This window comes from Hirundo rustica, chromosome Z (assembly GCF_015227805.2).
Source record: "Hirundo rustica isolate bHirRus1 chromosome Z, bHirRus1.pri.v3, whole genome shotgun sequence".
Taxonomy (NCBI): Eukaryota; Metazoa; Chordata; class Aves; order Passeriformes; family Hirundinidae; genus Hirundo; species Hirundo rustica.
The window spans coordinates 16,747,720-16,814,169 of record NC_053488.1 but is presented as its reverse complement, the minus strand read 5'-3'; the positions used below and the strand labels follow the sequence as shown (position 1 = coordinate 16,814,169).

At 40.1% G+C, this 66,450-nt stretch overlaps 3 protein-coding genes across 4 annotated transcripts in view; 1 reads left to right on the top strand and 2 right to left on the bottom strand.

The window, feature by feature from the left end:
* Positions 1-1,067: 1,067 nt before the first annotated feature.
* Positions 1,068-3,687, bottom strand: RPL37 (ribosomal protein L37). The gene is made up of 4 exons (XM_040091182.1): positions 3,596-3,687; positions 2,807-2,942; positions 2,409-2,493; positions 1,068-1,181 (listed from the first exon to the last, which is right to left on the bottom strand). Exons 1-4 carry the CDS (start codon positions 3,596-3,598, stop codon positions 1,112-1,114), a joined length of 294 nt encoding a protein of 97 aa, XP_039947116.1. The 5' UTR covers positions 3,599-3,687; the 3' UTR covers positions 1,068-1,111.
* A 14,374-nt stretch (positions 3,688-18,061) lies between these two features.
* On the top strand, positions 18,062-41,765 carry C7 (complement C7). 2 transcript variants are annotated; one of them, XM_040090593.2, is made up of 18 exons: positions 18,062-18,202; positions 18,503-18,558; positions 19,255-19,330; positions 20,226-20,367; positions 21,199-21,340; positions 22,133-22,271; positions 22,924-23,046; positions 24,252-24,495; positions 25,137-25,250; positions 25,677-25,843; positions 26,870-27,098; positions 27,653-27,824; positions 28,186-28,273; positions 29,432-29,564; positions 30,319-30,510; positions 32,821-32,917; positions 37,934-38,118; positions 40,098-41,765. In XM_040090593.2, the coding sequence occupies exons 1-18, from the start codon at positions 18,197-18,199 to the stop codon at positions 40,283-40,285; spliced, it is 2,493 nt and encodes an 830-aa protein (XP_039946527.1). In that variant the 5' UTR covers positions 18,062-18,196; the 3' UTR covers positions 40,286-41,765. The 2 variants fall into 2 exon arrangements, with proteins under 2 accessions (XP_039946527.1, XP_039946528.1); XM_040090594.2 differs by lacking the exons at positions 18,062-18,202; positions 18,503-18,558; positions 19,255-19,330 and having other exon boundaries at positions 20,229-20,367; positions 21,199-21,290.
* A 15,115-nt stretch (positions 41,766-56,880) lies between these two features.
* The window catches only part of C6 (complement C6), a 25,561-nt gene continuing 15,991 nt past the window's right edge, over positions 56,881-66,450 (bottom strand). The window contains exons 11-18 of the mRNA XM_040090579.1: positions 66,414-66,450; positions 65,081-65,252; positions 63,003-63,114; positions 62,438-62,570; positions 61,254-61,445; positions 60,640-60,730; positions 58,957-59,198; positions 56,881-57,062 (exon numbers count right to left, since the gene is read on the bottom strand). The exon at positions 66,414-66,450 is cut by the window's right edge and continues 189 nt beyond it. Of these exons, the coding sequence (XP_039946513.1) occupies positions 56,881-57,062; positions 58,957-59,198; positions 60,640-60,730; positions 61,254-61,445; positions 62,438-62,570; positions 63,003-63,114; positions 65,081-65,252; positions 66,414-66,450 (1,161 nt within the window). The remainder of the gene's footprint in view (positions 57,063-58,956; positions 59,199-60,639; positions 60,731-61,253; positions 61,446-62,437; positions 62,571-63,002; positions 63,115-65,080; positions 65,253-66,413) is intronic.

Below are 66,450 nucleotides of genomic sequence, written 5' to 3'. Positions count from 1 at the left end.
ATTACTTCTTTACAGCCCAAGCTGATACACTGGAGTATCCAAAAGCTCTAACTCCATTTAAAAACGGAATCAAGTGCAGTCGGGCACTCCCATTTCACACCTGGCTGAAAATTTCTGATTTTGCAGGTGATACATTAACTGATCATTCAGTAGTGATAAAGCAATATTCTACTTCTGGAAGTCCATGAGAAAACTAAGAGCAGTGTAAACAGGCTCAAAAGCTTAAAGCATCAGAAGTTGTTTAGTTTCTAGTATAGTCTCTGCAAGGCAATCTGAAAATCTTGTAAACCCTTGCAGTAATTACTGCAATTTCCCAGACTTTCATAGTAGCACCTTATGAACAGTTTCTTAGTGGGAGTTTGAATGCCAACGTATAACATACATATAACACACAATGTAGGGTACAAATTCGTAAGGCATTTATCTCTAACTTTCATGTAACTCAAAACTGACTTAATACAGCCTGGTATCAACTTATTTACACCCAACACAGCTAACTCAAATCTGTGTGTCTGTTTTCCACACCAACCCCACCAGGCCATTTAGGCAGTTTTGTCCCACTCACAGCAGATCTCCAACACCCCTGTACATGCAGTACACATGCTCCAGGCTTGGGAGTTTCTTTTTGCCAAGGAAGCAATGATCTACACAGTAAGTAATACTTTTGCAGGCTTTTCGAGGAAAAAAGAACAGTATTAGAAATCCCTCTTTCACTGACACCTACCGAGAGAGCACACAGAGCCATTATTATAGCTACTGTCTTTAAACCAAAATTCTGGCTCTCCATGTTACAGCATATTGAGATCAGAGGGAAAAAGGGCAAATCCACAATACAAATATTCCACTTCTCTAGCAGGGGACCTCCTTCGAGTAATACATACAAGCCTCTTTTTCATTTAGTGGAGTCCTTTTCAAGACAGAGGTACTACCACATGAAGAATCAATTAAAGGATTGTTTTAAATTAATCAGTTCAGAATCTGTGTTTTAAAGTATTTATGTATTTTCATGAATACTGCATTTCAAATTATGTAAGTATGAAATAAAATATATTTTAAAAGGCAACAGATTTTCTGGGTAAAGAACCATTTATTTCAACAAATAGATGAGTCTTTAAGATGAACTGGAGGCTGCAACAGCTGCTCTCTTGGGCTTCGGTGTGGTTCCCTCACGGAATCCATTCCTGCAAGAAAAAATATGGTTATCACTTTTTGATAAGTACCAGGTTATTTTCTCGCAGTCACATTTTAGATGAAGTTCACTAGCTTTTTTCAACTTATCTCAGAAATGCACTGAAATCACAGAGTTCACCCATTCAGACCTTTTTAAAAAGAAAGACATTAAAAATTGTCTTGAATAAGCAGTATGGTTTTCACTCTCTTCTGAAGTAAATTTGACTTCTTGAAACAGGAAGATTTCATTATCTGAGTGAACACTGAAAATACAGCTCAGCTGCTGAAAGCACATTTTAGTTCACGTTCCTTCTAAGCAATTTGACTAAAGAGGTCCTGTTTGTGAAGCTTATTTCTTACAAAAATCCTCTATGCTTCCAACCACACTCTTCAGCCACGAGCTTGCTTTTGGATGACATTTCTACCTGAGCAACACTCAGTGGAAAGCTGCACATTGGAAGGTGTTTTATGGCTGCCACTGGGAAAGAATGAGCTAACCAGAACAAATGAATTGACCCCTCTACCACACCCAAGACTAAGACTTAAAAATCTCCTATCTTTTGCTAATAATGCTAATCTTCACTTTTATGACAACACTCCTGAATTACGTATTTTTTGTATATAGCTTTCTTGTGTAGTAGATCAGAAACTAGAGTGTTCCATGGAAATCATACAACACCCCCAATTCCTTCCAAGTACAACTCAAAAGCTTTGTAACAAGTCTTAGAAAATTGCAACTCAGGATCTGATGTAATACCTATTTAATGCAGACTGAACTCTAGTGAGAGGAACCAGAAGCTATTCCTGTCCTGAACTTTTTTCTGAGTGAGCAAATGGGGACAGAAGTGCATTTTGAGACTTACCTCTGTAAAAATCCCCACTTCAGTGTAATTATCTATTTAACTGAACCACAAACAGACGCAATACAGCACAAAGCATTTTTAGATGTGTGGGCTTCTTACTACAATAGCCTCTGCGTTGTGTACTACCTTCATTTAGTAGAAACATCTGAACTTTTTACATACCCCTTGTCTTAACAGTAAGGTTTTTTAATTCTCAAAGGAGGATAAAATGCAGACATCTATAAAAAGCACGTTATTTCACAACACATTTAAGATCATACTCCACTAAGTGGTACTAAAATAAAATTAAAATGTTAACTTTGAACGGTAAATTTCGTCATTAAGCCGTGTGCAAGATCTCATGCTATGCTAGTGTGCAATACAATTTATTTATACCTGAATCGACGGTAGACCTTCTTCAGGTGCCTCATGCGGCCAGTACCAGTGGTGTTGCGTCTTTTAGCCTTTGCACTCCAGTTATCTAAAATAGGTAAGTTACTGTTATTTACCTGCACCAAATAATTTTAGTTGCATGTTACATTTGTGTGATACAATTATTCAATCTGACAAAAGAAAAAAAAAAACCTGACTATAATTTAAGTCAGTTTCTATGCAGTCATACTGCGTATTACCTATCATATAGTTAAATCATCAATTTGAACAAAGCTCCAAAATGCAAAATGACAAAACTGCAAAATTACAGGTTTTCTCCTTGATTCGTAAACAAGTCAAACTACCGAAGGAAAAGAAACACGGATTTTTTAACTAGAGCCAGCTAAAAGTTTGCTACTTACACTTTCTCTTACGCTTAGCAGGATAACCACATTTCCCACAGGTCGATTTTTGCAGATGGTAAGCCTTGGACCCACATCGACGACACAGGGTGTGCGTCTTATTTCTTCGCTTACCGAATGATGATGTACCCTTGGTCTAAAAAGCATTTCAAGACATGGAAACATCGCTAACACTTCCAAGTCACAAAACTACAAGAACAAGATTTAAAAAACCAAGCGCAAACCGAGTCGTACAAACACGTTGGAGGCACATTCAACTCCGAACCACAACACGGTTTCAACTACAAGTAGCCTCCATTTTCTGGACTCATTGCCGCCTTTCCTTACATGACCCCGCCCTCGTGCTTAAGTAAAAGGGAGCCACGGCGCGTTTATATCGGTTCCCGTCTCCCCACACCCATCTCCCCAAAGCAGCAAATCTGCTCTCTCCTGATGGTAAGTAGCTTGCTTTACACACAGCAGCTTTCCACATTCACCCTTGGCGATCGAACTCGTTCTTGCTACGTTACCGCCCGGCTGCTCGGCCACGGCGGCAGCAGGTACGAATAAGGAAACCCTAGAGCGCCCGCGGCCCCACACCGCACCACGGCCTCCCCGCCCGCACCACGGCCCGGCCCGGCCCGGCGTGGCAGCCGCGCCCGCCGTCAGCCCCCGGCCGCAGCCCCGCCGCCCAGCCCGGCCGGCACAGCGCGGGGCCTTCTCCCGCGTCCCGGCCTCCTCCCGCGGTGCCCCAGGCCTGGCGCGGCGGCGGATGGCGGCGGATGGCCCACGAGCGAGCTCAACACTCACCATCTTCGCCGGCCGCCAGCACCAAAGAGGCCGAGCTCCGCCCCGCTTCCGCCGCGCCCCGCGAGCGCTTCCGGGGGCGGCCGCTCGGGCGGGCCCAGGCCGGGGCCTGTGGCAGGGGCGGTGCGGCGCGCAGGGGGCGCGGCTGCTGCCCGCACCGCGGGCGCGGCCCCCCTCTGCAGCGGCGCCTGCTGTGCCAGGCGGGTGCTAGGTGCTGGCCCTGCTCATACCGACTGTCGAAGTTGCTTTTAGAATCACAGAATCACCGATTTTGGAACAGATCTACAAGATTATCCAGTCCACCCGTCCGCCCGGCACTACTCTGTAACCCTAAACCACATCACCCAGTGCTAGACCCAGACGCCTATTGATCATCTCCAGGGAGAGCTATCCCACCACCTTCTATGTAACCAATTTCTGACACCCAGAGCAGTGACAGATTTTTAGCGTGAATCTTCCATATCGCAGTTCCAGGCCATTTTCTGTTGTCCTCTCTGTAGGCTCAGTGGAAGAGACCAGAGCCCACTTCACTACACATTCCTTCCAGGTCGCTGTAGAGGGCAATGAGGTCTAATGGATGAGTTTTAATGAGTGAAATTCAGGCACAGGGTACTCCTGCCTGTAAAACATAACTTACAAATAAGCTACCTTGAACAACAGGCCCTCCTGCACCCTTTCTTGTCCATGTCCTCCCCCAGACCCCTCCACAGTGCTAGACAGTCTGCCTGAGATCAAAAGCATTGCAATGGACATCACGGGCACAAAAAAGGAAAGTTGTCACAGCAGCAAGCCTGAGTCCAGGAAATACTTGACAATGCTCCAGACACATGATGTGATTCTTGAGGCTGTCTTGAGCAGGGCCAAGAATTGGTTGATGATCCCTGTGGGTCCCTTCCAATTCAGCATATTCTGTGATTCTCTGAAAAGCTATTTAAATCTCACATGCCTTCCTACTATGCATCTTCAGTAGACTTACAGTCTATACACAATTTTGTCTTGAGAGAGTTCATTTCAGGGAAAATTGGAGAGTTTCGTTATCAGATCATTGCCCTGTCATCCCAAACAAAGCCAGAAATTGATGCTATAGCCTGTTTATTTATCTTTGATTGTAGAATTATGTAACTTGTCTTACAGTACTTGATAGAAGCATGTCTTTGGTAGGCTAGATCTTACTCTTTGTTTACTGACTAAAGATGCAGCTTTTCCCAAGTACAACTGTCTGCGCCCACTGGAAGCCAGCAGTGAGCAACCCTCCCACTATGAATGACTTGAACCCCTGTGGCATGGAGCTCATTGATCAGAAAAAGGGGTAGTCTCATGGCACAGTCCCCAAATTAATGAAGCTGTGTCTGACCTGCTGCATTTTCACTCCTGGAAAAATCATGTACATGTGGTTGTCTAAATATTAATTTATATTCACTTCTTTTGGACTGCAGCCTCTTGCTGAATTATTTTGCTGCTAATTTATATAGTGAGAGGCCTTTGACCTCTGTGAATTTTGAGGGATGGGGATTTTGACTTCAGCAGCATGGCTTCCAGGCCCAGAAAGGTGTGGCTCAGGCTGTTCACTCAGTTCTCTCATTTTTGGGTAGCATTTTCTATTTCTGAAATAGGAGAAGTCTTTACCTATATTCATTGTACTTCACATGGAATCCCGACATTTACTCTATCCATGGTCCTGCAGTGGTTAAAAAGGAGAGATTAGTTCCAAATGGTAAATCATCCCATCTTAAATTAGATGTCTGAAATAGGGTGAAGAAAGGAGGAACCCTTCTTCCTGGGCATGTAGGTAGCTGAAGTTAGGTGAAATTAATTTTGCCCTGGCTTGATTCAGTGAAGATACTTTATAGAAATTCTGTCTTCCTTACCAGAAATCAAATGAGAAATCACACTGTTCTATGGATGAAATGCCATTTGGAAAACAAACAAACAAACAAACAAACACACACAAAAAAAAAACAAACCAAAAAAACACAACTCAAACAGTATGAATGCATCCTACAGGCTGAACTGGAGTCATATTTCTCCCAACAACCTTGCTGTGTGCCTTTTATCTAGTGCCCCCTTTGGTCTTTCTTTTCCACTGAATCTCAGAAATCTGGAAGATGGCATGGACATTGGACAGGTGCCATGGCAACAGCCTCCAAAGGAAGTCTGTTGGTTTGTCTGCCTGCAAAAATATGCAGGAATCATTCCTGTCCTTTGTGGGATAAAAATAATCTTCATTTACGTGTCTTCAAGCCTGTTCAGAAAGAAAGATTTTTGCAATCACCACACATTTATCTTTAGTATTCAGGAATACTTTCAGGGTAGAGAATGGGCAGAGCTGTGGCTGACCCAGTACCATTTCAGAAGGTTTTAGCCCATGTAAGGCTCACAGGAGAGAACAGGGTTCATTGCCCATTGCTCAGAATGCAGAGACTCATGTGCTGGCAGCTGCTGAATGGCACCAGTCTAAATTCAGCACTGACTAATTCACACTGCTTCTTTGTTTCATAGGAAGTAATTGAAAATTTAGAAGGTGACATGTCTGGATTTCAGAACTGTCTTTTTGATCTCAGAAACAGCAGTCTGCCACTGCGGCTGGTATCCTGTCACAGCGTCCACACAGCAATTTTGGTCCAGCCAGGTTTGTTGATAGAAAAAAGCCTTTGTTGTGCCAGCAAAAAGTGATCCTATTAATCTTCTAGGCTAGGGTTTATTGAATACTGTGTTCTGCACCATGTTCTTCAGCCTGGTGGGTCTGGTTGGGGTTAAAACTCTGACGTAAAAAAATAGATATGCGTTTGGAAGCAAACCTTAGAGTTAAGTTTAGTTCAGGAGCAGGGAGACCAGAACCAGGGCTGTCTAGGCATTAGAGGGGAAGGAGTCTGTGAGCAACAAATAACCTCAGTGGCATTTGTTTTGCTCAAGTTTGGTGTCATGCCACTACATCACACCATCACTGGTGTACAGTACAGCCAGACACACCCTGCGTGTGACTTGCTTCAAAAAACAGAGTTGAACTGGTTTTACAGGACTTGAACTGCTGAAAGGACTAGTGTGTGACAAATGCAACTGATATCCAAGCAAGTTCTGTCTACTGTAATCATATGGCATCACTTTTTTGTGCATGTGTAGCACCCTTTGCACAGGCGGGAATGAGTTAAAGGGCTGGGAATAGTGAAAATTCAACCTTTATATATATAATGTTTGAAGCTGGTCAGCACTTAATATTGTCCTCAGTTATCTTCAGTGATGCAGACACTGTGTGATCTCATAGATCAAAGGAACGCCTTTTGGTATCCTCCTGAATATCGAACACTTTGACGTAGGTAACAGCATCTCAGGAATGTTACAGGAAGACTGAGTAATTTGAAGGCAACATTTTCATGAGGGTTGATTTGGTTGCCTTTGTTTCTGGGTATCATCCTGATTTGCAGAGGTAAATATCTCAGTTGGAGTTAGTGGGGAATACACCGATCATTTGTTATCTAGCAGGCAGAAGCAGCATAACTACATTTGTATAATATCCAGATTCTTCAGCTTGAAAACTTTTGTATGTGAGTTTGAACCAGAAACATTGGTCACCACAAGATGACAGTAGAGTTCATGTAAAACCTTTTTACTAAACAATTCAGTAACAACTCTCAGTTACAGTAAATTAGGTTAATAAATTGAAATATCAATTAATATTATCTGTACAGAAAAAAACGGAAAATTTTAGCAAACAACAGTGCTTATGAATAAGCCTATTGAATCCTGCTAAGGAGCTAATAAGCATAATAGAAAAGTCTTTCTTTTTGTTTAAGATGAAAATGAATACAAGGAAATTCTGAAATTGCTTGTTAAAATACGGTGGAAGTGTTAAAAAAATTATAACAACTAATTTTTTTTTTTTTTAAATTACAATTCTATGACAGCTTTCCAGTACCTAAAGGGTTCTTACAAGTCAGATGGAGGGAGACTTTTTACAAGGACATGTAGTGATAGGGAAAGAGGGAATGGCCTTAAGCTGAAGAAAGGCAGGTTTAGATTAGGTATTAGGAAGAAATTATTTACTGTCAGGGCAGGGATGCACTGGGACAGGTTGCCCAGAGAGGCTGTGTGTGCCCCATCCATTTAAGTGTTCAAGACTAGGCTGGATGGAGCTGGTCTAGTCAAATATGTTCTGGAAGGGGTTGGAGCAAGATGATCTTTGAGGTCTCTTTCAGCCCAAACCATTCTGTTATTCTGTTGCCACTCCTCAGAGTCAGAGAGAGAGAGACTAGATAATAACCTTTGATTGCCTTGGGGATAGCACTATTACTTGTAGATCATGGCAGAAGCATGACTACCATTACAAACATAGCAGGAAGAGCTCCTTGCCCATTTCCTCAGCTGCCTTTAACCTTTATCTTAGAGTAGTTGTGGGGGAGATCCTGGTTTTTTCCCTGCTAGAAACCACACTAGAATCTTTCTTGTTGCATCTGGCTAAGGGAACAGAGAGAGCATATCTCTTCTCGGCAGAGGTAGGGACAAGCCTGGGATACACTTGTTACCAGTGCAACAGAATTCAGAAAATTCAGAATTTTAAAATGTTCCTACTTTTTGTTTGTCTCTTTTTTTTTGCTTTGGTTCTATTTTTGTTTTGTTTTGATTCTTTTTTGTTTACTTTTTAATGCTTATGCTTAGATACAGTACAGGATTGTGGTGCTTTGTTGCACCACAGTAATCCTCAGAGAGTTTCACTGATTGCAGAGGTGGTTGCATGGCAGTTTTGGCTGAGCACCAAACAGGGTGCATAGGAGAAAGCCACAAGTTCCTTTACAAGGTGACAGCCATTTATTTTTCTGTTCTATAACAACAAAATATTCTTGACTTATTAGTATTATTTTGATAAAAAACAACCTTTCTTGACCTTGTCTTGTTTGACACTGTTGTCTTAAAACTTCCTAGCATTATTCGTGGACAAATGTATGCACACACAAGCCTAGAGCAAAATTTTCATTGGGGAGGTACAAAAAGCATCTGAGCTACCACCATCTGGTATTGTAGTCTAAATCACATTCCAGGTAGAAATGCCTAGCTTCAAACTACATGCCTCTTAAATTGCAGCAGAAAATATTTTAGTGAGCTCTGAGGAAAATGATTGTACCAGTACAGACGGCAAAGTACTGGATTTAATTTTCCTTCAGATGGTTCTGGAATTTTTGAGAAAAGGCTGGTCAGATGGTTGTCTGAAATGGTATATATTTGGTGAATCTTGTAGTGGGAAGGCAGATAAGCTGGATGACCTTCTGAGGTTGCTTCCAGGTGTACTTTTGTCATGCTGTGATTTCATAAAAGGCCTCTAACTATAGAGACATAACTGTATCTCTAATATCTAAGGCTGTCATTTTCTCAGAAAAATGCATTTGACCAATTTTGTACTTGGAAAATAAAGGTCAGGTCTTCATGAATTCTGCTTTCAAGTTTTGTCTACTTTTCCTGTTGTGGTGGATGGCCAAATAATTTCTATGTCCCCTTTCTTACACCACTGATAAGCCTGCATTTTAAACATCCGTCCCCCAGGTTATGTAAGTCTCTGACCTGCATTTTTGGAGTTATTCTAAAGCTCATTAAACCCAAAGGATTTATTATTGAAAATAATTATATAACTGAAACCCAAATGTTTCCTAGTCATGACCCTGAGATTAGCTCAGTAGGTCAGAGCTTGGTGAAAATAACACCAAGGTTGTGGTTTTGATCCCTGTATTCACATTCACATAAGAGCTGGGCTCAGTCATTGTTGTGGGTCCTTTCCAACCCAGAATAGTGTGTGATAGTCTGACCCAGATATTCTGTGATTCTGTATCTTTCTGTGCAGACACATGCAAAGATGGTACACGCTTAGTTGTACTAAAAATGTTTTCTTTACTTTCTTTCGTACTTAAAAAATACCAAAACCTTGTTGCACTTATAGCTAGACATAGCCTATACCTAAGTCCAGGCATTATGGTTGAAATTTGCTAACTTGGAAGCTGAAAATAACTTACAATGTCAATTCTTTTATACTTCCAAATGTTCTGTATGAATGATACATGGGCATAATCTTTGGGAAAGAAATGCAGTATCAACTGGTTGGGAAAAAAAATCTCTTTCCTACAGAAGTGTTGGGAGTAAAAGTCTTTGGCTATTTACCCTCTCAGTTTCTCACTTTTTACATGGAATTACATGCTTGGCTAGTTATGTCTCTGGCATTACATTCCCTCCTTTTGTTTCTCAGCTATGCTTTAAGTGCATGTGTGAATGACTTTATCTTTAGTAATAGTCTGATTTTACTAAATGCAAATGATTTTACTTCTCACCAGCCATTCCTTAGAACATGGCTTGATATTTGCCTCCTGGAAATGCCGGAGAAATGCAGAGAAATGCCTTTTTACACTGCTTTCTATCTCCAAAGGTAAGCAGGTAATTCAGTTTTACAGGACTCATCCGGGTTTGGCACCTGTTGATGTTAAAAGAACTGGTACAGCTTATACATGGCAAATTTTCAGAATTTTCAGGTCTATTGCAATTAGACCTATCCATGTATGTGAGTAAATGCAAAGCTGTGCACAAAATGTAAAGTATCTGATTTTCTTTTGGAAAAATGCATTTCTCACAAATATTTATTGTTTATAGGTTTAAAGTTTTACTTTAGATCTAATGTTTAGGAAGAAAGGTAAATGTCAGCAGTAAAGAGGAAGGTCAATGAAGAGGGCATTGAAGAAAATTGGGGCATTCATTTAATCTGAAAACCACAAAAGGAGCCTAACATATTAGTTATTTGTATGTATATTTACTTTATCTTAAATTCCACTTTGGGAGTCCTAAAGAATTTATATTTTTCTTGCTCTGGGACTACTACAAATGATTGCTTTCCCTGATCACCCTGTCTCTTCTCTAGAAAGAAAAATTTAAGCTCACTTTAAATTAGAAAAACCTGTCACTTGCATAGCACCCTTTACTCTGTATGGATTTGTGGGGGTTGCTTTTAATTTTTGGCTGTGAGACAGAAGCTGTAAAAAAAAGAAGAAAAAAAAAAAATCTTTGCAGTTGAAGAGACAAATTTAAGTCTAATGTTAACTGAAGATAAAGTCTTATTCCCCAGGTAAAATAAGTTCACTTTCCTTCTTCAAAATCACTGTTGCATTTTATTATTTTCACCAGCTGAGAACCTTCTCTAAGTACAAATGAATTGCTGACAAAGGTCAGCTCAACTTTGCAGTTGCAAATGCTATCTTCTGTTTATTCTGGAATGTTTTCCCTGTGTCAAGCATTTTCAGTTTTGCATTTACTGGAAATGAGGCATACTTGTTCCATCAGGGAATTCCCCTAACATCCATGCACAGTTTCCCTCTTACACTACTTCACTATACCAAAAATAGAGGAAAATATAGTGCCTAACCTTATTAGTGTGTGTAAAGAGGACACAGAAAAGAAACTGAGCTTTTTGAACTTTATCTTTTTTGATCACAAAATGGAACTTACAATCCTGTGGTCACGAGACCTCGATTAGACTAACATACACAGCATGGACAGTCTTCCAGATGATGCAGGGCAAACTCAACTTCTCTGACAGATGGTGGAAAATATGCCAGTATGTACAGTTTTAGATTTGGGTTATCCCTCTAGTTAGTCCTTGTTAACTAGTTGCACAGCTTTCAGCAGAGCTTGAACATACCTTAGGAAGAGATGTAGCCTAAAAATTGTCTGCCCAAGGAGGGAAAAATGTATCAGAGAATGTTGCACTGTGTAATGGTCACAAAATTGTGACAAGTCTAAGCCTACTTATTCTATTTTAACAGCAGAATAAAATATGGTAGCCCTCCCAGTAACAATATCGGTAATTTACTTTTTCTGCCTCACGTCTCGATCATTTTACAAGTTTGTAATTGACCTCTGTGGAAAACTGACTACAAACCTTTCTCAGGGTACCTTTCTCATGGCTGTTGCCTGCTTTTAAATGGAAATATGTCCTGGTGTCACAGCCTAAAGGCCAACTGGCAACTAAGCCACATGCAGCTGCTTGCTCATCCCACAACAGTGGGATAGAGGAGAGAAATTAGAAGACTAAAAGCTTGAAATCTTGTGGGCTGAGATAAAGAGGGTTTAAGATGGAAAAAGCTGGGCAAACAAGCAAAGCAAAATAAGGAATACTTTCACTTCTACACATGATCAGGTAGGTAGGTGTTCAGCCATCTCCAGAAGAGCAGAGCCCCATCTCACATAATGGTTATGTCTTGTGAAGATAAACATCATCAGTTCAAATGTCCTCCAGTACCACTTTCTTCCCCCCACTTTATGTACTGACCATGATGTCATATGGTCTGGGCCAGCTGTGCCAGCTGGGCCTGTTCCCAACTTCCCACAAGGCCCCAGCTTCCTCGGCAGCATGGCAGTAGGAAAAGCAGAAAAAGCCTTGGCTCTGTGCAATCCCTGCTCAGCAATAATAAAATCTTCCCTGTATTACCAACCCTGTGTTCAGCACAAATCCAAAACATAGCCCTGTACGGTGAAAAAATGAACTCTACCCCAGCCAGGAACAGCACACCTGCTTTCACTGCTGTTTCAGAACACCATATACATATTCATCAATAAATGAGCAGAATTGTGTACCCCTTGCCATGAGGCCCTACAAAGGATGAAACAGGAGGCTTCCCTGTCAGTTGCTATCACAAACCTTATATTTTACAGTCTTTCTTTGGAATTATGGGTATTTATCTCTCTTTTTTAATAATTTATAAAAATCTCAAAGTAATTTCTAGTTCTAAAAAGTCTGGAGATTGCTGTTTGCTGAATACTTTTTTCTAGATATTAAAAGTTCTAAAGAACCTCCACTTATGTTAGAAACACTATTACTTTCATGATGATCTTTCAACCAAATAAACACAGAATGGGGTGTCTTCTCAGGCTAAGTGGGGGCAAGTCCAATCTCCAGAAATGAAGATTCTTTCAGAGATGTTTAGTGCTATGGTCTCCACGATCAGATAAAGTATTTCCTATTTATGTAACTCCAACTAATCAAAACTGTTACATAAAAGTAATTGGATGGCTGGATTAGAAGAAGTTTTCTGAGAATTTTATATCTGGAAATAAAAAAGTACATCATTAATATGGTCACAGTGACCCTGTGCTTCAATCCTGCTCCTTTTTCAGCTGAACTGCAAGTAGAGAGAGAGGCCAGAATAACTCACTATGCTTATAAGCTTGTTGTGGAAGAAATAGCAAATGTTGAGCTCATCTGAACTTCCCGGGGCTCAGGTGAATCTCTGCAACTGCATTATCCCATTCTTAATACTGGTACATGTTTTCAATTATCGCAGTCTGATGGTGGTTGTATGCATAGGCAGTCCAGAATGAGGGAGAACAAGAGTCAAGGCTGTGTTGCTTCTGGTTCTACACAATGTGCTGCATCTCTGTTGCCTCTCTGAAAAGTTTGCAAAACCTTACTTTTATCTGTTGAACTTTGTTTCCAGATGGAAGATATCCACAAAAGCTTATTCCAGGAAGTTTCACAGTAGCACTTAGGGTTAATTACTGACTTCTCAAGTAAGCTGACAAAATTAAAATGAATTTCAGATGGCCCTAAAAATGCTGTACTTCAAAAAGATATTCTAATAAGATCTGTTTCTTTGAAGTCCTGCCTTCATTTTGTTCCCTAACTCTCCTTTATAGGATAGGAGACTTTGTTCTGCTTATTGGAAAACATTTTAAAAGTTTTAATTTCATGATACTTGGAAATTTTCAGAGGGAGACTAATGGACTTTGATGAAAGATTTTGTTCAATGTTTTTGGTGCTTGAGGCATTTTAGCTTTTCAACTAGTTACAATAATAAGTCTAGAATATATTCACTGATTCAGAAAGAACCAGAAATTTAAAAGCACGGGCAAGGTTGCTAATGGTTGATATTTGACATTCTATTCACTCTGCAGAGAAATCAGAAAGAGATGATATTTTAAATAGCACCAAGACCTCAGGCCAGAAGAGATCTGGATTATCAATGTGAGATACTGCTCTCTCAGGCAGTCATATAAATTTCCTCATGAATTTCTTAAACTGTAGGAATTAAACTTGGAGTAAACAATGTAGAAAAATACAAGAAAAAAATCAAGAAAAACTTAAATCATTGGATGCTTGTGAAAAATTGGCTTTGTTTGGGCCTAGAGTAATTGCCTAGAACAGGGTCTGCAGTTCTCCCTGCAGTTTAACCTCTGATACATACCATTATGCACTGTGTGTGGTTCTGTGTTGCTATTAACACAAATGGAATAATAGTTTCACACTAGCCTGTTTCATGTGACTCTTTCTGTTATAGCATATTTAAAGTGCTAAAATCTTGATACCAGCCCTCTGGTTCATTAAATTCACTTGTTTTATGTATGTGTGAGCCCCTCTGTTGCTGGACGCATGAGAGCATATAGATCTGCTGTAGATACAGTACCTCTGCTTCTGCACACTGCTGGCAGGTGAGCTCTCAGAAAAGCTTGTGCAGAAACCCTTGACCCCTGTGAGCTCTGTGGGCAAGATTTTCAGGCTGAGAAGGACTCAAAATGGTTCTAAGCTTGCTCCCAACCCTTGGTGATGAAGACCATTGAAAATCCCTCTCTTATTTACTAGCCATACTTCATTTGCCATCATCTCCCCAGACAGATGGTCTGAATCTGAGCAGTTTTTTTCTGCCTGAAGGTAGAATGTTTCTGGGAGGAAAGTATCAGTAGCAGTAGCAATGAAAAATAACTATTCACCTTCAATGGGCAGCTAAATGAGGCCTGCCCAGGCAAATGATGACTAGATGATATATGGTGCATTTGGATGCCACAGTCCTGTCCAGGGTAGTCCCTAAAACAGTGAGCACTATCTGCTAATCTAGGATGAGCAGAAACCAGAAGAGTTTGTGCAAGACGGTGGTTCACTGGCACTTGAGCAGATGCAGTGGCTGGCTGCATCTGCAAACAGAAACGTCTCCTCTTGCCCTCCTTAGTTTCCCACTTCCCACCTCTTTTGTCCCATCTCTCTTGTTTGTGACTGTATGTTTTTACCCTCTCCATGGGTCTGTTGCTCACTGGACCTTTCTGGGAGAAGACCTAACTCATAAAAATGGCTCAAACCCACCCAGATTTCTTTTTTCCCTGGATTTATTTTCTGCTGTTGTGATAAATTAAACTGTCTCAGAGAGGACTGAAGTGTGCCAAAGCCAGCACCAGATGTGCAGAAGAAGCAAGCATGTGGTGGTTACTGGGAGTAAAAGCAGGCAAAGATGTGGAAAAAACAGAACAGTAATTTGACTCTGGGCAGATTCAAGCTGCTGAGTTTGTTCACCCTGTCTTTTGTTTTAAGACCAGAACATAACTCTAAAGAACAATAATTATTTGTTTGCCCAGTGATGACCTTTGTGTACATACAACCTGAAATGTCTGTGCTCTGGTTAAGTCTCATGTATTGCCGATATACCACTGAAGCTCTCTGAGTTTTGAATCCTAGTAATTTGAGCTCTTTTGTTCTAACTCAGTTCTTTTAAACCAGAACCCTCACAACCCTTGTTTGTTTGGTATAGTTTCTGCAGCATTCAAATTCCAGTATCTAAGGCAATATCCTTCTACAAGGTCCCCTGAGAGAGAATAATTTGCATTAAAGTTAGCACAGCAGTAATGCTATTTGACACATTTTGTGGAGACACATCCCAAGGCATTGTCATTAATCCTTAAAATGCAACAAATACATTAAAAGCTAAAGAGGCAATCAAAAAGCTTAAAAAAAAAAAAAAAAAAATGGCCTTAGCATACAGAAACAAATACAAAAACTCTCCAAGTCAATTTCACAATTCAAAACCATAATAACAGGATGTTCTTTCTCCACTCAGTTGTCACTGGAACTTTTGTGTTTGCAGTAGGCACAGAACACAAACTATCTTTAGGGCTGTAATACATAATGAACTTGGACAATGAAGACAGGAGACTATTTAAATCTTGGTAAACTACTGAGTAACCTTAGCATCAATCCTATAAAAGGCTAGAAGTCTACAGGAAAATATAATTGATATAATTATATTCTGGTTGACCTTAGTGTGAATTAGAATACAGACAATACCATTTCAGGCTGTCTCCAGACCAGGCAGGTTATCATTAGCCCAGAAAATGAAGCACTGCATTAATCACTCTTGTGCTAGGACTATCATTTGATGCAAGACAAAAAGTGCCCTGCTTTATGGCTAACCTTTTGCGTCTCTCAAACTACTCCACTTATAATCCCCTAAAACATCGGGTTTGATTCTAAAGAATTTATTTATTTTATTAATTCTGAAGGTTTATTTATGAATACACAGTAACAGTGTTTAGCAGAAACCAAAAGTTGCTATGATGACATGGTAAAATTGTTACTAGATTGTTGCCATTTTCACAAACAAAAAGGGAAAATCAGCTTCTACTTCTCCGTAAGTTGCACTCTGCCCTTTGCTACTGTGCCATCAGGGAAAGTCATTGGGGAGCTCTCCAGTCAGACCTTTTATTATAATTGATGTTATTGTAGAACTGCATGTCAATGTGACTGTGCAATACAATCACAAAATTCAAGTGTAAGCAGATGTTTATGCTACTGCATGTTGTCTTCAGTGTCAATAACACACAAAAAAGTAGGAAATTATATAAATGGTTTAGAGCTTAAATGCTAAGTAGAAAAAAAGCTTCTGTAAGTACCCTATGAAATGAAATAAGAATCAACCATTCCCAGTCCCACTACACTAGAGAGACTGAACACCCATCCACTGCAAAGCAGTGAATGATGAAGTGCCAGGGGACATGTGGACTTGCAGTCCCAGGAAGAGCACAAATCCATTTCTACACTCCCTCTGGTTTGCACCGTGTTGATTCAGTTTCTTTGCTTTTGTTACTCTGAAGCCAGGATCAGGGCAAAAGAAGAGTCCCATTTCCAAATAAAAGAAGACAAAATCGTTAGGTTGAAATACCTGAAAATGTGTACTAAAAGGGCTTTTATACAGCGTCTGCCAGAGAAACATTTTTGTCTTGCTGAAATACTTTTTTGCAGGAAGACAGTTTATCAATATAAACTCATTTGAATATGATACCGTTACTAATAATGCTTTAACTACCTCTTAATTGAGACCAGATTGCTGCCAACACACACACTTTCTTTGCTAGCTCTTCACGTCCTCTTTTCTATTTATTTACATGTTTTGTTTGGGACCAAATTACAGTACATCTTGGTCATAAGGGTTATTATAGCTAATGATATACTTACAATAAATGAAATTGCTATCTAAGCCATTAAAACAACTGACTAAAAGAGTAAGACGTATGTCAGGATAGATAAAATACTCTTTGCAGTTCTTGTGTTCTGTGCTGCTATTAAAGGTCTTAACTCAGTTTTAACAATTTCATTCATAGGCAAATGACCACTGTCAGTGTTGCACAAATTGGTCATAAACTATATAGGAGCATGAGGATTTTGATGAAAAGCAATAAAATATGTACAGAAGTGTTGAAAGTTTGTGAATAACATTATCAAAGAGATTCATAGTTACTAAACCTGAAATGTCCCAGAGATAGGCTCTGGCATATCAAAATTGGCTCTGAGGAGTGGACATAGGCATCTTTCACATGAATGAGTAGAGTGACTCAAGATCTAGGTATCTCCATAAGGAAAGCAGACCATGCCAACAGGATACAAGGGCTTAGAACTCACCATGTTGTGATGCTATGGTATGAAGCATTTAGTTTTCTGAGGACGGTGTCAGGGTTTCAAAACTGGTATAAGATCTGAGATCTAGTATATGAGGTGCCTTCACATAGGGTTGCTTCTTTTCCATGAGGGGTTTATCTGGGTCACACTAGTATAAATTAAGGTAAATTTCCCCAGCATTTTTGTTGTCATTTTCATGCCATTACTGTAATGGATGGACTCTGAAAATTGAAAAGAAAAAAAAAAATTAAAAAAACCCCCAAAACTAAAAAGAAGAGGATATAACAGGATAAGGAAAGAGAAAATTAAGTGCTCTTATTTCTTGATGAGTATCTCCACAAAAAAACATGCAGAACCAGACCAGAACTGACCAAAACTTGCATTTGGATACATAAGCTGATTTTCACTGGGAAATTTGATATACAAAGATCAGCATGACTTTAGAAGTGGAGAATGAAGATTTGTGCTTAAAATGAAACCTTTTCAATATCCCCTTTATTCTAGAGCAGTTCTTACTGCTGCAGCTGTGAATTCAGCCGGGGTGTAGGACATGTGGCCTGGGATCTATTAAAAGTCTTGTTCAGAGGAAAGAAACTATGAGAAGATAAGGAAAAGATGATTCTTCTTTCAGTAAGTGCTCACAATTTTCTGCCAGCCCCAGTTAACATATCCAAGCCTTGATTTATATGTCTTGAAATACTGAGCAGCTCCCAAAGCAGGCTGCATCTCTGGAGAGAACTAGATGGGTTAAGGTTAAAATTCCTTGGCAATATTCAACCCTTTTAGGGAAAGAAAAGCAGGATAGCAAGGCAGAGTGAGGAGAGATGAACAGCAACAAGACAGACTGACTGACTCCTTTGGCTTCCAAATTGAAAAGTGCATTTTCCCTGGTAATTGCTGTATATCTGAGTGTTTTGTCTAACATGAAGGTAAGAAAATTGCTTACTTAATTTGTACTGATGAAGTGAATGTGGAAAATACAATGAAATATTAATTTATATAGAGAAATAGTTAGCTGACAAAAGTAATTGGACAGCATTGCAAGAAAGAAGAAACTTTAAAATGAGCTTGCACAACAAAGCTGAAAAATCTGTGTGACATTTTTCTTTTTTTTCTTAAGCTGACTAGCATATAGATTGCAGAAATCTTGAACAACTGCATGACCTAAAAAAGGGAGGAAAAAGTAGAAAAGCAAAGTAAATTTGCTTTTATTTCTTTTTTTTAATCAGGTGCTGGGGATTTTTCTGTTGCTGGAAGTTTCAGGCTTCTTTCCCATTTTTTCCAGGTGAATATTTATTTCACAAAATATATGCTGAAGGTTAAGCATGTATAATTGTAGTGCATGATGTGAGGCAGGGTTTCAAGGGGTCATCAGGTGTATTTTCTGGGAGAAATACATGCTGGTGTCAGCTCTGGCGCTTCCACCAGTGGCGACAACAGCGAGGCATTATGGTGTCCTACCCAGAGGAGTCAGCCATCCTTGGGGAATAAAGTGCACACCGGTGGTGTGAAGCACAGAAACTCATGTCTGTGAAACGCAGCAGAGCTTACGCCAAGCCCGCCCCAGTCCCAGGGGCAGGTCTCACCCCCAATGCCTCCCATGGAAACTGGCAGTTCATTTTGTTGCTGATGTTTAGGCTAGGTGAATGTGTCTGGTTTCTTCTTTCCTGAAGAAGAAATTTTTCTTGGCCAGAAAGGCCAAGCTGGGACTGATTTCATTCTTACACATGAAAAGCAAATCCAAGTGGTTTTAGAGTAAACCTGGTCTCACCCCTAATTATTATTGAAAGTTTGCTTTGCCTTTTAGGAAAGTTTTGCACTTGTGCTTGTGGATGGAAATCTCTGATGATTTTCCTCTCTCTTGTCTTTTGTTTGTTGCTGTTTTTTGGGGGGTGGGTGGGGTTTTTTTGTTGTGTTTTGTTTGTTTGTTGGTGTTTTTTGTTTGTTTGTTTGTTTTAATGCAAAACCAATACCGGAGCAGCCCTTCTCCTCCAGTCCATTGCCGCTGGAATTCTTTTGGCCCTTGGTCTGAGTGCAATGGCTGTACTCAAAAACAGGTATAGACGGACACATCTTTTCTGTATTCGTAACCTCATTAGCATATTCTTTTTTCCCCAGTAATTAAGAAACCACTCAAACATTAATCCCCCAAAATGAGGTGCTCAGACAAAAGCCCCAGCAGAACAAGAGGGCTGAAAAGCAAAGAACTAAGAAGATAAATCCCCCTAGTCTGTCCCAGTATGTTTTCTTTCAAAGCTATGATGTTCATGTTGTAAAATAATTTGTGTTCCTTTTGTTTTGGTGATGGTTTCAAAAAGCTCAGCTGAACTGTCCAGTAAAAACAGATGTTTCTCTGCTGATACCACTTTGTATCAATTCCATTGATTTTTCAGTAGTGACATCTCACAACGGAAGAAAACTTGGTTGCAAATAAAAATAAGTTGAGGATTTTTATGCCATTTAAGACACTTGCTTTTGATTTTCCTTCTCATTTACTTGGATGTTACATCTATAAGGAGGGATTAGTCAAAATTAAAAGTGTGCCAGGAGACAGTACTTACTTTTTAGAAACAAAAACGAGCCCACTGGATGTAAGATTTTATCATCTTCCTTAATGACAGTTTACTTTGCAAAATGTTAACAAATTCATATTAGGCATGGTTAGTTGTATTAAAAATGTAAAAAAACACTTAAATTTCTTAGCAGCTTACTCATGACTTCAGTTACATGATAGATTTTTGAAAACCAAGTCAAGCTCATGCACCAGTCTAAAGACAAAAGTGTTGTCTTTCTATTAACTTGAGAGTTTGCTACCATATGATGGTAATAACCAGGTGTGGCTGTTCCCAGAAAAAAATAGTGAATATCTAGAGAAGTAGAGTGTCTTTACACTAGGAAACTATTCTGGCTTTTCATGTGGATTTTCCATTATCTCCTTTGATTTGCATTCAGATTAGGAGACGGACAGTGGCAGTTTACGGCCAGTATGGAGGAAACCCCTGCTCTGGGGATACTTTTGAAACAAGACCATGCACTCCCACAAGGGGATGCCCAACAGAAGATGGCTGTGGTGATCGGTTCAGGTGTTTCTCAGGTACCATCTAAGACCATTTTCCATATTTTCTACTCATGAAGTTAAGAAAATTACCTTATTATCTTTCAACTTCAGTAAATGAGCAATGTATTTGCAATGTTCTTGATCTACAGATGAATTTGACTTATATGGATGTTTCCTTTGTTTCCAGCCTCGACTATGCATGCTTTTAATTTAATCTGGTGTATTGCAGAGCATTGAAGATAATACACTGTAGCCCTGGTACCCTCTCTAACTCATTCTGCCTTACTTTTTTGCCCCAGAGAACAGGTTTTCTCATTACAAGAAGGTAGTTAAGGAATGCAACCTTACATTGATATCTTGCAGCTGTTCTAGGCTATTTCCAAACATTAAATTACCTGGATCATGAAAACTAATGCTCCATAAAATGTATCCAAGCGGCTCCCATTACCTTCACAGAGGAGCACATTATCTCATAGGTAGATGTTTATCACAGAGGAGTGTGATAAACGTGTATTGGTGCTACTAGGGAGACGATAACAAATTAATCACCAGTGATTGGGTCAAAGGGTGAAAGCTTAGAAAGCATATCTAGAAGTCAACTGTTTCTGATACATCATAAGCCAACTGATATATAGTCAACTGATATATCATAAGCCTTGAATAGCTATGGCTCTCTTGAGTGCACTATGAACATTTCTGTATGTCTACATTTAGTGTTTCATAAGCCCTCTGGGCATGGGCTGTTCATCATGGGAGTGAATATGCTAATTAATGTAGGAGGTTAATAGGACTTCTGCTTTGATTTTAGGTGACTTGTTTTTAAACTAACAGACACTTCTTTCCCCATGCATGTTTGTCCTGGTTTAGGTCAGTGCATTAGCAGATCCCTAGTGTGCAATGGTGATCAGGACTGTGAGGAGGATGGTGCAGATGAAGATCAATGTGAAGAGAGGAAAACTGTATGTGATATTGACAAAACACCTCTGAATTCAGAACTTACAGGAGCAGGGTAATGTTCTGTGCCAGGCTCAGTAGTATTGGTGTCAAATGCACTTATATTTTGATGTATTTGCAAGCTCTGGGTGTACAGATAGACTTCCTGGGCTTATGGTAAAGCATCCCATATGCAAAAGTGTTCAGTACAACTGCTTCCACTATGCCAGCAGTTCATTGCAGGATGTACAAGTCCTTTGACCTGAAGCACAGAATAAAGCTTTCAGTGTTTCGTTCTTGCTATTGAAAGACACCTACTAAGATATGAAATCAAATTTCAACCCATGATCTTCAGAATGGAAAAAATGAGCCAGCTATGTTCATTCTTTTTGTTCATTGCTGTTGAATTTAGCACTCTAAATTCAAATGGATTTATGTTAATACATCTGAACTGCAACCTAGCAAAATAATTGTTTTAAGGTTTTTTGGTGTTGATTTATCACTTGTTATGCATTACACTCAGATATAATAAACCCTCCCCCCCCATTTTAGAATGGATGCCCTGTTCTTTCTGTGTTTCAGTAATCGTTCAAACAATAAAACTTAAAATCAGTTGTGATAGATAGAAGTATCTTAATCTGTAGAGATAATGACGTGTGTTAATTTTTGCTGACAAAACAAGACCAACATTTCCCTTTCAGTGTTGTAACATGCTATCCATACTGGAGTTCTGCATGTACAAAAGTTTATCAAGTGATAACCCTTTGGTTAAATCAGCCTGTGATCATGATTTGCAGATACAGCACTCAGTTATAATGGCTCTGAAATTTTTGTCTCCATCTTAATGACATATTTTTTCTTCTTGTAGCTTTGATATTGTTACTGGTGAGACTAAGGGAAGAGTCATTCATACAAAAAGCTTTGGAGGGCAATGCAGAAAGGTCTTTAGCGGTGATAGAAGAGAATACTACAGGCTGAGTGAAAGTGTTCTTGCTTATAATTTTCAGGTATGTTTCCATTAAACATAGCTTTGTATTTACAGTCAGGATTAAAACTGAGAGAATGATGAAAAGCTTGCCAGGGCCCTGGGCAGTTACACTTCCCTAAACACACCTGTACTCTATTTGCACTTGCTTCTTATTTTGAAATACAAATTGACATATATCTTGCTAAAATAAAATGGGAAAAAAAGGTTAATTTCTTAGATGTGATTTCTAAATCTCTCACAGTTAGACTAAATGTAAAGCTAATCTCCTTAGCATAAGCAGTGACCTCAAAAACCCTAAGAAATGTTTTGGGGGGTGAAATACAGGACTTTGGTATGCTTTGTGTAGATCTTCCAGAGCTGTTTTGTTTGAAGTCACTATCTCAGTGATTTGATCTATCTCACGTTCATTAAAAGCATGCCAAACAATCCATAATGTACTTTACAGCATAGCTTAAATACTTGAGATATAGCTGTAGATATAGATACAGATGCATTTCCATGCTCTTTCCAATAGTGTGCAGTACATTTTATGAAATCTAAAATGGATTCAGCCTGAAAAACACATCAACTTATTTTACATCAGAAAGGCATTGTTCTACTCTGTAAGTTATATAAGTTTTTAAATGCTACATGAAGCTCTTCATATAGATGTCTATCATTCATCTTTCTAGGTTAAAGTTCAGAATGATTTCAGTTATGAGTTTTTCAACAGCACCTGGGCTTATATGAAACATGTAGAACGGTATGAAGGTTCAAACAGTTACAAACACACACAGAATAAAAATCTGCAAAAGGTATGTATAACTCGTTACTGTAGCTTAGTATTTTACATAAATATTTTCATTATTTTATTAATGTGTTTTTGTAGTGAGATAAAAATTGTTGTTTTATAAAGATAATTTTGGCACAAAGTGCATGACAGTAAATATCCCATAAAACCTTTAAAAAGACATAACTGGTTTGCTTATCAATCCAGAGGAGTTGGCTGCTGTTTCTACTTCCTCCATCTTACTTATTTAGTAGTAATTTATTTATTTACTATCTGTTTTTCTCTCTATTTAAGGGAGAAATCATTTGCTTCTTCTCATAATTGATTCTTTCTTTTTTAAAGTGGTTGATTTCCCTTTTTTGGTTGGTTTTTTTTTTTGGGGGGGGGGGGGTGGGGGGGGGGGCGTTGTTTGGTTTTTTTTGTTTCCTACCTCTGCATCAGTATAGTGGAGCAAAAAGACTGAAATACTTTTGTGGTTAAAATTAACTTACTTTATAATGCATTTTCCATTAGTAGAACTCCATTAAGAGGGAAATCTGGTGTATTTAACATCCACGAGCTCACAGTGCTTATGCCTTTAACTTATTTTAAAAGGAACATTAGATAAATAATTTGAGAGTAATTTCCAATTATGAAGTACAATCTCTGTCTTACAGAAAATGAAATCAAGTAACAAATGTATGCATTTTATGGCCCCCAACCAGATGCTAACAATGACATATTTTTGAGACTCAGCATAACCAAGTTCAAAAGCAGCTTTGAGTCTGAAGTAAACAGTATTGTATAGGCATATTTGATTTTATAGTTAAACAGCATTCTCAAAATGGCTAGAGCCCTTTACTACAAAGCCCTTACCTAGACAAAACAGGGTGCAAAAAACAACTGCACTGCCTGTGATTTGATTTCAGACAAAGCTTGTTAATCTTCTTCTGCCAGGCTTCTGATTCTGGAAGCCACCACTGTTGTTGAAGAGTGAGCTCTCACTTGTCCTTATGCTAGTTTTCAAGTACATAGGAGGAAAAGAAAGATGTTGCAGCAATTATAAATAAAGGTCCAACTATATTTCATGACTTCAGGGTGTTCTTTTTGCATTTACTGTGTTGCTTAGACATATCTAACAGCTCTGTAAAGCTGTTGGTTAGTTGCCAATAGAATGTGTGTGCCATCTGGCTATTAGGAGCCACTCTGAAAGTCACATGGAGCATTACTGATGGCTTTTCCTTCCCCCAGAGTAAGCAGCTGATGGTTGTTGAGAACAGTGTGGAAGTGGCTCAGTTTATTAACAACCGCCCAGACTTCCTCGCTCTTGCGGAGCCTTTCTGGAAGGAACTGTTCAACCTTCCGGTCATCTACGAGTACAGCGTCTACCGAAGACTTATTGAACATTTTGGGACACACTTCTTACACTCTGGGTCTCTGGGAGGACATTACAAAGTTATTTTTTATATGGATACTGACAAAATGAAATCAGAAGGTAGAGTACTAGAGAGTTTGTTGCAGAAAGCAAAGTCGGTAAGCAGGAATAAAAATTTATATGTGTGTTTTTCCAGCTAATGTCTAAAATCAAGTAGCAGATTTCTACAAGTTACCACATTCTCTTCATGGTTGAAAGAAAGAAGACTAAAAAATATGCTCAAATCACAGCATCTAGGTCTAGATCCATGTTTGTGACCTGCAGTGCTCTGGGTATAAAAAAAGAAAATATATAGTAAGTTTAGGACCTCCTCAGGCTAAACTTGAATATAAATCTCAAACAATGTTAAAGTTTAAAGATTACATGGAGATGAAGTTTGGGGAAAACTGTAAAGCAGAAAAAAATTACAGAGCAAACACCAGACTGGCACCTGTAATGGTAATCAGTTGGAGCTGTAGAACTACGGACTGCTGAGAAAATAAATGATACTGTAAACTGTTCCCAGATACACCTCATGCCTCTGAGCATTCATCCATAAGCTTTAGCAATGTGTGGGTCCTCCGGGTCCTCCCACAGCACACAAATGCTAGTTAGTTAGCTTCTTATTTAAGTGTAGTACTTCATGACCTCTCTAGCCAGTGGGAAACTCAGAAATTAATCCAACACACTTTCTGTATTGTTAATGGATGGATTATCTGCAGGTGTCAGCATAACAGACTTGTACAAGTGTACCTCATCAGGCTGGAATGCACTCATTGTGAAAAAGAAGAAGAAGGAGTGCACCAAACTGGATGAACTGCTACTGACTTCTTCAGGTAAATATTCAGTGGTGACTTACACAGTTGTCATGTATCCATCTCTTATCTCATCCTAAATAGCTGTCAAAATGAGGAGCAGGTGTTGATAACTTTGATGAATTCTGTCCTAACATGCTGAACACAGACATCAAGTGTCTAGTTTGAAAGGCTCTCTGGCACTGGTCAGTTATTACTAATGCTTTCCCAGTAAATAGCACTTTTCTGGACACCCTAAGTTAGAACTGCCAAGACACCTGGAAAACCAGATACCTTCTATATATGATCAGTGTAGGAGCTCTTGATCCAGGCAGAGGTGGTTGAACTGCCACTGACCAGTGAGTCCTTTCACTACTTGCTAGCAGAGTTTTTGTGTGTAATGTTTCTATTTCCATTTGTAAACATAGCAATGCCTACATTTATGTATTTTCTATCCTGAATCTGCAGGAAGCAGTGGCACTAAAATTAAAGGAGACCCTTACATAGAAGGAGGAAGCCCCGGTGCTGTTGCAGGCCTTAGTTATCTAGACCTGGATAATCCTGCTGGAAACAGTCGGATGTATACCCTGTGGGCTGCGTCAGTCACAGACTATCCCAGAGTAATTAAGAAAAAGGTAAGGCTATTTTCCTGAAGCAGAGGTAAGCAGATGGGATCACCTCAAGGGGAGAAATTATTAAGCTACAGCTGGTGATTAATCATGCTGTGATCTACACTCGTTTTGTTTTCAGATCACTTTGTAAAAAAGGGAAAGTACTCAGGAAGAAAATGCTGTGAAGCTAATATGATCAGGTGCATCACTAGTCTAAGTTCCATTGATAGGTCAATACCAGTTTTCAATGACTTTAGTGGAATTCTGGTTAGGAATAGAGGGTCGTGTTAGTATTGGAGAAAGACCAGATTTGAGAAAGCTCCTTTCCCAAAATGCGTATGGGCATGTCTGTGTGGCTTTCACCTCATTTGCCAACATCTGCATATCCCTTTTACCTCTACTCCTTCACTTTGCATCTAGAAGTTTAGCATACCTGGAGATCCTCCAAGTCAGACACTTCAGAGCTGGGCGTGGCCCTATTCACTTCTACCTTGTCTATGTCCCTTTTGGGAACTGTTCACATACTCAAGAATGGAATAAACCCCAAATATTTCTGATAGGAAGTTTTCAGCTAAATATAAAAGCATATAATATCATAAAGTAATAAATTTAAAGGCAAAATATTTAAATTTTTTGTTACCTTTGATCACTGTTCAATGAAATGCCATAATGGGCTCTTTAAATGTCCTTTACATCTGGATGAGAATATCTGGCTGGGAACATCTGGGTAAGAATTTAAGTTGCTGTACATTGGTGGTCTGTCTTGTACTTTTATTTCACCTGTGTTCTCATAGGTCAAATGCTTTTAAACGTGACTGATATACTGGTAGCATTAAAGAATGCCTTTAAACAGAACTGGCTTTTCATAAAAAGGCTAATATTAAATACTAACATAAGAGTTTAGCTAATTAGCAAATTAGAGTATCTAATGTGCTAACTCCCATGTGCAAAAGCATATGTCACTAATTATTTTGCGTGATGTAATGTGCTTTTAAACTCTTATATCCCAGTCATAACTATTTAATATGCATGTTTTCCTACTGTGTGTAGCTAACACCATTATATCACCTGGTAAAGGAAGTGCCCTGCTCCTCAGTCAAAAAGCATTACCTAAAACAAGCCATTGAAGAATATATTGCTGAAAATGATCCCTGCAAATGTCAGCCTTGCCAGAATGGTGGTGAGGCAGCCGTGGAAGGAACACAGTGTGTGTGTTACTGCAAGCCTTACACCTTTGGAGCAGCTTGTGAGCTGGGAGCTCTCGTGCAAGATCAGCCAGGTGAGCACTCTTTAAACCTGTGAGAGTTTACAGTTGGCAAAATGTGCTTTCCTGCTTCCAGAGTCTGTCTGTCCTGCTGCACACCCATGCAGTGGCTGCTACTACTGCAAACAAATAGCATGGGGAGGGTCATGCCAAGCCTGAGCCTTTGTTTAACATTTCTAAACAGTCCTTAGCAAAGAGCTGGTTTTATTATTAGTGTTAAATACTAACTGCTCAATGCAATCATCTATAAGTAAGTATATACCCTAAATTAATTATCAATGACTTCAAAAATTTTTACTTTTTAATTTTATAATTAGTAGTACCTGAAAGCTGTTTTTATGTTTTCTCACAGACTAATAATATATAGCCTCTATGGAATTATACCTATGTTAAAGTCGGGGAATGATGAAAAATTAGATTACTGCAGTAATTTTCTGTAAGGGCACAGTTGGGGCCATCGCTAGCTTTGAAAAGCTTTTGAAAACGTCTCAGAGGAAATGCTTTAAAGAGAGAGTGGTTTAAAGAGAGTAGTTTTCACATTAAACCAAATATTCCCAAATGTTGCACAGGTGTTGTTGATGGACAGTGGAGCTGCTGGTCTTCCTGGGGTCCTTGTTCAGGGGGAAGGAAATCAAGGAGTCGAACCTGCAATAACCCTTCCCCACGTGGTGGTGGGAAGGCCTGCCTGGGAGAGCAGCATGAAAGCAAAGCATGCGAAGATGAAGAGTTGCAGCATCTTCGGTAAGTAGTAAAAAACACTTGGAAACAACTGCTGAAAGATTTAAAATTTTGTTTCAGAGGGGTGCATAAACTATTGACTTTAAGGAGATCACTTACTGAGCTTTAATATTTAAGTTGAAAGAAAATGAAATTCAGAAGCTGTGAATGTCATAGAATATAAAGCTAGAAAATGGGGTAAAAGCCAGTAAACTTGACGGCTTTCTATTTACCATTCTCTTGGATAGGCTGGCAGTGCCTGATTTCAATGTAATCGTGATCTAAATGTAGGCATAAGAGCTTTGAAAATGGGCTTTACTGAGGAGTGTAGCATTTTGAAAGAAGACTAAATTCAAACTAAACTGTACTTTTGTTTGCTTCATAGTTTGATTGAACCACACTGTTTTGATTTATCCATAAACCCTACAGAATTTTGTTCACCTCCTCCTCTCTTAGAAAATGGATTTGTTCAAGTAAGTTATTTCTATTGCTCTGTTACCTGTTCTATCCCTACCTGCAGTGTCTTTTCCATAGTTAACATAGATGCTCGCTTGCAAATTTGTATTTCTCTTCACAAGCTTAGTATCTGATCTAGTGAATACTACTCTTGCAGCATTTTTCACTGAAGTTTACATCACAGTATCCAAAACTTTTAGTTCAAAGTTAGATAAAACCAAAAAAGCCCCACCCTTGAAACAAGAACAGAATCTTTGCTTCTCTGAACCACGGTACCTACATTGTCCTTTATTTCATGTATGTATTAAAAATTTACTGAGCCATGTGGATTACATATAATATCACAACAAACTAGAGAGAAAAAATGCTCAGTTGTCCAGAAAGTCCATAATGAAATTATAAACAGGTTTTAGGAATCTTCACTCTGTAACTCACTATTCCACTTTCTCTGGTGAAATGAAGACCTGGCAAGGTACTTGGCTCACCGTAGCTTAGGCCTATTTCACAAGATGGACTAATTCCTCCCTTGGAGGAATTGATTATGCCTTCTTCATGTTATCAGGCTGTCATAAGTCTCTTTGCTCAATAAATAGATAAAAGAATTAGTTCAAAATTCATTGGTTGCCTCTGCACAACTGCAGCCTGTGGCAAGATCCAAAATCTTGCTCTCCCTCTTAAGCTAGTGGTTTTGGGGGTTTTTTTGAAACCAATAATTGTCTCCTACATCGATATTTTTGGTTCACAAACTAAAGGTAAAACCCTGGAATTCATGGAATAGTCTCAATTTTTCATAAGGAAAGTCCACCATGTTAACCTTTAGAAAGCTGATCACATGCCATCCTAAAAATTGGCAAAGCCATATCCTCTCCACTGATCTCCCCCCAGCCGAAGACTGTTCATGATCTTCTCCTACCCTGCTAATGTTTGTTAGCAGTCATATTTGCATATTTGTTTATACACCATCAGAACAGCACTGTTCCATACTCCTTTTGATTTAGTGACTTGATAACCAGGATTGCCCCCCAATATTCCAGACTCTCTCATCACTGCATTGTAAAGTAGGAATAATACTTCTCAGTGTCTCAGCAACTGTGTTCCAGAATCAAAGAGACTTCAGTGCTCCTGGTAGTTCTTATATTTTATATCCAAAATTTCACCTGTTCATTTTCTTTCAGAATGCTGAAAACTCATACCCTGTTGGGAAAAACATTGTTTATGCATGCAAACATGGATATTCTCTTGTTGGCAATCCTGTCGCTAAGTGTCTCAGTAATTTACAGTGGCAAGTTGGAGAGAGATATTGCCAGGGTATGTGTAACTGATTCTTGTTTTGAACTACAACTCCATTTCTGAATTCCAATGCAACATCTCAGAACACCTGCTTTCCAGCTACAATGGAGGGAAAAGACATACCTGTATTTCCCAGTTCCCTAGACATAATCATGTCTAAATAGACTTCTATTGTGAATCCAGATATTGTAATGCTGAATTAGAAACATACCCATAAAGTCTAGTTTGAAGGAAGGCTGGAACTGAGGGAGACTAAATTCCAGCCCAGATATTACTTCCTGTGGAAACAAGTATTATTGTTTACTTCAGTCCTAGGGCTACATGCAAGAACCATGAGAATTTTCAGCACTACAGTTCAACAGCTTGCTTTCCTCCTTTCAAGCAGGACTGACTGCTCACAAATGCTAGCCCACACTGTTTAAAGGCCAGCCCTTTGTGTACCAGGACGTGGTCTCCCACGGTCCTGTATGTGTGATATACCTCTGCTAGGAAGCTGTTGCCTAGTAGGAAACATCAACAGAAACATGGGTCCTAGGGACAGGGAAGCCCTCATACAGCTAGGGCTGCACCTTCAGGAGAATGTACTGTCTATGTCCTTATTTTTGCACGTTTGACTGGTGTGGTGAGTTAATATCCTGACTGATACATTTCTAGGAAAGTCAGCTAACCTCACCAATCAAATTTTTAAGGAATTTTGGAGAAAATAAAATACATGACTGCTTTATGCATTTCACTGATTTACTGTGGCTGTCTCAAATGCTTCAATCCACAGAAACTGCTTGTCTCCTGCCTGACCTGGAGGGGGGGTTGCAAGGGGAGCCATGGAAACCTGTGTATGAGATCGGTGAGAGAATAACCCTGTCTTGTCCAAACGGCATGCACTTGGAAGGGGCACACTCCATTTTGTGTGAGCCCAGTCTCAAGTGGTCACCTGATGTGAAGACTATCCAGTGCAAGAGACCAGGTAAGCCACTGCAGTTCTCAGGTACGAAGCAGGAATTTCTTTCCTGGAGTTTCTTTCTAACTAAGCTTTACGCAGTTTAGATATATACAGAGCTATTGCTGAGACAGTAATAGAGAAGCCATACTTACATCACCAGCAAGAAGCACAGAAAACATGGGGGTGTGTTTTCTGTGGTCTGTTGTAACAAGATGCCTGAAGGCATTTCATTGAAGTTTTGTTAAGGCTTCTTGCTTCCCACTCTGCTATTGCTATTGAGTGTTGTCACTAACTATTTTAAGCGATTGCCTGGGATTTATGCAGTCTATTCTGCCATCCAAATATGTTTCACTTTTCACACTTTGTATAACACTACCACTTTATGAACTACACCTTAGAGTTTTTCTGTCTGGAAGCTGTTAAGTGCCTCTTGTGACAGAGGAAGACAAGGCTGGGTGACCGCTTTTACTGATCTGGCAGTCAGACAGCTGATATGACGTAAATATCCAGGAACTGGAAGCAATGGGAAAATGCTGCTTTAAGTTCATGCTCTTTAAACTCTAGTTTGATACGGGCAGGCAGTGGCAGAAAGGGAAATAGGCTATAGCTTCAAGCAGCTCTAAGTCATCTTTTCCATCTGTGGAAGACAGACAAGAATTTCTGTTTAGTGCTGCTGTGGTGCTTGTCAGTGACACTGAGGCACCCAAGCAGCTTGTGCTTTGAGCCTGCCACGTCTTCACCTGAGGTCCCAGGTATTCACCTGGGGAGACTCTTGACAGGGGACAACAGCCACTGCTGCAGGAGACTCGGCACATCTCCTACATTTTTTTGTCCTCTCCTTATCAGCCAATGCTGCTGACATTGCCTCAACTGCAGAACGAGGAAGGTGACAGTCAGGCTTGGACTTCAAAAGGCAACAGTCCTGTGAGATTCCTGGTGTAAGTCATCTGCCATCATAAACACATCAACAGGAAGCATAATGATTTCTGAAGGAATAGCACAGCTGTACATAAATGACTTGCTGCTAAACTGCCTGAGTAGCAGTACTAAACTGCTGTTACCAGTTACTTAGGCTTAGCCTCAGTGACTGATTTTAATTTGTTTTTTTGCTAACATCATGTTATGAAATTCCAGCAATAATTGGAAAGTTTCAAATGCTTCCATCAGAAAGAAAGAAACAGCTTGCTCTTGGGTGTATGGGAGCCAAGCATTATATTAGTATAAAAGTTTAAAAAATAAAGGACAACAATTTGATTAATAACAGTTAAACACTCAAGGACTATGAGATAAGAAGGGTGACAATTATGAAGATAAGTATTCACAGACACAGTGGCATACATATATTTGGATGGGAGTGTTTATTCACTATACAACCACCTACCCAGGGGATGAACAAAGTGCAGTGATTTTTGATGAAAATTTTCCCTCTGCAGGAAAATGGGGTTATCAGCTGTCTGTATCATAATGCACTGTAACTCTTACTTTTTCTTTTCTTGTTTTTCTTCTTCTCTGTTACTTTGTCTATTTTGCTTAGCAAGCCTTAATCTGTAAGGGGGGTATTTTTTTAGGAAAGGCAACAATCTAGAGTACTAAATTTTCATGTTAGCAGGCACACTATCTGGAAAAAAAAAATCAGGATGAAATCTTCTTAGAAATTGTATCCATATGGATTTAGCAGAATCTTGCTGTTAACATACTATGGAAACCTACAAAGAAATGTTTAGCAAAATTTGGAGTAGAACTCTCTGCTTAAAGAATGGTTCACCTGTGATCATGAAAATTCCCCAATAATGACTGTTATTTTTATTTTAAATGTTGGTACAAATTGAGGACTGGTGATGGACCTTGTCATTTTCATTACGATCAGCGTAAAGATAAAGATATAGATTATTTGGGTAAGGATAAAGATATTTGGGTTCACATAGGGCTTTGGATCCTTAGCTTCTCTAGTGACAACAGTAAAGTCAATAATTCTGAAACCTAATAACAAAACTATCCCCAGCTATAATTCAGCAGTGCTAAATTTAGCAGAAACAAATAACTGCTGCAGAAATGAGATGAATGTTTAAGCCTTAACATAGTATTTGTCTCTTTCCATCTGGCTGGTGACCCATGGATAAATTACTGAACAGTAATTTTGCAAAGTGTATCATATCTCTTTAATACAGTTGATTACTTCCTTGTAGTAGATACTTTTAATGACCTTGTAGTATGTGACTTAATGACATGACTAAATAATTCAGTGCCTTTTAAACTCAACTGATAATTTCAGAGTACACCTCTAACAGCCCTTGTTTTTCTGACCCTTAATATCTGTGTGTTCTTCTACTTCAGTGCCCAGTGTGAAAACAGAAGTGACAGACCCTAAATGTCAGCCATGGGAGAAAGCATATCAGTCACAATGTGTGTGCAAAATGCCCTATGATTGTGGGTAAGTTCAGGCTCAGTTTGGCAATTAGTTTCTCACTTTATTCAAGACAAATTACATTTCTTAAGTTTTCAGTCTATGACAGAGGAGAAAACTTTACTTATATGAGGAAGAGACATTGTACTTGGTTTGCTTTACAATGTCGTCTTCATCACTTTCCTGTGTTGTCAGAACTTTCAGCAGGTTTCAGCAGTGCTGGAATTTGGTTGGATGACAGAAGGTGAAAAGTATAATTTTGCTTGATCTGTGAAGTAGGTGAAAAAAGATAAAATTATATTTTCAAGATTTAGAGGATTGAGGAAAAGTTAAGAGGCCCTTGGGATGTAAACCATCAAAGCAATAAGCTAGTGAAATAAAGCAGATTTCTTTTCATTGCTGAGAGACTAGGGGGTTATGAAAGGCACAGTAATCTAATTTCATCTCATATTTACACAGCAGTTTTCACAGATCAGTCATGTCACTTTTTCTGACTTCATAACTTGAAGATTACAGTTTGCTGTTTCCTGTTTCATCTAAGCCTATACTCTGCAATAAGCAATGCAGAAGAAATAATGTAAGGAAATGAGTTAGTCTCTCAGTTCTTTGAGAGATATAAAAGTAAGAGAACCAAAACAGAGGATAACAGGAAGACACCTGAGACCAAATGGCACTGATGAACAGATGTGCCAAAGAGTTCAGCACTCCAACATCTGGACTGGTTTGCATAAAATTGGATAATATCTCCTATCAAGTCAGTCCTATAAAGTGGGTGTGAGCTCTAGGTATGAAGCCTGGCCAGGTTTATGTGACTGAGCTGAGCAGTTTGGAAGCTTCAGGATAACAAACCAAGTATGTCTTACCCACGTGTAGTAGGAGGAAGAAACTGTGGAGGTCTCTCAAGTGATTTCAAGGTCAAACTTTCAGTAGAGCATACATACTTCCCACCAGGCGCATAGACCATGAGTGCTTTGCATGATGACTCTGATTTTAAGACAAGATTAGCACTCTGAACATCTCAGAATTAAAACTGGTGAGCTTAGGTCAGATGCAGAACCACTGGGTAGTTCCCTAAGGTCTGAGGCCATTGTCTTGTCCATGAAGATAAGTGCCAGGTTTGTAATATCTCTGCAATCTAATACGATTCCTATCCATAAACATCTAAATACTTTAAGCAACCTGGTTCTGCTCTTTTTCTCTCAATACTTATTTTAAAAGGCTCAGCAGCTTATTTTCTCATTTATACATGTGTTGAGGTCAGTCACACAGAATACTGGGGGAGTCAAAGCTAGGGAAGGCCTTGGCCAGAGTCACAGTAACCTTGGAGGTTAAGGAACTACATTTAGTTATGCACTGAATCTTCATTTGTAATTAATCTACTACTTGCCTGTTTCTATTTTTTATAATTATGTTCACAATGGCAAGAATATAGATTACAGTAATTCCTGTTACCTTATGCCATCGTTTCACAGTCTTGAAATAATGCATCTAATGATAGAAGGATAAATCATTAGCTATCAATGCAGACTAATCTTCCAGCCTGTTAAAAGGCTGTAGGAGTAAAGCATGTAAGCAGATCTTGGTCTGATCTTTCCTCAGAGAGCAGAATTAACTTGCTTTGTTTTGGCAGTGACTATCAGCTGTTGCCTCTTCTCTGAAGAGAGCTTGGAGCAAGAAGAGTTCATGTGAACTCAGGTAACTCAGGAACACCATGGTTTCAGACCTATTCTCCATCCTTTCACTTTCCAAGAGACTAGCTTCTGAGACTGCCCATAACAGCACAGGAACCTTAGAACAGGCTGGTAATTTGTCCCTCGTGGTAGGGTGCCTTAGGCTACATCTGCTGTCACCAGTGAGAGCAAGGGAATGATCCCTAGGTACCAGAGCTGCTAAATTGCTATAGCAGTTCCTGACAGACCTTTGACAAGGGCCAGTTCCTGTAAAATTCCCAGGCACGGCTCAGGAGTGACCAGGATCAGAAACCATTCCAGTCTGATGTAGCCCCCATCTTTTGGGGCAAAGAGGGATACCAATTACTCTGTGTATATTGTCCCCAACACATGAAAGGGGCTAGAGCACAGTGTGTTAATTCAGACAGAGCCTCAGCCTCCAGTAGCTAAGAGTTATCTCCAGAGTGGAACATGAGATTTGATAATTTTTTAAGTACTATTCCCTTTTTTTGTTCTTCACATTTGTTGGCAAAGCATCTATATTTCTCTTGAGAGTTCCTGGGCTGTGTTAAGTTAAAACTTTGCATCCCAAATTCCTGGAAGTTAAAATCATTCCCAGCATGAGATTTTCACTTCACCAAAAGTGTCCTACCTCTTATTTCAGGTGAAAGAGAGAGAAGTTATTTATGGACTTAACAGATATTATTTAATTTATCACAGTATGTGCTTTAGTAAAATATTGTTCTTGTCCTTATTTTTTCTGGTAAAAAGTATTGCATTTCTCACATTCACTTTACATGAGGATTATTCCTTACCTCTAATAATTTTTGCAACAACAGCACTGTTGTGATGTTCCCAGCCCTGGGAAATATGCTTTCTCAGGATTGAGTGCAAATTATTAATTTCTCTTTTGAGTGAAGATTCTCCATCCTTTTTCCTAGGCATCTTAACATGTCAATTTCCACTGTCTTTCTTCTGCTGACTCAGCTGTAGCAAATATGTAAATCACTCTCAAGACAGTATGAGGCATTGAACTCTAGTGAGGGTTTGGCAGTGTGGTCAGTGTTTGAACTCCTGGGTTCAAACTTTGGCAGCTAGATAAATGAGCTACCTTTCTCTTTGGGGTGTTGCTAAAGTGGTGCACAGCAGACAGATTAATGCAGAAGTCTGGTCTTAATACTTTTAGGTAAGTTAAGCTGCCTTCTCTGCAAGATTTTGACCTTAAGACTCAGATATTGGGATTTATCACTTAAACAAGTAAAGAAGACACTTGAACCATTTTAAATATAATTAAAAATTCAATTACAGATTAAATACAATTGCTTTCCCTAGAACACACTTTGTTCTTTAAGATGATATATAAACAGGGAGTTTTACTTATACTTCCGTCTGTAAAGATAACTTTCACATAAAATCAGGGTTCCACTATCTTGGTGACTGTGCAGCCAGGTGACCAAACAGAACAATGCATACAAGTTCACCTGTTTCCTTTATCAGGTGCCTGCTGCTATATATCCCTTGGTCTGTTCTCTTGTGCCTCAGAATAAGAGGGTTAACCTCATTCTTTATGTTAACAAAGGAGGATTAAGGAAAATTCATGCAACAAACTTTACTAGGGATTTAGTAGCTATGTTTTGACCCAGCACAACAGTTAAGGGACCTGTAGTGGCTGAGGATGCTAACCTAAGTGGAAGATACAATACAGTTAATAAAAATATTTGGTCACAGGTAGATGTACCAAACTTTTCAGGCTCAGCTAACGAAGTCCATGCCGTATTCTAAATACATTAAAGATGCACTATGCTACAGATATTTTAAAAGTTTTGTAAAACCAGCTCTTTTAAAAGGCTTCAAAATTATCTTTTTAGGAACCATTCCCAAAGCTTGTAAAAGATTATTTTTCTTAGTGCCTTACTTATAAATCACAACCCACTTCCTAAATCACAGGGCGGGGGGGGGGGGGGGGGGGGGAAGAAAAAAAAAAGAAAAAAAGAAAAAAAAAAAGTTACCTTAATGCCTGCCCATTAAGTCAGCAAGGTTTGAGATCTGGCATTCTTACAAGGCTTTCCACTTCCTTTCTCCTACAGGCATTCAGCCTTGTTCCCCTTCATTCAGCCTCATGAAGCTCATTAGGGCCATTTGCTTGTTCCTCATTAGGGCCATTTACCTTACCTCATCATCTTCTTCTCCCCACCAAGCACCTGTTTAGCTGAGGTTGATGTTCAGAACTGGCCTATTAGAAACCAGAAGTTTCAGTTGAGGTGTTTGTGAGCTTAAAATGAGGAGCTATGCTGAAAATTAGGCTTTGGGACTGAATTTCAAAGCTCCCCATCCCCTGCGAGCCTATCTCTGCTCTCTGGTACTCTGTGAATCCCCTTTACCTGTGGCTGTAAAGTGCATCTGGGAGAGCGCAGGCATGCTCTGCTCCAGATAGTCACTCTTTTGTTCATTTCACACAAATACTGCTGATTGCATTGAGAACAAGTAGAGAAGCTAGGAGTTCAAGATTAAAACTCAAATGTAATGGAAGGGGTTTTTTTCCTCCCCTCCTACACTTGGAATATGAAACACAAATAATGACACCTTCCTGGAACTGAAGTAATGGAAGGGGGTTTTTACTCCCCTCCTACACGTGGACCAAGAAACACAAATGGTGGCAACTTCCTGGAACTGTCCCCAAAGCAAACACCAAGGCTGTCCAAGAGCTGTTATTATGAGTTTTAAAAGCTCATTTATGTGGGTGTTAAAGCTCTATCTGCATTTAAGAAATAAGCAATTTTTCTGGGTAATTTTTTTTCTTAAAATTTCTGTGGAGATGTATGTGTATTTCCATAAATACCTTTGGTTTCTGATGGTTGGTTATAAGGTATTATTTAGTAAAAGCTGAGCATTTTAAAGGACAGCAAAATAAAAAAATCTTAAAGTATATTTGAACAGCTTAAAATTAAGAAATACTTATAAAATATTATATGTGCATGTTTGTATATATCATATATGTATAAGAAATGTTTTCTGGACCTGTACTTACATTCATGCATGTGTCATAAATTAGAGAATAATTGAGATCTGAAATATCTTTAACTAAAGTCTCTCTCTCTCACTGCTGCTGAGATCAATGGCAAAAAGATTATACTATCCCTGTCCTTCAGATGGGGCAGATCTTGACTCTAAGGTACAGCATCCTGTGGAAAAGGAAGAAATCTGGACTTTCCATATGTCTATGTCTTGAGTTCTTTGCTACACTCTTAGGATGTACTTAAATGAACAGAGAAGTTATAACTAGACTCTGAACATTTTCCACTCCCTCAGCTTTTTTTAAGAGTTACCAAGATAAAGCACATTTAAATAGTGCAACTCCTGCTTCTATTTTCAGTCCTTCCCTGGACACCTGTGCTACAGATCAAAGAACCAAGAGAAACACACTTTTAACTGTTTGCAAGATGCATGCCTTGGAGTGCATGGGCAGAAAATACTCTCTGACTAATGCAGAAAATTGCAAAGTACCCCAGGCAGCTGAAATACCATGTGGATCATGCCGTTCATGGGAAAAATGCAATGGTAAGAGATTCTTCATAGTGGTAAGCAAAATTGTTCATATGACCAAAAGGAAATATTTACCTCCGCTTACACATCAGCAGTCAGGCAGTTCGTCTGTCCTGGTATGGCATCTGCAGTCCCTGCAAGAAGCATCAAGCACTGCTAAGCTGGCTCAAATCATTAGCCAAATGTTTGGTATCCAAACATGGCAGGATTCTTCAACCATTGAAAAGAGAACCCTGCAGGATATTGTAACAAAGTGTGCTATCTCGAGGAAAAGCTTATTCCTAGTTTCTGTTAAGTGAATCATCCTTTTGGCCCACTTTCTGCTTTGGGTGAAACCCCTGCCCTACTCTTTTTCACTGTATCTACCTGTTCAGATTCCTTAAAACAGCAATTGCAGGAATCTTTACTGCCCACAGGAGTAACTAATCCTCTTCTGAAATTTGCCAGGTTGTCTCACCAGCAGGATCCTGTGGCTAGGAAATAAAAATCTTACTGTACGCTAGCTGGGAAAGCCAGTTACTTTGTTTGGGAAAACCAGTTACTTTGTTACTTTGTTGTTTGTACTTCACTGTCTATCCCCAGTTTCTCATATAATGATTAAAGGTGAGGTCTCTTCCCTCAGAGGAAATAGTTCCTAGTTTTTGTAATCTGCCTGCAGTGGAAGTTTTCAAATTCCCTCATTTATTTTCCCTGAGTATCCTACGCTACATTGCATTTAATGAAGGGTTGCCAGGAATAGGAAGATGAAGTAATAAATTAGAGTTTTAGAAGTGCCCAAGCTAGAGGCATGGTTATTGTCATAATTTGAAAATAAAAAGGATTACTAGATAGGGGTTAAACTGTATTGTCCAGCAGGGTTGAATAGACAAAAATAATAACAACAACAAAGTCAAAGTCAAAACTATCTGGAGTTTCAGCAAAGACAAACACAGGCAAAAAAAAAAAAAAAAAAAAAAAAAAGGGACACAGTTATTAAAAAGAAATATGAGGTAGAATTTTCTTACCTGAAAGTCACTGATACAGCTACATACTTATTTATAGGAGTAGATCCTTTGATCTTCATGAAACTGTCTGTATGAAAATATAGATACAATTGTAAGGGTTTGCATGATCAGTTTGTTAGTGTCCAAAGACAAATCTCTCATCTTACAAGTTATCTGAGGTCTAGCGTAGTAGATACATGGACCATTTCCAGAAGTAACATCAGAGAAGGCTTTGAGTACAGCACCTGAGACACCTTGAGCAAGTTTTTCCCATAAGCATGATCCACCTCTCCAAGCAGAGGAAGCCCCAGCGATGCAGTTTGTTTACACTTCTAGTTTTTTCACTGAGCCTGAATATCAGCTAGTGTTACTGAAAGAATTAGGGAATTAGGTTAAGGGAAGAATGACAGAATTACAGAACACTTTGGGTTGGAAGGAACCTGTAAGGATCCTCTAGTCCAACTCCCCTGCAATCACCCAGGATGTCTTCAGTTAGACCAGGTTGCTCAGACCCCTGTCCAACCCAGTCTTGAGTGTTTCCAGGGATGGGGCATTAACCATGTCTCTGGGCAACTTAATCCTATGTTTCACCACCTTCATCCTAAAAGATTTAATCTTTTTATCTAGTCTGAGTATGGTCTCCTTTAGATTAAAACCATTACCCCTTGTCCTAGCATTGCAGTCCTATTAAAACATCTGTCCCTATCTTTCTTATAAGCCCCATTTAGGTACTGGAAGGTCCTATAAGGTCTCCCCAAAGCCTTCTCTTCTCCAGGCTGAACAACCCCAACTGTCTCAGTCTGTAGGGGAGGTGCTCCAGCACTCTTGACAATTTTAGTGGTTTCCTCTGATCCTGCTCCAACAGGTTCATGTCTTGTGAAAGCTGAGCGCCCTTCAGAAAACTACTTTCAGTCTTATCAATTTCCTAGAAATATTTTAGTCTGTTTTTTTTTTTTTTTTTGGTTACCTGGGTGCTATTCTGAGTGTTTTTTCCTCTGTGCTTTTGCCTAGTGCCATCCAACCTCTGTGTTTGTGATGAAGATGTGCTGTGTGAGGAGGGAGGTGCCCAGGTCTGTGCTGAAGTGAGCGGCTCTGCTGCCCATCGGACCATGACCGAGTGCGAGGTTGGGCTGCTCAGATGCCGGGGGGAGACTGTCACCCTTGTCAGCATAAGGCCCTGTGACAATCAGAGTAAATAAGATATGTTACACTTTATTTTGCTTATTGCTGGAGGATATGTCAAAATATGTCAGCTCTCGGTCGGGACATACTTCGAACCTTGCTCTGCTGTGAAACCCATCACAGCTGATGAGACTGAGCATTTGGTCAACTCTGAATCAAGGCCTGAGGCTCTTTGATAGACAGAGATACACTTGCCATGACTGCTCACAACAGAGCTCTTGCTTAGGCACCAACCTTAGCACTGGCAGATTTACTTCATATTTACATCAGAATTAAAAAGTATTGCTGAAGTGCAATTGCCAAAGTAGCTATTATAATAATGGATTACCATGTCTGTCATTGTCAGTATGTTTTTCTTAAAGGCACACAAACATATGCTTGCACTGAGTAGATTTAGATTAGCAAAACGTACAGACTAAGAGGTACGATTCTTCTCTTTTAATAAAGCAGCTTCTACCATACGCTACTTAGTTGAGAGTTGAACACTCTGCATAGAACTGAATGTGTTGTTGAGCCTGATGCACCTAAATGTGGAAACAATGTGCATTAATAGTAAAGCTATATTAAAGTAATGAGAATACATTGCAGCTTCTCATACACAGAATCACTTCATTAAAAATCACCATTTTACATTGTCATTATTACTATTATTATAGTGAGCTACACTTGCAAGCACACCTAACTCAGTTACATTTGTGACATGCATTTACGTTTGTGCCAAGACTGGTTTCCTTACAGACGATTGCACAGAGAGGCATTCTGCCAAAGCAAATCTTTCTCAAAGGCAACTGTTAGAGAAAATACATCTTTACAGCAATGAAGACATTCTGCATGCAGTCCCCTTGCAGATACCACTGGATAATCTCCAAAGACTATTTGTGAATAAAATAAGTCTCCTACATTCTTTCCTTACAGAGCTAAGCATTCTCTCTGTCATGGCTGGACGGTGACATCTTTGCTTACATATTGCAAGTCCATTCAGGTACCCATGCTGGCAGTCCAATCCCTTCCAACTATTCTTGGGTGCAACCAAGGATGAAGGGCTGGATAGAAGGGCTAGATAGTAGATGTTCAACCAAGTGCAGTACTATCAGCATGTATATGTATGTAAGCTTTTACAGCAACAAATTTTATTTCTTACTATCAGTACTATATTAAGATTGAACATCTCTCTTGTTTGTCATGCTTCTACCAGTAGTTTCCTTGCATAAATCTTACCCTCAGCTGGATAAAGCTTTGTTATCTGTGATGCTGGCAATAAAGAATTAGCCAGAACAGGAGTGGCTTTCCTTGGAGACTCTTGTGGGGTTAGCCACAAGGAGGGGAAGGTTGCCACACACTAACTGAAAGGACCTCCTGATCTGTATAACCTTTATGCTGTCTGGAAAATAATATCAGGTTGGTGGGTGTTGGTTATTTTTTCTTCTTTAACAAATAATACATTTTTGTGAACAGCATACAGATGAAAATAAGTAGAATAAAATCCAAATAAATTTATTCAGCTATTTTGTCTTTAGTATTTGTTCTGGAGTAGTAAGTAATCATTTGTCGAGCACCTAGATGTTTGCTTACTTGATTACTCTCAAGTTTCTTGTCCACAATTTCTAACCTTTACTTGTAGCATTTAGCACAAGATGTGATTGGACTATGAGTCCACTGGGTAGCAATAGCTTCTATATCTGCTCAAGGCAAGAAAAAAATCACCTGGAAATTTCCTGATAGATAGCACAGAAATAATAGTGACTTGGTGATTCATGTCTTCAACCATAGGAAAATGTGGAAAACCAGCACAGGGCCTCAAGAAACATTGAGAATCCTTGTTTCAAAGAACAATAAAGATGCCAGATAATCATCTCAATACATCAGCAGGAAGAGATCTCCACGTCTATAAAATAAATTAGTCTGAGACAAGGCAGCCAAAATATTAATGAAGGCTGTACTTCAGATGTTTCATTCAATCTGTGACATCTCACTGTTATCTGACCCATCTAAATCCTTTTTCTCTCCTTTTTCTTTGTAATTACCCACTTCATCTTTTCCCCTCCTACTTCTCAGTCCATTCAGTTCGTTCTCTGTGGGCTCTTCAAAGATACATTCCCTCTTGCTGTCAGACTGAAGGTGTCCAGCAATGATCTGCTCTCCTTCCTACTGTGATACCTGACTCCTTTCCCTGCCTGACTTGTGAACTTCCCTGCCATGTCAGGGGCATTTCAGTTCCATCACCCCTCCTGAAAACCTGAGTACATCTTACAGCATTTTAGAATAGACTTATGGGCTTTTTTTTTGTTTTTTTTAACTGACTAGCTGACTGTCTAATGCTGCATGAGAGGAAAAGTGAGGTGAATAGGTAGAAGTTTTCTTCAAAGAAATATGACTGTTCATTTAAAGACAGGTTCTTGTAGAACCAGTGTCTGGGATGACACTGTCCAGTTACATAGTCATTCCTATGGTAAGCATGTCTGCTGGCTGCACTTTGTCCCGTTCAGTACAGAAGCATCCCCGGTCACTGTGGTCCACCATACTGATATTAAACTGACAAATAAATGCAGGGCTTTTTTTCTTGGTAAGAAAGTAAAATCAGATGAAGGAGTGTCAGATGAGGGGAACAACAGTGGGATCACGATTCCATGGAATCAATAAACATAGCAAAATTACCTGGCAGATAGTGATAAACCCCTTTGTTTTACCTGAATTAAATGACCATGCAGTTGGCCTATGACCATGTATAAGGATACTTGCGAGAAGTCTGAGCTTTGGACAGCTGTGGCAGATTAAATTTAACTCAAATCAAGGTAAGCTAAACAGATCTATGTAGGGTAAGCTTGTTATCCACACTGCTAAGATCATCTGAGGCCAGTGATTTGGAAGAAATCACAAACTGCTCAGTAAAAAGGCTTGCCTGATGCAGAGCAGTAGATACAAAACAGAATGGAGGCACCTCTAAAAACAGGAATGCTGAAAAAGATTCCTCCTAGCTAACACTATTTGGTAAACATTATCCGTGTGTGGGATGAAATTCAACATTTGTTGCTTCCTTGCAAAAAAGTAGTCTGCTGAGCAGCAGCACTATTAAAACCTGGTTTTCTAGGAATTTATTTTTGGTGTAGATAATCAGAGTAATAGGAAGTAAGTCTCTGTTGTGTCTGTCCCCTTGGGGCAGACATAGGAGAGATCTTCCTCTCCCCACCTTCTTATTTTCATAAAAGATAATGAAGAATCCATACGTTTCAGATCTAACAATGCATTACATGTTTTTAAAAGATAAACTACAGGTTCACATACTATTTAAGGGACCACATAACTAGACTTCTGATCAAATAACCATGTGACAGGCTCCCTTTGTGAAAAAATGACAAGCTGGAAAATGAAGGAGTTGCCCTAGAAGTGAAGATGGGAAGGATACATCAGGACTATCACAGAGCAGTAGTGCCCCCATGTTAGGCATAAGTTGTGGAATATCTCTAGGCAGAAACAGCCAAAAAGCTAATAGAAACCTAGGAAGGAATACAGCTCTTCTGATATATTTTTTTCTAATCTGGGAGCAGAAAATTAACATCTGCAGAGTGATAGAAAATTTGTCTGTCCCACTGTGACATGGGAGAAGCTTCTCAAGCTGGAGACTAACTGAAGGACAGCAAGTTATGTCCACCAACCTGCTGTTGTTAAAGTACTGATCGTAGCACCAGTAGAGTGAAGTATCCTTTGTAAATCTCTTTTTCTCTGGAGACAGTGGGCTTCTCATGGTTCCTTGAGCTCAACCCCTGAAACCCATAGGCATCCTTTGCCTTACAGAATGAGAGACGAATGAAGGAGGATATTATGATTTCCAAGGCATTCTTTGATTTTTCAGCCCTGGGCAAGATCTACCAAAAGCAAAACACCATTAATTGAAAGAAAAACATTTTGAGGTAGAACATAACTTGAAAACATGAAAAAGCTGTCAAAAACAACATTTACAAGATATATATTTTCCCCACCATTGAGTCATCCCTTTTCTCCTTGTTCTCTTAATGTCTTCTTTAGACAGCTTCGGCCAGTGCACCTCCACTCTTCAATCTCTTCTTGCAGGGCTTAACTTGCTTTTTTTGGCTGGCTTGCCAGTCATAATCTGACAAAACACCCTCACAATTTCTTTACACCTAATGATTTTTCCAGTTGCTTTCAGTCTGAGCTGTTGCACCACTTCTTAGTTCATACCCTCTCTAGCCCAAATGGAATCTTATTCAATAATCTCCTGCCCTGGTCTTGCTATCACCTAACACCATGGCATCACCACATTCATAATGCTATTACAGGTCAGCTCCATTTCCACCACGCTGCGGCTCTGCCGCATTGCTCACTGTGATGAGCTGCCACTGTAAGTGACAGCAGAGCCATTACCGGGTATAACAGGGGGCACAGGAATATAAACTTCTATCGATTTCTTTCTCTCTTTACTGCAAAACACAAAGGAGTTGTTTCTGACCAGCAGAAGGATGCTGTTGGCACATTGGATCTTCTGGCTTAACACAGGGGATGTGCTAATTGCTCAGAACTCAGCCTCTGGGACTTGCTCTCCTGCATGTGTTCCTTAGGATGTGTTCCTTAGGTGGCTGTTTTCACTTCTTGTGGTCAGGGCCCAGTAAGCGGAGTTCTATGCCACAGTATGGAAGAGAAAACTATCAACTCACTTTAACACTCCTCTAAACTGATTTTTATTATGCAGCTTCTAAGAACTGCATTGTGTGAATACGCAAAATTTTAGCAAGAGATAAGCAGTGGCAGACAGCTGCCAGCAGTGCTTTTGGGCAGTGATAGGTTAACAAGAGTAGATCAGTAGCTTTTGGTAAAGCAAAGCCATGGTTTTATAATTTACTGTTGGCATCAATTACACTGAGACTTTTAAAGTGATTATATTATTCACTTTCTGAATAATTACGCAATTTATGTTGATGATTGAACTTGCTCATACTACAGACATTATTGATCTCAACAACTAACCAACACAAGCAATGTTTTTTTTGTTATTTTGGGAGCTATTACTCCTGTTATCAATTCTTATGATGAGGAGAGCTGTGTGTGTACTGGGATGTGCATAAAGCTGGTTATAGTATTCTACTTGCACAATTAGGGTAGGTACATGTAGAAGCAAAGGCTGCTGCAAATCCTCTCCAAATAGAAAAAGATGCCAAAGCTACCATTTCTTGAGTGAATTAATTTACATGATATGGACCTGAAAACAGGATTGTCATCTTTATTTCACTTATGCCATTGTTCCCATAACACACATACTGGATATTGTCTTTCTCAGTATGAGGCACTCCCAACAAGATACAATCAAACTTCTCCTAGTCCTTCAAACACTGGTTGTAGCAAGAGGAAGAGGTATTGTGTCTCTCAAAGGGAAAATTTGGGAACATTATCTACAGAATAATTGGACTTTTATTCTTTTTCTCTCTCGACATTGTTTCTTCTAACAGATTTTATGGAAACTCACAAATAAAGTCTCATTCTGAGAAAACTGGATCTCTGTGGATCCCAAAGATTGTTTTAGGCTATGTACACCAACTCTTCCTGCTCTTTAAGCTGTCTAGACACAAGATAGCCTGGTCTGGAGACTGTGTAGCCCCACTGGGGAAATACATTGCCTGGGTAATAAACACTGAGGAGTTTGGAACGGATTAAAATGAACAGGCAGCGCTTTGAGACTTCAGCCATCTTTAAGGCTGTTAAGAGCGCAAATAAAAAGCTGGGGCCAGGAGTGCCAGCCATATCTGTAACGACTAACAAGGACTGACTGCTTATGCTGTTTTGCTGCTACACTCAAGGTTTTTCTCAGGTCTCATTGATTTTAGAATGATAGGACGTATAAGGCTAGAAACTAAGCAAAGACACTAAGACGTGTACTGGTGTTGGCTAGTGCTAAAGCCTATCCAGCCCCTCCAGTAAATGTGTAGTTTTGCACACACATACCCGCACACACCCCCCAGGCACACCCATCAAGCGAGTAAGGAACGCGGCCAAACCAAGATGTTTTTAGCAGGGCTCTGCACGCTGTGTCAGCCAAGAAAAAATTCACATTTACAGGAAGACTCACTGCTGGTCTCACCCTGTTACACAGCAAATAAAAGCATTGCACAACAAGTGTTGACATAGTAACTCTCAGAGGGATTTCACAAACAAAACAACCATGTGTTCACAGATGCTAATGCAATAACCCAGAATTTCACATGTATTTATTAAGAAATTATTCCCTAGAGAACAAAACCAAGGATATGAGGTGATCATCATCTAATACTATCAGGTATTGTACCATGCAGGTTTTACTTGAAAGAGCTTGAAGGCACATGGGGAATATGTAGCTTGAGGATTTGGTCAATACTGAGAAGATATCTTTGTTTCTTAAAATTTCCCAGCCCCTTTTAGACATCTCAGATGACTGAAACACTATGTCATGTTTCATTTATACTCCAAAAACTGGAACATTTCTTTGGCCCTGAGCTCTGACCCTTTGGACTTTTGTTTGTCTCTAATGGACGATTGTCCATCCTTAATGCATGCTAGAGAGTTTCATAACAGTTATGGGCATGTGGATAAAGTAAATCAAGTCTAGAATTTCCTGGGAAAGAGCAAATAGCCAGTGATTGTAACAGTAAATAACACTGGACAGGCATCATTTTGCAGTCCCAGATGCAAAGGGGTGTAGGTCAGTTCACATCCTGCCAGCAAACCCCACAAAAATAGTTGTCTTGCTGGAAACAGTGCCTGGCCCATTTGAGTGGTTCAGTTGGCCCCAAATGCTGTTTTGGGGGAGAATCAGTCAGTACAGACCAAAATCACATTAAATACTTCAACAGGAAGGATAATCATGTGCCACTTTCTGGATCCCATGGCCTGGTCCTCTTTCATTTTAGTAGCACAGATACAACCAGGCTGCTTGACAGAGGACAGAAGTGGCTGCAGAAGTCCCTTCTCTGCTGCTTCTGGGAAGACAGAACAAAAGCCACTTCTCTCTAAAAGTATCTCGAACTTACATAAGCAATGAAATCTTAAATGCAACTGCTTTATAAAGTAACTGTTCTGAAATACTTCCAGGAAATTGGAATTCCAGCCATTGCTGAAGTCCAGCTCTGAAGTGCTATTTATTTGCTAAATACTTTTTTTTTTTCTCTTGGATGATAACTGGTAATAACAGTAACTGATAATAACAGTAGCTCCCAAAATGATCATGAGAGGTACTTATTTGTCAGGCTCATTTCTAGCTTTCAAACCTTTGCAAATGAAATCAGCAGGTCATTACATGCAGTACAAAGCTTTGTAACCAGAAATCATAGAACTTTTGTTAATCCAAGGACTGGCCATCAAATTTGGCATTGAAAATGTGGACCTAAATCAAGGTATTTGATAGTTATACAGAATCCATTTCCCAGGATAGCAGGTCTCCATCCAATCCTCACTAAAACTTTATCTTTTCAACAGCCAATTCATGTCAGTGTCACAATTACAGGGACCAAGATGGAGAAAGAGGGGTTGTGGGTCATTGTGACATTTTCAATCAAGTACTGGGCATGTGGCTTCATTATCTTCTATTCTACAGCTCTGACAAGGACACAAGCTCCAGAGCTCTGTACTCCCCAGACCTTATAGAAGGCCAGCTTACTTTTACTTTCTGAAATCTGAATAATGCCCGTTGAATTTAGCAGCCTGGCTGGTGTGTGTCATGGTACTTTGTCCCTGTAGTCCTTGGACAAGATGTGTTTCTCTAATTGATATTTTTCCTGGTAAACCAAGATCACCACCTTTCTGTAATATTATCTAGCTGTGCTGGGGGAAGCACTGATGGGCTTCGATGAGGTCAGGGCCTTCCTCAGTCCTGCACCCCCCAGAATGGCTGGTGCTGTATTCAGTGACTCATTTCTGGAAAGAGGCTTTGACAGTGACACATATGCCACCTCCTTAATATAACCTGGATCTTCCTGATTAGATGTGCATCATAAACAACAATTGTGGAAATTGAGAAAAACAAAAAATTAAGTGCTTTCAACCAGTCATTGTTGATTCTGCTATAAGTTTCCATTGCCTCTAGCTGAGCTGATTTCCAGGAACAGATCTCATTTCTGCTTTACTCTTTATTGCAGCTCTCTCTTGGGACTAGTAATATGAAGCTACAGATCGGCTGCTTTACAGTGCTGTGTCAGAAAGCCTTCCTGAGATATACATAAACAGCCAGTGAACTGAGGAAACTACAGATAATCAGCTTTATTTTCTCCCTAAGTGGGTTTTAACACATGGGTCACATTGACCTTAATACATGGTCCTGAAATTCACACTTGGTGCCCAGTCACCCACAATCAGTCGTGTGATAATTTTTTTGTAGTTGATTTATCTGAAAAGTAAGATATCACGTAAAAGCTGAGGCTCTTCTATCAGCTGAACAATTACACTATACTCACAGAAGAATCTAATAAAAAAAGAAGACTGATTCTATTATTTAGCAAGGTCTCAGCAGCAGAGAACCTGAGAAGGAAAAAGTCCCTGGTAACCAGGTTATGTGCCCAGTAAAGAAAATATCATTATAAGTTTGCACTTGCTGCAAACTTGTTTTTGATTTCTAGATAAATGTGCACTTCTTCATCTCCCTGCATGCCATAGGGGCCATGTCTCCCTAGGGACGCCAAGGTTAGCAGGCAATATCTAGTGGCTCATACCAGTCATGAAATCATGAAATGCTTGTGGTTGGAAGGAATTTAAAATATCTAATCCAATCCCCGTTCCATGGGCAAGGATATCTTTCACTAGGCCAGGTTGCCCAGAGTCCTATCCAGCCTGAGGTATCCACACTTTCTCTGGGCAACCTGTTCCAGTGCTTCACCACATTCACAATAAAGAATTTCTTCCTAACATCTAATGTAAATCAACCCTCTTTCAGCCTGAAGTCATTTCCCCTTGTCCTATCACTACATGCTCTTGTGAAAAGTCCCTCTCCAACTCTCTCATCAGCCCCATTTAGGTACTGGAAGGTGCTATAATGTCTGTCAGGAGTCTTCTCCAGGCTGAACAGCCCCATCTCTCTCAGTCTTTCCTCATAGGAGAGGTGTTCCAGGATTTTATCATCTTTGTGGCCTCCTCTGGGTTCATTCCAATGGGTCCGCTCCCCACCCCCAACCTAGAGAGCCAGGCAGCCCCAGCCCTGGGCACCTTCCTGGGGATGGGGACAGGCCAAGGCCAGCCTGTTTATTGGTCCATGGGCAGGGATCCCAAACAGCAAGATCCATGACCATGAGGGGCAGGGCCTGATGGCCTTGAGAGGCTGAAACAGTTTCCTGGGCCATGGATAGATGGGGAATTCCCATGAGAAGCTGGTCTGGGGCATATGTGTGCCCCTCACGCCCTGATACTTGAGATACATATGTTCTCTGGGTAAATTATTTCCCCAGATAAGGATGATGCTGGGTGAAAGGTTCTGCTACCACACAAGAAAGAAGTGGAAGAAACTTAGGGAAGAAACAGATCCCAAAGATAAAATGGGAATTTCAGCAACAAGGCTTAATTAAAAAATGAACAATGGTTTAGTTAATATCAAGTTCTGTCTGCTCTGGGTTTGGTTATTGCAGGTCCAGGAGCAACTGGACTGTCTGGGTAATAAGCAAGGCAGAACGCACAACAGCCACTTATCCCCCATCCCTGTTCTGTTGGTGGCTGGCTGTGTCTCATACAGACATCTTCATCTCTTTCACCTACATATAATTAACTCTGGTTTCTAGTTGACAGAACATGCAATGGGAAGGATGCACAGGCTCTTGATTTGGTGCTCAGCACCCTTTCAGGAACCAACCTTGAGTTATCACGGTGCTAAACCCCACAACAGTTTTGGTCATTTGTGGATGGAGGCAGTTATTGCTGAAAAGAAGTGGTAATACAAATAGTGCTGATCTGGAAGACAAATCATTTGGTGCTGGAAATTAAGTATAAATTAAACTTAAATATCTTAAACATATTCTTTTTTAAAAACAGAAGTAGGAAAGTTTAATCCAATTTTGGAAATCTATAGCATAAATATTTGTATTTGTCCTACTCACCCCCTACCTTCCCTCAATGTCAGCATAGCAAGGCAGGCACCATTAGAACATTTCTCACCCAGCTTGTTTTGAGATGTCTATCTAAGACAGGAATTCTGTCTTCTAAGGGTCTGTTTCTCTCCTCAGCTGACTGAAAGGACAGACAAAGATGATTATCTTAGGTGCAGCCATTCACCTTTTAGGGGCTTCTCATTTGTGGTAATCAAGGAATGAAGATCAGCTTGCTCAGATCTATCTGCTTTGGAAATCTTCACACCAACCCACATAGGATCACACAGCCTTGGGAGCTGTTGAGAGATCCCCTCTTGTAGTAAAATCGACATCTGTAAGCACAAGTTTCATTGATTTAGTTAAGTTTTGGTTTTAAAAACATGCTATTTCTGGCATCTTTATCCCATAACCCTTCATCAGTGAAACTGAATTGTTTTTATTTCCCTTTTCTGAAAAAAACAGTCAAAGCCTACTCCTCAAGGACATCTGGGTGAGGAGAAATGTGATGGACTTCTCCCTCTGAATACACAACTCTGTTGAGCTGGAGCTGTCACGAATGCCACAATTTATACTGCTGCTGGAGATGTATCTCTGCCCTTTCTGAAGGGCAAACCTGAGAATGCATTGGACAGCAGTGGACTCTGCCAGAACTTACTGGAAAAACACTGGCTAAGATGGTCTCTGTTTTATCACTCACTGGGAAAGTGTTATTAGCAAAACCACTGGTGTCTATTTTCTACTGCATTTACTATGTCCAGCAATTTTGCATTTAATAGTCTTACCTTGCACCAAAATCTTAAATAAAGATATAATAACCACTCTCTCAGCATCTGAAATATGAAGACACCAGGACTCAAGCATTTAATACCAGATTTTTTCATATTTGCAACAAGGAACAATAATTGCTATAACTAAGCCGTGGCTCATCAGCAAATTTTTGCAGTTGATATTTAAACTTATGTATCTGATTCAGCTTCAAACCCTTGAAGAAAACTCTGGATTGTCCCTTTCGGAAGCTGTATAAGGATAAACATTTTAACAGACACTATTCAATTTTCTTCTATATTTTCTCAAATTTTGCATTCTACAATACAATAAGTATTTATACAGAAGCTGTGGTGAGATGCCTACAACAGCAGTGCTAATTGTCCAGCCATTGAACCATGCCTCAGCTGTCTTAGTCCCTGGTAAGTGTATTCTACATACATTACACACACTCTTGCACTAGTGAAAAATTAGGTATGTTGGAATTTGTATGGAAATTTGTGTGGAAAGGCTCATTATATTTATTTTGGATGATGCTTTCTCTCTAATGTTAAGACCAAATAGATGGTGTATTTTTCTGTGCAGTAGAGAGCTGCATTAGCAAGAAAGACGTCCTTTAAGAATTGCTAAGGTTTCTGTGACCTAGGTTACCCTGACAGATTCACTTCAGGTTTGCTGTATCTTCTCCAGTTAAAAGTTATGTCCCAAGGCAATGATTCGTCAAGCCAGGTGTGTTACTTGGAGCTTACAATGGTAAAGCAGGGATGGAATTTCCAGCCTATAGTGAAAACAATCATTACCTAATATAAGTCTTCACATCTAAGAAAAAGACAGATGTGGCAAGAAATATTAAAGAACTTCAATCCTTGACCTAAGGGTTAGGGAACCGTGTGACGGGGCACAGGAGCAAACCCGAAGTCCTTTGAAAGTGCAGTCCAGACCCTACTGGAGCCGATAGTAAAAATCACACTAATTTCAGCATGCTGAAGATTTCCTCTGGATTCAGTGTATGGCAGATTCATCCCCTTATTAGTGAGTGGAAGTCTTTGTTGGTTTTGCATTGATTGACATTTGGTGAGGAGAGGAATTATCCACGAAGTGATTTTTCTAAGAAAATCTGTGGCAAAACCGGTGACTAGTTTTGAATATTGGCATCTTGTTAGGCCACTAGAATGCGGGATATGCCTCTGTGAATACACAGGAAACCTTGGGAAAAGTTCTCTTTCCTTCTGGCCTGGGAAGAGGCAGCCGGGAGCCGGTGGGCTCAGCCCCGCTGCGCCACGTGGCGCGCAGGCCCGGTGCAGCTGCCAGGGCCGGGCCCTGCTGCCGCCGCCGCCCTGGCAGGGCCGGACCGGGCAGCAGCCGGGCAGGGGGAGGGAAGGAGAGGAGGCCCCGTCCCGGCCACAGCAGGCCCCAGCAGCTGTTACCATCCTGCCACTTAGGCCCCCGTCATGGCCCACAGGGCCTGGCAGGGCTGGGCCGGGCCCCCAGCGGCTGACAGCAGAGGAAGTGGGGGGGAGCCCCAGCCATGGGCAGGCTGCTGCTGAGATCCGAGCTGCTTCTCCCGCCTAGGGGCGGCTCTGCAGCCATTCAGAGTGACTCCGCAGCCAGAACTGGATGCAGCTAGGGCCCTTGAGATCCTGGCCCAGTGCAGCCTCTGTACTGTAAACTGCTCCAGCTGCCACTGCTGAGTTATCTTGTTGAGAGGCTGTTCTAGAACCGTGAGAGATTAAAAAACAAAAGAACATCATGACCCTCTGCAGGGCCTGGGCGAGATATTAACTCTTTCCCCGCACCGATGAAACTTGCAAAGCACTAATCCTCTCTTAAGTGAGAGAAAGGGACAGAGTGAAGACACGTAGAGAGACAATATGAAGACATCAAGGTCAGTGAAGGAGGAGTTGAGTCCTAGGATGAAATTCCTTTGTACGGTCATAGTGATGGACTGTAATATATTAAATATCCCATTAAGTAATGGAAAACATTCATGGGGAGATAAAGGGTGTTTACATTGCAGATATAAGCAAAGGCATTTGTGTTGAATTGGGTAAATGTTGGAGTACCTGTAATCTTATGAGAAGCTTGAACAGAGAGAGAAAAAGAGATGAGATAAAGATGAAGGTGAAGATCTGCTCCCAGGAAGAGAAGTAGAAGACCTCTGTTCCTAGCGATGAAAATTATTTCAGAGAGAGACAAAGAGAACTTTTGCTTCTAAGCAGTTCAGCTTTAAAATGGTACCCCATGAGTTTACATGGCCCATAATGCATCTGTGGGAAGGCTGCGTGTTGTGGGAGGAACTTCACAAATGCAGGTTCCCATGTGGATGCTGTTTATGTGAATTGAAGCCATAAGAGAATAGTTTTTCTTGTGGAGAAATTTCCATGGCAGACCAAAAGAGATTTCTCTCTCTGAAAGGAGTGATGAAATACTATTTTAGAGGTGTCAAACTGACCTGGGTTCTGAGTTCTGTTTCTATACATTGTCAGTAAGAAGGGAAAGGAAAAGTTGTGGGGGAGGAGAGGTGTTTGAAGGTTTTATTCTGATTTTTATTAATTTTTTCCTGTTGTAGTTTTGTTAATAAAGAACTACTTTCTTTATACCCTTTACAGTTTGAGCCTGTTTTTATTTTCACCTAATCCTATCTCACAGTGGAAAAAGAGTAAATAATTCTACTGGGCACTCAACCCACTACAGAAATTTGGGTATTGTCTGGGAACTGAAAATAGGCAAACCACAACCACTATACAAATTGGTGTTTCTGCCTGGTTTTGACCTGAAACTGCCACACAGATGGTGTCTCCATTCTGTACTGTAATGCTCCACTGCAAAACAAAAACTATGGGTATTATCCCCATCAGCAAGAGACAACAAACAAGTCTTACTGCGAGCTCTTGCACAACCACTCTGAGACCAGAGGTACTGGAGAAGTGGGGGCAGTCAGAGAGCACCTGGCTGCCTTCTGTTTACCAGGAAATAACTTCATCTGATAATTTATCATGGTGAAAAATGTTAGGGATAAAAAATTTCCCTTTATCAGAAACTTTGCTAGACAGTCAAACTGGAATCAGAGGCCTGTAATGAAGAGCTAGTATTAAGGTTAGAGGATCAGGAGCAAGAAATCTTCATTGTTTGTTGGTGGTGCAGAGAGCATAAACAACCATTTGGAGTGATTCTTCTCCCACAGAATGCAACCACCAGGAGGAAACAAAGGCACTTAAAACCAATCTAAACTTAATCAAATTTGCAGCTCACTCCTAGGTCACCACTAGTGCATTACTATGCACCTTTGGTTAGAGGAAAGAGCTATAGTACTACAAAGGAAAGCCTAACAGGCTTTTTATAATAACCTTTAGTATACATTTTAAGAAAAAAAAAAGAAGAAAAAAACACAAACAAACAAACAAACAAAAAAAACCAACCCAAAAAAAAAAAAAAAAAACAAACACAAACCCCCAAAACAACAACAACAACAAAACAACACCAAACCAAAAAAACCCCACACAACCCATACATTTATTGTATTTAGCAGCAGGATTATTTTTTTCTTTTTCTTGAGCTCCATCAAGTTGGGACTGGTTGCTGCTCTAGGGAGCTTGGCAACATCCCAAATATGTTTCTTTGTAGGGAAAGATAACCACTTCACATCCAGCCCACTCCCAGCTCCCAGGTGACTTTGCCCAGCCTCTGGCAAGGTGTAACACTTATACATAGGGCAGGTTGTTCAGTAATGGATATTTCTCATGCATCATGTGATGGGTGAGCAACTGCCTGATGTGTCAGATGTAAAGGATTGTAGTGAATGGAGTGGCATCAGACAGGCAAGTGGTCATCTATGGAGTTCTTCAGGGCTCCATCATGGGCCCTGTGCATCTTCAGAAATTATTTTGGATGCAGGACTGGAAGGATGCTATGTCTGCAGATGACACCAATTTGGAAGCAGCTGTTGACTCCCTCCAAGGTAGAGAGAACCTTCAGAGAGACCCTTGATGAGAGGGCTGGTCAATCACCAACATTATGAAGTTAAATAAGGAAAACTGTTGGATGAGATGCTGTAAAGCATTGCCATGGAAGGGTACCTGGGGCTCCTGGTCCATGGCAAGTTGAACATGAGCCAGCAGTGCCCTGGCAGCCAGGAGAGCCAAGCATGTCCTGGGGGTATCAGGCCCAGCATTACCAGCCAGGCAAGGGAGGGGATTGTCCCGCTCTGCTCTGCACTGGGGTGGCCTCAGCTTGAGTACTGGGGGCAGGTTTGGGTGCCACAGCATAAAAAAAGACATGTAACTATTAAAGAGTGTCCAAAAGAGGGCCACAAGGATGGTGAAGGGTCTGGAGAGGAAGCCGTGCAAGGAGTGGCTGAGGGCACTTGGTCTGTTCAACTTGGAGGAAACTGAGGGGAGACCTCATGGCAATTACAACTTCGTTGAAAGGGGAAGAGGTGGGGGCAGGCACTGATCTCTCATCTGTGGTGACCACTGGCAAGACCCAAAGGAATGGCCTCTAGTTTTGTCAGGAGAGGTTTAGGTTGGATATTAGAAGAAGGTTTTGCACCCAGAGGGTGGTTGGGCACTGGAACAGGTTCCCAAGGGCAATGGTCACCGCACCAGCCTGTTTGAGTCCAAGAAGTGTTTGGACAATGCTCTCAGGCACATGGTGTGATTCTTGGGGTGTCCTATGCAGGGCCAAGAGCTGGACTTTGATGATCCTTGTGAGTCCTTTCCAGCTCAGCAAATTCTATTATTCTTTTCTGTGATTCTGTGGTGGTTTTTTTTCCTGACTGTCATTGTTTTCATGTCTGTTGGTAAAGCAAGAGGTGACTTTCAGTTTTCCCCTTCTTAAAAGGCAGGTTTATACTCAGATTTGTGAAATTCTGAGTGCTGAAGGGAAAATTCTAGTTGCAACTGCTCAGAAGTGATGATTTGTGGCCAAGGAAAGCTGGCGGCATGGACAACAGCTGGGCTGAAGTGCCTCATGCAATTGTTCTCAGGTTTGGTGCTTTAGCAGGTGCACGCAAGGAATCTGTGACGTATTTCTGCAGACTCCAAGTAGAACCACATATTGCATCAGGACTCTGCCCAGTGCATTGTTCATTAAATGTTTATTTTATAGCTAAATACAACATTCACCTTGAGGGGTACCATTAAAATTCCCCAAGCTTTAGGCTTCAGGCTTTCTGCCTAAAGCTCAAACCCAGCGAACAAACACAGAAAGCAAACCTCCTCCCTTCAGCTACTTCAATTAGAAATCACATTGTTTTTAAGACTTCACTCAATCATTGCTAATTGTGGTTTTCAGTGTTTGGTATTGCTCCTTCCATTTGTACTGTGACTTGCTACCCTTTCCCCATTTGATGCCAGAAGTGATGCTGAAGTGCCTGCTCTGTCTGCCTGCGTGACACAGCAGGTACTCAGCCAGTGAGACATGAGTGCATAGCAGTCACAAGCACAAGGACAAAGCAAGAAATGGCTGAGGAAAGGAAAAGTCTCATCCAGCTCTAGGAGAGACCAAAGGTGGTGTTTCTTTTTCTCCCTTTCCATTTGTTCCTCTCCCTTCCTCTGCGCATCTCCAGAGGTGCCAGCAATGACAAGCTGTCCCTATATCCCCAAGCCCAGGTCAGTTTCAGATGGAAAAAAGCCCCTACCACCCTTTTCCCAAAAAGCTGTTAAGTGAGTTGTTTTTTTTTTTTATTTCTCATCTTTTTGTTTTGATGCACTTATCCTTTCATAACTGACCAAGTTTTCTGTGGGTAGCTCAGTCTGTATTTGATGCAATGATCATGGTATCTGCAGAGAGCAAATGGGTTATGGCAGGCAGCTCCCCTGCTCCAGCACCTGAAGTTTGATGCCAGCACATTTCATGGCTGCCAGCATGCAATGACTGACCGTCCTCTTCCTCCCTGTCGTCTCCATCTGGATGCAATGAGGGCGGATCTCTTCTTTGGGGCACTGGTAAGGCATCAGGCAGGAGCACTGGGTCTGTGTCTCTGAGAATGAATGTATGGAAATATAGCAGGAAATGTGATGACTAAAACCAAATTTTATACTTTGATGACATTTTAAAGTCCAACAGGGAAAACCACTATTGGATGTTTTGATATATTAGTTATAAAAAGCCTGTAGTGCATTCACTAGATAGTTGGATATTAGGAATAGAGACATAATCAGCTTTAAACAACAGTTTTTGCAGCAATGGGCCATTGATTTAACTATTTTTATCCACTGTCTTTCCCTGGCTTTTCTTCTAAACAAAGATATATTAAGTTGACTTTCTTTTCCCAATTATCCTTGAACACAATCTTGCTATGAAGTGGAGTCTTAAGGTCCATATTGCGTCAGCTCCTATTTCATTAAAGCTCTCTTTATGAATGCTAAGCTACCTACTGCTGGCCTGTGGTAAAGCTCAGTCCTGCTGGTTATTTCATTACCTATTTCTGATCTAATCAAGTTCTGGCTCTTTATATTCTTTCCCAGAAATTCCCTAGGCGGAGTTTCTGCCTTCAGTTTTTTAACATGAAAAATGTGTGCTTTCCTCAATTTAGCTTCTTTCATGGTACTGCAGTATCTTCTCTGCAGCAGGTTCTGTCCCCTGTTGTGAGTACCAACTACTCACTCTCAGGAAAAACAAAACAAAACATTTATTTCCACTCGTGAAAAGTGGACTTCTGTGGAATGGTGAAGAGTCCAGTTCTAATCACTTGAGCACCACACTGACAACTAATCTTTTGTAATTTATTTTTCTGCCCTCTCTTATTTTTCTGAACAGGGCTCCTCTGTAGGCTTTTGAGAGAAAAACACTGAAATGCTGGCAAAAGATCCAGCTGGTAGTCACTTGCGCAGTGGAAGCAGAGCTAAGCTTTTTAGAGGCTCTGGAATAAGTATTATTTAAGAAGTTATCACCTTTTTCCCAGGAGGACAAGGTGCCTAGAGGTTCCACCATAGCGAGTCTATTGATGGACACACCTGGTCATGCCCTCTGCTTGAACCCACAAGGAACAACAGGTCATGCAGTAATTTTACAGCCATATTTACTTCAGATTCTCTGATGCAGAAATCTTGCATCTTCAAAAGAGGGGCTTAGGATTGCTGCACACTGTTGTTGCTTTATTTATCATTGAGTAGACCAGGTGCAATAAGAATGAGATTTGTCTCTGGCAGCAAGGGATGGAGTGACTCTGTCTATCACTCAGCCGTTACCTGGCAAGAACTTAATTATGCGCAGAGCCATCAGCACCTCAGACATTTACAGAAAAACCTACTGGTTTTATCACCTGGTTACACAGTAAATAGCCAAGTTGCACAATATTGTTTAGAAAATAATCCTCTCAGGGATTATTTACCAATTTAGCTAGTTCATTAAAACTCTTGATAAACAGTTTTCACATAGGGGTATTTGCAAATATAGTTTACCATTAAAATCCCATTAAGCCTGATGGTCCCAGTCTTGCTTTTGAAGTAGTATCATGATTTAATTTCACAATTTAATCATATGCTATAAGTTGTGTGGCCCAGATTAATTCCTGAAGTACAAACTAGGAGTTAGTAGCCTTACAAGGAATGGGTGAAAACATTGCCAACTACATTTTTGTGATTAAGGATTCAAATGTTGATTCTCCTGAAAAAGTTCTCTTGACCACCAAGTTCCTTTTGTGCCTTTCAAATGGGAAATAACAACACTATACTAGTTATGACTAAAAGGGAAAGGTACCTATCTAAGGGTAACACTAGGTAGCAGGGACACAGGACTGACCACACTTTCACACTCTGTGTGCCCAGAGGGACTACATTGTATTTAAATCCTCTTCCCTGAGCAGTGAAAGTCAGCACATTTTTCTTTTACATCCAAAGAGATGGCTAAACCTCACCATTCAGAAGTCATACCTTGACATTCCTCCCAGTCATAGCAGGAGTCATAGCCACAGGGCACTTTCTTCAAGCTATTTGTAGAGAGCTTTGCCCTCTCAATAGCCCAGTCGAGGTTGGAATTATCACGGCAAGGGCCAGCATGCATGAAATGAAATGACTGCACTCCAAGGCACATTTCAGCTGAGTACTGACAGCTGGGCTTGGTCACATTCTGTTCAGAAACGGCATGTAGCACACAGATGTCTTCTGAGTAGTGGCTGCCCAAAGGAAGAAAAGAAAAATTATTTTAACAGGCTGTGGAACAAGTACATGCTTTTAAACAGTCCATCAGATGAAACACAGCAAAGCCTTGGGCAAGCTGGAGATGCATCTAAAGGCCCAAGGCTGCCCTAGCTACTGCAGGACCTGGACCTGATAAAACAAGTGCTGTGAGATGGGGAAGTTTTGGTCCAGTCCAGTTGGGAGGTGAAAGACACGTGTCTGGACAGGAAAAGGAGAGGCTGTTAACTTCACAAGGATGTGAAATTTCTGCAGGGCCTGGGTGGCTTTTCTAAGTTAATGCATCCCTACAGTAGCGTGCACATCTCTTATCTCTGGCACACAGTTGTCTTGGGACCAAGGGCAGGCAAAACCAGTCATGTAGCTTGTAGTTTCCTTTTTACTGTATTGCTCTTGGTTACTGAATGAATTTATTCCGAGAAGGTGCATGCATTTCTAAACAGCATTATTTTGTGTAGCTTAGTCATTTTCCAAAAAGAGACCATAAAATCATAGAATGGTTTGGATTGGAAGGAACCTTAGAGATCATAGTTCTTGCATGCTCCTTGTGCATGGTGATGACATTGGAGAAATAAAGAGAAGGAAAGGAAGAGTTGGGGTCTCCTGTAGCAGAGAGCAGTATAGGTTAAAAGGATGTACTGTGGTGTCTCATTACACTAATATGACTGGGTGCATTAGGGAGAGCATTGCCAGCAGATTATGGGAAGAGACCCTGCATATCTACTCAGCCCTGGTGAGGCACATGTGGAGAGCTGTGTCCAGTTCTGGGTTCCTCAGCACAACAGAGACATGGAACTCCTGGAGCATGTCCAGTGTGGGGCTACAAAGATAATCAAGGGAGAGCAGCATCTCTATTATGAGAATAGGTTATGGAAGCTGGCCCTGTTCAGCCTTGAGAAGAGACACTGAGAGGGGACCCCATCAATGTCTGTCAGTGTCTGCAGGGAGGGGTCAGAGGAGGGACCAGGCTCTGCTCGATGGTGCCAAGCAACAGGACAAGAGACAATGGGGCAGTGAGTGATGCACAGGAAATTCCACCTGAACGTGGGGAAGAAGTGAATTACTGTGAGTGGAACAGTTTGCAGAGAGAGGTCACGGAGTCTCCCTCACTGGAGATACTCAAGTGCCATCTGGCACAATCCTGTGCCGTGTGCTCTGGGATGGCCCTGTTTGAGCAGGAAATTTGAGCCAAGAGATCACTGGGATTCCCTCCAACCTGGCCCCTTCTGGGATTCTGTGATTGTTCATTTATTTCATACAAACAGGGCTGTAATTTGAATACAGAGGAATAGCTAACTAATATCTGAACAGAGAATAGTCTTGATTTGCAGCTATCCTTTCCTTCTCTTCCTGTTCAGTGTCACAACGGCCTCTTGGTTTATCATTGGAGAAACTTTGATTTCTAATTACAGTACTTACCTACAGTCTTCTTCTGGAGACATACAAACACACTGAGATCCAACCTGCTTTTGTCCTGGCTTGCAAATACCTCTAATTTCAGTTTGCACATCTGAAACAACAGAGTGAGAACTACTGTAACTAGTAAGGAATGATCAGAAATATCTTACACTCCTACCATAAAAGCTAAAATGGATTTATTTCTATTTGTCCTAAGTTTATCTCTTCAAAATATCCCCAGTTGGCATACTACAAGTATTTTCATCAGTCTTGGAAAAATCACTGGAGAATACTGTTTAATAGGAGAAGCTGAAGTTTCAATAGAATGAATTTTCCTATTTTGCTTTCATAAAGCCTTGTTAATGCAGTTGGGGTTTGGTTTTAAGCAAATAGTTGCAGTGTCTCAATTTCATTATTAAAGTTTACAGTACATTGCATCCAAAAATTTTCAACTTAATGCAGAAGTTTAGAGCTGAAATTCTGTCACCATGGGAGACACAAAGTGAAACTAAAATTAATGAACAGCTGCTATATGTCTTAAACAGTCATCAGCCTTCTAGTTCTAGCTAGCAGAAATAAACAGTACCGTTGATACCAGCAATATGGAAACAGTAAGTATCTGCAGGCATACTAACCTTTTTCACATGTAATAGACTTCAAAATAGGAGGTATCCAGGACAGGTCTTTCCCACAGGTATACTTTGTGTGACCAGTGGCTATAAATCCAGCTTGGCAGCTCAGTTTCATTGTTTCACCAATGTTGTACTGTTGCTTAAATGGGGAAATTGTGACGCTGTCAGATATTGGTGGCCTGAGGCATACTGAGGCTGTAACAAACAATTAAAAAAAAGCAAAATTCTTGTTGGTTTAATGCTGTGTGGATATTTACAGAAAGTCATAATGCTTTATCTGAAGAACCATATAAAGACACTCAGTAACACTGATCATTTGTCTGACATTAAAAGCTAATAAAAATTTAACATAATTAAGTCTAGAAATTTTCAGTGCATTGTCATAGTCTTTAAAATATTTTTCAAGTATTAACTAAATAATAACAATATGTTTCTAATGTACCCAAATATAAGTAATTTAATTTTGCTGTTTGAAAATAGTAAGATTGGCATTTAACAGCATATTTTAATTTTTCTTTTGTAAGTGGAAAAAGTCAATGGCAATATGAAGCTTGTAAGTATATTCAGGTACTTCTTTTTGTTAAAATGAAGACTAAGTCATGAAATCACACCAAGTTTTAGAAAACTGTTGAAATCTCTCTTGTTAGCAAACACAGACCGATTCTGATCCTTAATTCTTAACTGATCTGTAAATCCTTCAAGGTATTGATTTATGGCAGAGATTTTCAAGGCAGCCTGGGAGGCTGTGGTTAGAAACACATCATCCATTTAATATAAAAGATAGTAGACAAATTCCTGTTAGAACTATTTCTTCTTCAAAACTGTATCAAACTGAAGATATCTATGCTAGTCTGAAAACAAAAGGTGAGTCCTTTTGTTAAAGGTATTTAAAACTAGAAAAGAGTAGGATCTCGCAGCATCGTTAGAAAATTATGATTTTCTAATGTACTGAATATTCCTATTTCCTTACAAAGCACATAATAGTAACACTTCTGAATAGAAAGAGAAGTGATGTAGTGACTCACGATGTTTTTGCCGTGTCTACATAAACTACCTTCTTAAAATTCTGTCTTTTCAGATATGTTAGAGATTCTTTTTTTTAACAACCTTTATTAAAATCTTTTTTGTATGCTTTTCTTCCCCTTCTATTTTGCTGCTGTGCATTTTGTTCATTTTCTCTTTCTTACGTTGGCACTCAACATGTTGCTGTGTCCAGGTTTGATCTGGCAGACACCGAAGGTATTGATAGCCAATGAGGCTATGACCACTCACACAAGCAATTTCAGCTTCCTCCCCCACAGCATACTGGTTCTTTTCATTCTAAAATAATAAAATAAAATAAAAATTAAAAATTAAAAACCCACATCAAAAAGCTCTGCAAGGATCTATGGTAATGCGACTGGGCATTGTTGAAGGAAACAGTAGCAAAATCCTGATAAGATGTAATGAATGCGTGCATTTCCTACTCTGAAATATGAGTCATCCACTCACCAATATAATGATAACTTTGTTCAGTTGCAGTAACTGATGTCATGGTTACAAAACAAGGATTCAAGGACCACTTGAAATGAATTTTACCTTGACTTTTCTTCAGTTAATGGTGTAGTGTGGAGGGCTAGAGTCCTGCAGCATTCCTTGAACACAGCACTCTGACTAGCATAGTAGCCACATTGGTTATCGGGGACATATAGCAGAGAATTTCCAATCTCTGCAACTACTATGCTTTGTTTCTGTATCATTTTTCATGCTCACCCTGACAAAGCCGTATTCTGGTGGGTCTGGTTTAGAACATCCAGACTCAGGTTCACCAATCAAGACATTTTCTTCTCTCTTGGCTTCATCATCATTTATACAGGGAGCATCTCTGAAAAGTATAAAATTGATGTAAGGCTGTATCTTAGGCATTCATGTCACCAAGTAACAATGGCAGAATGTCAGGAGAGCTGCAAGAGTGTCCTGTCATCCTCCCCCTATAATTTTATTCTGTTAAATAAGAGATGGTGGACAAAACTGCAGGTTGACAGGAGGGAGAACATGAGAGCAGTAAATAAGTGCTAAATGCATTTATCAACATAATTAATTTAATATTTCTATACAGCAAAAAAAAAAAAAAAAAAGAGGTGGCAAAGAATGACATAAGAGGAACTCTCTAAATAATCCATGTAATCCGTGTTGCCACCGGGCAGTGGTTAAGGATGGCTGGTCTCTGTGAACATGGAGCTGTACAGCCCATTGTGTCTAACTCGGTAACAAAGAACCAGGGAGCCCGCTGCTTGTAATCCTCTCCTATTCACTCCAGAATGCCCTCTGCTGTCATTACAGCAGGGGTAGTGAAAATCCTGTTTCAGCTCTTGGTCCCAGTGGAAAAACTGAAGCCTTAGACTTGAAGATGAAAAAAACTGAGCTAGTTTGGGGTTAGGATTTGAAGCTGAAACCATGCTAAAAAGGCATACTTGAAGTGGAAATATGAGAAATGTGGTAGCTTCATCCAAACTCTCTCTGTGACTGAGTTCAGATCTAAACCTCTAAGAAAAGAGGGGATAACAAAAAAAGGGGAAACAAACAAACAAACAAACAAACAAACAAACAAAAAATCCACCAAAAAAACAAACAAAAAAAACCCCACCAAAACCCAAAAAACCCAACCAACCAAAACCAAACAGACAAAAAAACCCCCAACAAAACAAACAAAATCCAACCAACCAACCAACAACAACAACAACAAACGCAACAAAAAAGCAAAAACAAAACAAAAAAAAACCAAACAAAAACAAACAAACAAAAAACACCCCCAAAAACTGTGAACTCCAATGAAGAGAAGGTGTTGGGGGTTAAGTTTTCCTATAGAACTTTTTCCCCCCATAAGTTGCTAAGAGACTAAATACTGATGCTTAAAGGGTACTTGACCCACACAAAAGAAGTAGATCGCTTAGTTTGGTGGGGAGGGAAAGGCTCCGGGGCTCCGGGAGCTGAGGGTGTTCCGGCTTCTGCTCTCGGTTTCGGGGAGGACGGTCGGGCGATGGCTAGCTGCGTGAATAGTCCACTGCTAACAGAGGGTCCAGTCCTGGGAATTCTACCACGATCCATTGTCTGCTGAAGTGCCCAGGAATTCGGAGCTCCTCGTCTGCTCTGCTGGAGCTGGGCCAGCCCTGACCAGCCGTTGCGGCTTCTTCAGCACTGCTCACTTTGCCAGAACACCCCCCTGCCTGCTGGGGACCCTCGCCATTCCAGTCATCAGCCCCGGAGTTTTCCACCATTTCGGCTTGGTGCTCTCGGGGGTCCCAAGGGATCCGACTGCCCGTCGCTTGTGAGACAAAGCCCCTCGGGGTTCTTGGTTCTGTTTATTATTATTGCTGTTGTTGTTTGTTGGTCCTGTTATATTTACTAGTAAAGGACTGTTATTCTTGTCCCCATAGCTCTCACTGAAAAGCCTTTTTAATTTTCTAAATTATAATAACTTGAAGGGAAGAGATTGGAATTCCTCATTCCTAGAGAGACCCCGCCTGTCCCTAGCAGATACCTGTCTTTTCAAACCAAGACAGATGGAAAAGCTTTCTCCTTGGCTTTGGAAAAGACACCGTGCAAAGCAACATCCAAGATCTACATCTACAGGCATACCTTAGTATGCAATTCATCAGCAATATTCTAGGAATAAAGATTAATAAATCCAAATGTGAAGCAAATTGCAGAGGTTTTCAGAGTTGCCTTTTCTCTGCTCCACTGAAGAAACTCAGAGGAGGAAGCTGTCTGCTATTCTTCCTTGGTAGTCACAGAGCCACTCTGGAGGGCTCCTCAACTATCCCATGACTATGGAGATCTTTTGATCTTACCTGTCTGTGAATACAGAGACATAACAGTCCTCCTCTTCTTCCCACTGCCCTTCACATGGCTTCCCGCCATTCATTGGGGAGGGGTTATTGCATGCCCGCGTCCTTCTTTTTTTGAAGGAAGCACCGCATGGACTCCATTCAGACCAGCAACCCCATCGGCCATCAACAGCAACTGCAAGGAATGGAAGAGATGCCATCTTTTATTGGCAGACCAGTACCATACACAGTATTTCTTTTAAGGCCACAAATGAGAGGGATGATGGTAAATGCGTAATAGCCATTTTCATAAGATTTAAAATTGTTAATGTTACGGGAGAAGATTGTATCTAGAACAAAAAGTTTTCCAATAGGTGTCCAGCCATCTTCCAGCTGCTTCATAAAACAAAAAATACATTTACTTTTCTAATTTTGATTGCAAGTAACATTAAAACTCAGAAGCAGCATATTTTATATTTTTATTGTACACACAGATGTGTGTATCTTCATGGTAGTGACAACTTTCTTAGGTCATTATTTAATGAATTTGCAAATAAATCTGGGTTCTAATACCATGTCTAAACACCAAATCTACATCCCATTCTAGTTAAATGAGAACATTACTATCACTGTCTTCTCTTAATCCCTGGCATCTATGTAACACCATGAAATATGTTTGTTGTTTTGTTTTGTTTTGTTTTTTCCATACACACCCTTCCTTTTCTGCATGCAACAGATTTTCTGTATCCATCTGTCTTCAGTTGATATTTCTTTTAAAATATTCCTCTCTCAGGGTCAGATAATGAGACCTGTATCTGCCTAAGTAACTTTACCTTATGTTCACTTTTTGTTGTATATTATAAACATATAATCTCTTTTGTTTCCTGAAAGTATGACACCAGTGCCAATTTAATTCAAAAATGTTTTTGCATTAAATTTCTCTTTAAACTCTCCTTATGACAACTGATTTTTCCTTCTAAACTGCAATCAACAATTTTTACGTTTATTAGCCATTTAGTCTTAAGCGTAATAGGCTACAGGGAAAGCTAAGCAATGGGTTTCTTAATTTTTTTGCATCAATTATCTTTGATTACAGCTTCACCCTTACTGCTGAATCGCTCATTTCATACTACCTTACTTATGTAGCTAAGGAATATTTTACCATGTCTTACACTGTCTTTTGAGTTGTGGCTATTCAGTTTGAGTTTTTTATTTGTAATCCCTACGTTTATTCTTATGCTTTTTGGACATCACCATGTGGTAAGAAGCGCTGTGGATTTAGTAAGGGTGGGTTATGGCAGATTAACCCCTGACAAAGAGCTAGCAGAGGGACCACATTTGCCATCACCCCTGATACCTGATGTGTACCCCGGAGCCCGCGTCTCGCAGTTGGT

What these genes read in the sequence shown, in the direction of transcription:
- C7 (XM_040090593.2), top strand. An exon ending in AGAATAAAAATCTGCAAAAG is followed by an intron (nt 23,047 to 24,251) that starts GTATGTATAACT and finishes TCCTTCCCCCAG; the next exon opens with AGTAAGCAGCTGATGGTTGT. An exon ending in GAAGAGTTGCAGCATCTTCG is followed by an intron (nt 27,825 to 28,185) that starts GTAAGTAGTAAA and finishes TTTGCTTCATAG; the next exon opens with TTTGATTGAACCACACTGTT.
- RPL37 (XM_040091182.1), bottom strand. An exon ending in TGCTAAGCGTAAGAGAAAGT is followed by an intron (nt 2,494 to 2,806) that starts GTAAGTAGCAAA and finishes TACCTATTTTAG; the next exon opens with ATAACTGGAGTGCAAAGGCT. An exon ending in AAGGTCTACCGTCGATTCAG is followed by an intron (nt 1,182 to 2,408) that starts GTATAAATAAAT and finishes TTTTTCTTGCAG; the next exon opens with GAATGGATTCCGTGAGGGAA.